General features: G+C 41.6%; 1 protein-coding gene across 1 annotated transcript; it reads left to right on the plus strand.

Annotated features, from left to right (window-relative positions):
- The first annotated feature begins 23,300 nt into the window (after positions 1 to 23,300).
- Positions 23,301 to 51,812, plus strand: Slc1a6 (solute carrier family 1 member 6). The gene is made up of 10 exons (XM_021174331.3): positions 23,301 to 23,484; positions 30,620 to 30,822; positions 32,998 to 33,135; positions 35,737 to 35,941; positions 37,863 to 37,905; positions 40,494 to 40,837; positions 44,679 to 44,912; positions 46,444 to 46,638; positions 49,850 to 49,984; positions 51,483 to 51,812. The coding sequence occupies exons 2-10, from the start codon at positions 30,627 to 30,629 to the stop codon at positions 51,676 to 51,678; spliced, it is 1,686 nt and encodes a 561-aa protein (XP_021029990.1). The 5' UTR covers positions 23,301 to 23,484; positions 30,620 to 30,626; the 3' UTR covers positions 51,679 to 51,812.
- The last annotated feature ends 20,277 nt before the right edge of the window (positions 51,813 to 72,089 follow it).

Consider the following 72,089-nt stretch of genomic DNA (forward strand, 5'->3'; position numbering starts at 1 on the left):
TGATTTTGAGTCCTGATTCTTTGTTGACCAGAGGAAATATATATATATATATATATATATATATATATATATATATATATATATATATATACACAGGTTATTGGGAAGCTGCTCTCAGGTAGGTGAGTTCACTGGCCCCAAGGAAGGAGGCCATGGGAAAGGGGGACAGAGGAGGGGGAAGAGAAAAAGAGAAAGTGCATGTGCAGAGAGAAGGAAAGGGGGGAAGAAGAAGGAGGAGGAAGAAGAAGAAGAGGAGGAGAAGGAGAAGGAGGAGAAGGAGAAGGAGGAGAAGGAGAAGGAGAAGAGAAGGAGAAGGAAGAAGAAGAAGAAAAAGAAGAAGAAGAAGAAGAAGAAGAAGAAGAAGAAGAAGAAGAAGAAGAAGAAGAAGAAGAAGAAGAAGAAGAAGAAGAAGAAAGGGAGAACACCAAATACCTGGGTTATACAGCAAAAAGTTGGGTGCAGGGTATGCCAGGTAGGGACTGAGGGATGCTGGAAGAATCTGGAGGCCAGGTCTGCTTTGATATGTAAACTATACACCTCAGTCCCTTGTCCCAGGGTCTGAAACCAAACACTGTCCACTGCAGAAACTTCTCTGGCTAAAGCTGAGAGCAGCACTAATGCATGGACATAAAAATAATATTTAGAAGGCAGTTTAATAGCACCCCTGTGTAGTCAAAGAAAATACCAAGTTCTCCCTAGAGTCATGACCTCCTACACCAGTGGTGTTTGCCCATGTTTGCATTTCCACGTATAAATTCCCACAATGTCCCATTTTAGACACTTTTTTTTGGCCTAATTTCTCTCCATTTGAAGACAGGCAAACCATTTTCTGCTCAATTATTATTATTATTTTTTAATATTTACGCTATATGCAAGGGTGTTTTGCCAGTATGTCTGTTTGTGCAGCATGTGTACCTGGTTCCTGTGGGAGTCAGATGAGCGTACTGAATCTTCTAGGACTGGAGATACTGATGGTTGTGAGCAGGTGTGTGGGTGCTAGGGATTGAACCTGGGTCCTTTGGAAAATCAGCTAGTGCTCTTAACCACTGAGCCAGGTCTTTAGCCCTGATCCTGCTCTACTTTTAAACATTTTATTTTTACTTTTCATTATATGTTTGCTTATATGCTTGTGTAGGAAGATGTGCACATGGGTGCACTTGCCCCAGAAGGACAGACGAGGCTTTGGATTCCCTGTAGCTGCAATTGTAGGTGGTTTGTGAACTGCTGGACATGGGTGCTGGGATTCAGATCAGGTTCCTCTGTAAGCACAGTGCATACCCTTAACTGTGTCCATCTCCCTCTGTGCCCCAATTCCCTCTCACCCAGTCAATGAGGACCTGTAGGTTTTTTTTTTTTTGAGACATTAGCTCTGTGAATTTTATAATAAGTGGCACATTATAGAATTCCCTTTCTCTGTCATCTCAGCCAAGGCCGTCTATTCTCTATGAGAGTCAGGTACGTAGCAAAACGGTGACCTTGGGTAAGGTTTAGGGAAGTTGCTGGGTGGATGAATGGATGAGGAGAACCTTTGAAAAGTTCTAGCTCCCCTTTTCCTCCTTTTCTTTCGTTATCACATGGAAATGCCCTTTGCTCTGAAATCTTGGCAGGTAATTATCAGAGACCCTTTTTTAGGTTCCCCGATGTCTTCCCTTCTGGGGCACTGGTTTCTACTTTTAGCAGGTGCCCCCTTTATCTTGGAGATAATCACATCAATTGGTCTCTCATTCCAGGGGGATGTGACCTAGAATCTGTTTTGTCTTTGAGAAATGAGGTCAAATTCCTGGCAGAGGTGTCAGGAGATGTGGGAAGCCCCAGGCTGTGTGGAAAGCTTTCTTACCACCAACTTCAAAGGTGGTGACCATATAGGTCAGTGAGTTATAAGGATTTGTCTTTGGGGCTGTAACCTTATTGGTCCTTTGAGTTGACTCAGGCCAAAGTCATTTAGGGGCTCTTACTATTACTTCTTCTCCAGTTTTTTCACAACTGGATTTACAGGAAGCATTTTAAATTGTTGAACACTGTGGGGGTGAGTAGTGTACAAACAGCCTGGTCCCTGGTCGATCATAGGCCTTGAACTCAGGTCACCTGGTGGGTGGTGACTTCCAACTAGAGAGGTGTGTGGCTATCAGTCATATAGGCAATGCCCCAAGCTCCTGGTATTCTGTCTGGACTCAACCCCCACAGTTACCTGGCAACAGCCAGGTATGCTCCTCCCCATAGTTACCTGGCAACAGCCAGGTAGGCCCAGCCCACTATAAAAAGCAGCTGCTTGCCCCCTCCTCACTCTCTTGCTCCCTTTCTTACTCCTGCCTCCTTCTTGCTCCTGCCTCTCTCACTCTGCCTTTCTACAATAAACGCCTTAAAACCATGGGCTGTCTCTTCTCATTGGGATCTGCCATGCTGGAGCAGTGGAGCAGGTCTTCCCCTAATGAGCCATGCATCTAACCTCCTGAGGGAGGCCTCCCTGCTCTCCAGTCACGGCTGTCAGTCAATTCAAGTCAAGCCGCTTGACCAAGCTAAGGACTCTCCTCCTCCTGGAGGGACCCATCCGGAGCCCTCTCCTCTTATCCTTTTCCCCTCTGCCCCGGGCTAGAGCTGCAGAGTGAGAAACTGCTGGTCTTAGTCTCTGCAGGCTGGGGTCTGCCGCCCCCCAGCCAGCTCCGGGCAATTCTGCAAGAACCTCAGACTAAGCCTTCCCCACCCCCGGAGCGAGGTCCTGTGTCTTCTCACAGCCCCACACCTGCCTGGTGGCAGTTTGGGCAGCTTCAGTCAAACTTCCCGCGTCTGCCTCCATGAGTGGCCTTAGCCCAATGGTGGGCCAGATGCAGGGCCCCATTTTGACCCACAGAGCACCTAAAACTTGAATCCTCGCCTATGACAGTATATTAAATGCTAACTCGACACCATCTGAAATTACATGGGGAAAAAGTCTCAACAAAGGATCATTTAGTTCATGTTGGCCTGTAGGTATGTCTGTGAAATATTGTCTTGCTTGTTAATTGATGAGGGAAGGTGCAGCATATTGTGAGTGGCACCGTTCCCTAGGCAGGGGATCCTGTAGAGATCCCCTTATGTAGAGAGTGGGCTGAGCACGAGTGAGCACCTGTGTCCTCACATCTCTCCTTTCTTTACAGTGGATACAATATAACTGGCTACTTCAAGTTCCTGCCTTGACTTCCCTGATGTGCTGAACTGTAACCTGGAATTATAAGCCAAACAAACCCTTCCTTGTCTGCGTTGCCTTTTATCAGGGTACTTTATCACAGTAGCAGATAGATGAAAACTAGAACACCTCACTTTTTTCCCACTTTTCTTTCATGTTTTTTCTACTCTACTTCTGTCTACATCTATCTTTCATAGCTAGTTGTTCACCATCTGTCCCTCACATTCAGTGTTCCTTAGTAGAGTTGGTATTTTTGAACATACAACCAAATAGTCCCCATCTGCCGATCTTCAAACCCTCTATACACTCTTTCTGTTCACTATAAATCTAATGACTCATTTTAAAAAATATAGTATTTTTATTAATTCTTCAAAAAATTCATGTAATATATTGGCCATATTGACAAGACATTCATCTCTCTAACTCCTACAATTCCCATTTACCTCCTTGTTCAATGAACTTTATGTCTTTTTCTTCTTTTTAAAATTTAACCTACTGAGTCCAATATACTATTCATGGTCAACTTACCATGGACCATACTCTTAAGAGACTTTCCTTCCCCAAGAAGCCATTAACTGTCACTACCTCCTTTGTTTAGGGATGGGGACTTGTGAACTACTTCCCTCTCCATGCTACAGTGTTGACTGGCTTGATCTTGTATAGGCCTTGCTTATGCAGACAATCACACAGCTGCAAATAATAAGTGCAGCAGTCTTGTTATGTTCGAAAGAACATTTGCAAAGTAAAATGTTCAGTCCTAGATGTGGGATCTCTTCTCCTGAACTGTTGGTTGAATTATTGTTTTGCTTTGGTTCTCTCTGACCTTTGGCGGCTCTTACAATCTTTCTGTTCCCTCCTTAATCATTGTGCCTGAGGCTTGGGGTGATACAGATGATAAACGTACCATTTCTGGCTGAGTTCTCTCTCTCTCTCTCTCTCTCTCTCTCTCTCTCTCTCTCTCTCTCTCTCGCTTGCTCGCTCTCACGCATTAACTTCTGCACATAGAAATCTCTTTGATGAGACCAAAGAGCTGCACTGGCATATGGTATAGAGATAAGAATTTAGAGGAAAGTTTGATACTAGGTCTATTTGGTACAATAATAGTAGTAGATACAACCCCTGGGCTTATGAGTTCCTAACCATGGGTTTTTGTTCCTGTTAACAGTACCAGCCATGCATTTCCTCCTGCACAGCAGGCTTTAAATCCAATCAGAAAGTAGGTGGTTATCCCCATAACAGTTTTGCCACTATTGCAACCACGGGCATAGCTTGCTGTGTCAGTCATTATTGTGGTTCACAGGATTGACAGCTATTTAAGACCACTAATGACTTTCCCCCCCTCAAGCAGCCTGCATAGTAACTTCTAGTACTATGAAGTTTAGGTAGCAGGCAGGAAGTTTCCTGGTCAGTATCAACTTGATTTCTCCATGTCCTATGATCAAAGTGTTTGGCAGCTTTAACAATAGGGACTTTCCATTAAGTTTTAGTGAAAAAAACAAGAGCAATAGCAATTGGCTATATTGTTTGGTGGGGCCTCTGGGTCACCTTCAACCAACAGCTCAGGAGGTGGTATCCCACATCTGGGACTGGTCTTTTTACTTTGCAAGTTGTGTCTTCTTGAAGTAGTATTGTTGCCTGTGTAGGATAATGTTAATTGAACTCATTTTTATAAATTATGTATGAACTTTATAAAATAGTAGGTTTCATATAGCTTTTTTCTACCACCCTTGGTGTTACTTATTCCTCCTCAAACCCATTCTTTTCTCTGCCCTCTTGTTTTCCTACTTAAACATCCATCTCCATTATAGCCCTTTCCCTTCACATCTTCTGTACTCCAGCATCCTTCCCCCTTGATGTCTTTTCCCCAGTCCCCACCAATGGTCCTTTCTGAGTTTCCTGGTTTCTATAGGTACTCCAATTAAACACACACCCCTAAAGGTCAAAGATCCACATATGAATGAAAACATGGCATTTGTATTTCTGAGTTTAGGCTATTAGAGTAATATTTTCCAGCTCTGTCCATTTACCAATAGATTTTATTTTTCTTTACAGTTAAATATAATTTAATTGTGTACAGGTACTACATTTTCATTATCCATTTGTCAGTTAATGGGCATCGAGGCTGTTATATGTTCTAGTTATTGTGAATAGAAGAGCTATAAACATGGATGAACGCGAGTCTTTTCTTGGAAATAGAATCCTTTGGGAATATGTCCAGGAGTGGTATTGCTAGGTCATATATGGTAGACCTACGTTTTGTCCTTTGAGACTTCTCTACAGTAATTTCCATAGTGGCTTAACTTCACAAATTTTCATTTTTATCAATGGTGCACAAAGCTTTTGTTGTCCCAAATAACTGTTCTCTACATGAAGCGGTGGAGAGGAGATTCTCATTTTAATAGCCACTTGATCCTTACCATGTGACAACTCTGCAGCAGGCCTGGGAGAAGGGCTCGATCATGTATATTACAGGAAGACTATGGGTGTTACATCTGTGAGACTAGTAGGAAGATATCATCCCTTCTGGCGTTACAGTGTCACTGGTTGGGGGAGGAGTACCCATATTCCTATAAGTAACCCCTCATCTGTGCTCTGTAAGAAAGCCCAATTTAAACTCATTGTTTCTCCAGAGTAAACTTTGGTTTGTCTTTGGGTCCTGGGGATGAGGGTTAAATGTACCTCTAATCTTGGAAAACAATTTTAGAAACAGTTTCTCTTGTTTTCTTATTCTTAGCCATTCTGACTGGGGTAAAATGAAATCTCTACTTTTGTTTTTTGTTTTTGTTTTTTGAGACAGGGTTTCTCTGTTTAACAATCTTGGCTGCCCTGGAACTCATTCTGTAGACCAGGCTGGCCTTCAGCTCACAGAGATCCTCTTGCTTCTGCCTCCTGAGTGCTGAGATTAAAGGCATGCTCAAGTTAGTTTTAATTTCTATTTTCCTGGTGGGTGATGATGATGAATTCTTTAAAAATATTTTTTTAGACATCTGTATTTTGTTTTCTAAGAGCTTTATCCAGTTCTGTAGCATTCTGTTTAAGTTGTGTTTCTTGCTTTCTTGGTATTTAGTTAAATTTACAGTTGCAAATCCCTCCATGAGTCTGTAGAATGCCTCTTAAGTTGATTAACAATTTCCTTTGCACTATGGAAGCCTTTTAATTGTATTAACTGGCAGCTGTTAATTGTTGCTCTTATTTCCCAGGGGACCATAGTCCTATTCAGAAAATCCTTACCTTAGCCTAGATCTTGAACTGTACTTCCAACTCTTTCTTCTAGAAATTTCAGGTCTAACATTGAGATACTTGATCCATTTGGAAATGATTCATGTGTAGGATGAGAGAGAGAGATAAACATTCATTCATTTGTGAAGGTACCCAGCTTCCCACCAACCATCTGTTAAAGATACTGTCTTTTTCCAATACATATTGTTGACACCTTTGTCCAAAGCAGGTGACTGTGTACTCTAATTTTATTATATATATATATATATATATATATATATATATATATATATATATATATATTATAGCTGAGTAGTGAAAAAATCAGGGATCATTTCTTTGTGGTGAGATCATTTGAAATATATGTTTTCAGATGTTCAGGACATGGATCAGTTGACAAAGTGCTTGGTAAACAAATATGGGAACACGAGTTTGATCTCAAGAACCTATTTAGGCGCTGGTATGCACCTGTAATTTTTATGCTGGGGAGGCTGAGGCAGAGGCAGAAGGATCTGTAGAATTGGCTGGCTAGACAGTGTAGTTAATCAGTGAACTTTTGGTTATGTTAGAGATCCTGTCTAAAAAAATAAGGTATAAACCCAGACACTATTGCAGATGCCAAGAAATGCTTGCTGACAGGAGCCTGATACAGCTGTCTCTTGAGAGGTTCTGCCAGATCCTGATTAATACAGATGCAGATGCTCACAGCCAACTATCAGACTGAACACAGGGACCCCAGTGGAGGAGTTAGGGGAAGGACTAAAGGAGCTGATGGAGCCTTATCTGGCATCAAATGGGAGGCCCTTGGTCCTGTGAAGGCTTGATGCCTTAGAGTAGAGGAATGCTAGGGTGGTGAGGCTGGAGTGGATAGGTGGATAAGGAAGCACCATCATAGAAGCAGGGTAAAAGGGGATGGGATTTGCAGTTTGCAGAGAGAAAACTGGGAAAGGGGATAACATTTGAAATATAAATAATTAAAATATACAATTAAGAAAAAAAAATAAACCTTCTGGTTTTTGTTTGCACCAGAGCTTAACCTGTGCCACAAATACTGCCTGGAGAGAGCTGGTCTCCCAGAAGTGTGGACAAGCCTGTGAGCACAGGTAAGACTACCACTTCTCCTCCAAGGGACCAGCTCAGAGACCTCAGGACACAGGAACCGAGGAGTAGTTTGGAACAGGATCCTTCCAGTTTCTGTCTGAGCTGGGGAACTGACCCTGTACCACAGCTCTCCATACCCAAATACTCCCAGGAGAGAGTTGGTCTCCCGGGATTGCTGACATACCTGTGAGCACAGGTAAGACCACCACTTCTGCTCAAATTCCTGGCCTAAGAAGGACCAGCGCAGAGCCATCAGGACACAGGAACCAAGGAACCCAGTTTCCATCTGCATCCCGGACCTGACCCTATGCCACAGCTCTCCATACCCAAACTCCTGGTTTTCTAGGAGTACTGACACACAAACTTGCAGGAGGGACAAACCACAGTAAGAGACAGCAAAGACCAGCTAACACCAGAGATAACCAGATGTCGAGAGGCAAAAGCAAGAACATAAGCAACAGAAACCAAGGCTACTTGGCATCATCAGAACCCAAATCTTCCATCAGAGTGAGCCCCGTATACTCCAACACACCAGAAAAGCAAGACTCTGATTTAAAATCACATCTCATGATGATGATAGAGGACTTTAAGAAGGACACAAATAATTCCCTTAAAGAAATACAGGAGTACACAGGTAAGCAGGAAGAAGCCCTTAAAGAGGAAACACAAAAATCCCTTGAAGAATTACAGGGAAACACAATCAAACAGGCGAAGGAATTGAACAAAACCATCCAGGATATTTTTTTGTTTGTTTGTTTTTTTTGACACATGGTTTCTCTGTGTAGCCCTGGCTGTTCTGGAACTTACTCTATAGACCAGGCTGGCCTTGAACTCAGAAATCCACCTGCCTCTGCCTCCAAGTGCTGGGATTATATGTGCCACCACTGCCTGGCAACCATCTAGGATCTAAAAATGGAAATAGAAACAATAAAGAAATCACAAAAGGAGACAACACTGGAGATAGAAAACTTAGGAAAGAGATCAGGAGTCATAGATGCAAGCATCACTAACAGAATACAAGGGATACAAGAGAGAAACTCAGGTGCAGAAGATACCATAGAAATCATTGACACAACAGTCAAAGAAAATGCAAAAAGCAAAAAGCTCCTAACCCAAAACATCCAGGAAAACTAGGACACAACATGAAGAGCAAACCTAAGGATAATAGGTATAGAAGAGAGCGAAGATTCCTAACTTAAAGGGCCTGTAAATATCTTCAACAAAACAATAGAAGAAAACTTCCCTAACCTGAAGAAAGAGATGCCCATCAACACACAAGAAGCCTATGGAACTCTAAATAGATTGGACCAGAAAAGAAATTCCTCCCATCACACAATAGTCAAAACACCAAATGCACAAAACAAAGAAAGAATATTAAAAGCAGTAAGGGGGAAAGGTCAAGTAATGTAAAATGGCAGACCTATCAGAATTACACCAGACTTCTCACCAGAGACTATGAAAGCTAGAAAATCCTGGGCAGATGTCATACAGACCCTAAGAGAACACAAATGTCATCCCACACTACTATACTCAGCAAAATTCTCAATTACCATAGATGGATAAATCAAGATATTCCATGAAAAAACCAAATCTACACAATATCTTTCCCCAAACCCAGCTCTACACAGAATGATAGGTGGAAAATGCCAATACAAGAAGGAAAAATACTCCTTAGAAAAAGAAAGAAAGTAGTCTTCATTCAACAAACCCAAAAGAAGATAGCCATACAAACATAAAACATCAAAAATAACAGGAAGCAACAATCACTATTCCTAAATATCTCATAACATTAATGGATTCAATTCCCCAATAAAAATACATAGACTAACAGACTGGATATGTAAACAGGATCCAACATTTTGCTACATACAGGAAACACACCTCAAAATCGAAGACAGTATCACAGAGTAAATGGCTAGAAACAATTTTCCAAGCAAATGGTCCCAAGAAACAAGTTGGAGTAGCCATTCTAACAAATGAGAAAATAGGCTCAGAAAGATCAAGCAACCAGTTCAAGGTTCACAAAGTAAATACACACTAAAGTTTGGATTTGAGTTAGTCTTTCAAGGTCCAAACTCTTCATTACACAACAGCAGATAGATTCATCAAGTAGAATGGAGCAGGGCTGGAAAATGATGAGGGAGCATGCTAGAAGAGACAAGGACAGGAAGTACATCTAAGAGGCAGGCCTAAAAAGAGGGAGACTGAAAGGTGCAAGGAACTCTCTTAGTGCTTGGTGTACTGAGAAACAACAGTCAAATACTCCACAAAGAATGGAGCCACTCCAGTGCTTCACAAAGAGTGATTTCAGAGCTAAATGGTATCTTCTGAAGTTCCATTGGTCATTTGGTAACTTTGGAAATAGTAGTGGTGAAGCAAGCACAGGGAGAAGATAAAAAGGTTGGTAGTTCCCTTACCAATGGATTAGAAAAGTGAGCCAACTAATTGCCCCCAGCCTGCCCCGTTCCCTGCCCCCCCCAAAAGGTTGGCTGCAAGAATGCATTGGCAAGAATGTATCAATGTCTGATGAACTGATTATTCTGCCCAGAATCTCTATCAGTGGTTCTTAATCTTCCTAATGCTACAACCCCTTTAATATAGTTCCTCAAGTTGTGGAGAGACCCCCCCCCAAAAAAATCTGTAGTTTTATTGTTTGTTTTTAACTGCTAGATAAAGCTGGACATATTTAGGATGCTATGTGCTGTTTCTACACAGGTGCTCCATGTACAGTGTTCAAATCACTGTGACCACATCTATCTTCTCAAATAGTTATCATTTCTTTCTATTAACATCATTCAAATCCTTTCTTGTTCATTAAAAAAAAAATACAGCATCAACTATAGTCACTTTACTGTGCAAGTATAGATTTAGAATCATTTGTGTAAGTAATAGGTAAGCCAAACACTAAAGTTCCATCCTCCACTCACTTTCTTGCTTCTCACACTTTATTTTATTTATGTGTATGTGTGTATCTATGTGAGCATATGTGGGCCACCAGAATTGGTTTTTCTCTTCTCTAATACAAGGTATTAATCTCCCTGTCCCCCTCATTGTTTTTTCTCTTCTTTAAGACAGGGCCATAATCTCCCTATCACTGCCCCCTTCCTACTTTCTTCAGCCTCTGGGAGCCACTACTCACTCTCTTCTAAGAGACCACAGGGGGGAAAAAGAAAGACTAAGGTGTATGTGCATGAGTGTCAGGGTGGTGCTGGAAAGATGGTGTCTTAGTTAGGGTTATTATTGCTATGATGAAACACTATGACCAAAGCAGATTGGGGAGGAAAGGGTTTATTTGACTTATACTTCCATATTATGCTCCATCACTGAAAAATGTCAGGACAGGAATTCACACATGGCAGGAACCTGGGGGCAGGTATGATGCAGAACATGCTGCTTACTGGCTTGTTCCTCTTGGCTTCCTCAACCAAGAACCCAGAACCACCAGCCCAGGGATGGTGGTCCCACCCACAATGAACTGAGCTCTCTCCTCTATGAGTTACTAATTAAGAAAATGCATCACAGGTTTGTCTACAGTCCCATCTTATGGAGACATTTTCTCAACTGAGGTCCCTCTTCTCTGAGGATTCTAGTTTGTGTTAAGTTGACATAAAATTAATTGGAACAGATGGCTCAGTGGTTAAGAGCACTTATCGTATGCATTTGGTGTACATAAATATATGTAGGCAAAATATTCATAAATAAAACATAAAAAATCTAAACACAATCAATCAATCAATCAATCAAATAAGCAAGCAAACAAGCAAACAAAAACAGACTCTGGAAGTAAATAAAATTCAAGTCTTAGGCTATCTTTGAAATCTACAAAATTTATAAGGTCCTTTTCAGAGCAGAAAAGACTGCAGGGGAGAGGAGCCACTGATCTGTTGTGTTACCTGTGAGGTGTGCAGGGACCTTGCTGTCAGGTCCGAAAGAAACTCATAATGAATGGCTAGCTGTGATGCCCATTAGCTTACTAGAGTGCTGGCCTGCAGGATCGCTCAGCATCTCAAGTACCTGCTACAGAGCCCATTCTGGCTCTTCTCACCTCACCTTCTATCCTACACTTTTCCAGATCATGCGTTCTGCCATTTTGGGCATGTGCTTTCTTGGCTCTTGGCCTTCTCTTGGTTTTCTCTCTTAACTCCCTTTTTCTTGGCTCTCTCTTAGACCTCTCTTTCTCTTGGATCCCTGTCTCTTTCCCCTTTCTTTTGGTTTCCCCATCTCATTTCTCATCCCCCATGGCCATATTCAGTGAACTGCTTTTTCTACCCGTTCCGGATTCTTCCAGATGCCCCTAGCTATAACTTCCCTCATATCTATAACAAAAACCTCCTAAGCCATACCTTGGAATGGTCATATTCTCACTTTATACCTAGGATATATCTTTTGTGAGCTGTCTCCCATGCTAAGATGGGCTTTTTGGTGACACAGCTGCCTTTGAGGAATCTATACTCTTGCAAGTAACCCCGATAAACTCATGGGATTATCAAGTTGGCTTTTGTTAGTATTGTTACTTTGGTCTGTCATTGGTTCTGTATTTGCGGGAAGTTGATGTTTGTTCATATCTCCCCAGAAAAATGTATATAACACCTGCTTATGACCAAGCAAATGAACTTAAATATGGAGACTTCCCAATCTCCTCTTGTCATGAAATAGTAGCCCAAGATGACATATATCTGGTAGGCTGGTGGGAGACCTTGAGCCAGAGGACCCAGCTAAACCATATCTAGATTTTTAACATGCAGGAACCCATATAGTATGCTTACTATGTATAATTTTAAGCCGATAGATCTAGAATCATTTGTATAAGTAACAGGTAACCCAAACACAAACGTTCCATCCTCCATTCACTTTCTTGCTTCTCACACTTTATTCTATTTATGTGTACGTGTGTATCTAAGTGAGCATATTTGGGCAGAGGGTGGTAGTGAAGCCCATAGGGCTGGAGTTACAGGTGGTTGTGAGCTGCCTGGTATGGGTGCTCTGGAAGATCAGCAAGTGCTCTTAAGTTCTGACCCATCACCTCAGCCACAGAGTCTCACCTACCTTCTCTGCACACACAGGGATGTATTCATGCTTCAAGGTTTTTTTGTGGTTGTTGTTGTTTTCCTTTATTGTTTGTTGTTTTTGTGTGTCTGGTATGCTGTATACAAATGAGTGTGCAGATGTGCACACATACTAAGGCCAGGTCAAGAAAATGGGTATCCTCCTCCATCTTTCTCTGACTTGTAGCTTGAAGACAGGGTCTCTCACTTAACCCGGAGCTCACCCTTTTAGTGAAGCTGATGGATTCTTGGGACCCTCTTGTCCTCTGTTCCCCTCCCCATCAATGCTGGGGTTGCAGGCATGTGAAGCCTATGCCTAGCTTTTTAAAGTGGGTGCTGGGGATTTTAAAAATTATATATGTATAATTTATATATGTATAAGCATGCATGTGTAACTGTGTGTGTGTGTGTTGGTCATAAAACAATTTTTAGGAGTGTGTCTGCTCTTTGTACCACATGATTCCTCTTCATATGACATGATTCTATCTGCCTTGATGTAATATCTTCATTATTTTTATTGGGCATTCAAATGTCAAGAAGCACCCTGTAGAATTTACTGAAAAGTTATAGGCAGCTTTAACTAAGCATGTTAATTTAACTCCTGATCCAGACTGGAGGAGTAGTAATTAAAGACCAATTCTTAACTTGGTCAGTCCCAGACAGCAGACAAACTGCAGCAGAGTAGTTGCACATGTGGACTCACTGCAGTTATGACAGTGTACACTAGACCTGCGCAAGCTCAAGCTGGACAAAATCTCAGCATGGGGTGGAGGAAGAGCGGCAGGCACAGATTCTCTCCTACCTGATAAGTTACTGGTATTCAATAGCTGCTGGGAAAGGGGAAATTGGTTTCCTTTAAGGGTGGTGTACCATACTCCTAGGCAAGCTCCCCATTCAAGAACATTTGGAGAGGAATAGCTCAGCTGTTAAAAGCACTGACTGCCCTTCCCAAGGTCTTGAGTTCAATTCCCATCACTCACATGATGGCTCACACCCACCTGTGTAAATGTAGTCCCATGAGATACAATGCTCTCCCCTGGTATGCAAGTGTACATACAGACCAAACACACATATAGATAAAAATACATAAATAAATTTGAAAAAAGAGAGAATATTTGGGGAATACAATTTGGACTTGATAGCTTTCAAGAACTCGAACAACACCGAAGAGAACACAGAGTTGAGTGGGTATGCAGGTGTTGGAGTAGACCTGGGAGAGAAGCTGAGAGATCGTGAAACTGTTAGGAGCATGAGGGGAGGGGTACAAGGAAATAACTGCCCCAGCTTCACTTTCCTCCACCCCTTCAACCTCTGCACTTGGATTCCTGGACTGAACCCAAGAGAGGCCAGGATTATGGAGCCAGTTGGTACAGTACATGTGGTACAGTCTGTGAGGACCAATATTCCTGAACATAGAATATGTTCAGGCCACGAAAGCTCTCTAGCACTGTATCTCATGAACACATGACTGTACAGTCATGCAGGACCAGACTTCTTCTCAGTATGATGCCCAGCTGAAGTAGATAGTTTTATATTAACTATTATTATTATTATTATTATTATTATTATTATTATTATTTTAATCATTTTTAGAGCAGGGTCTGACCATATAGGCCTGGCTGCTTTGGAACTCATTATGTAGACCAGGTTGGCTTTGAACTGACAGAGACCTACCTTCCTCTGCCTCCTAAGTTCTAAGGTTAAAGATGTATGCCACCATACCTAGCATTAAATAGAAGTTAATCAATGTTGAGTAAGGGCTGCAGAGATGGTTCAGCAGTTAAGCGCACCAGCTATTCTTTCAGAGGATCCAGATTTGGTTCCAAGTACCCACACTGCAGTTCACAACTATCTGTAACGCAAGTTCCAGTAGAAATGACATGCTGGGACACCTGGTACATAGTCCTACATGGAGGCAAAGCACTCATGCACATAAAATAGAAATACACATATTTAAAGAGTTGAATAAATAATTGCATGCTGCCCTGCTAATTAAGGATAAAGTCTACCATTGTCTGGGCAGCCTTCTGGGCTCTGTGCAAAATGGAAGATTCTTTTTACTTGCAGAGCATCTCCTTCTCTGATCTTGTCTGGGTAATTCAAGCCCTGCCACATGCCTGTAGCTGCAGAATGTCATGTAGCCTTGGTTAAGATTACAGGTCCAACTTCCTTTATTCTGATAGGAACACGTTTAGCTAGCACCTGAGATCCCTGGAATGAGGCTCCATGCTAATGAGGCATCTCAGTACCAATGACCTTTGCCCATCCCGGATATTCTGATCCCCCAATCTTCACAACGATATAAGCCTTGAATAACTCCAAGTAAAGTTGATCTGTCTACCCGGAGCTGGTCCCAGTGTCATCATTACTATACACACTCCTGTGGCCTCCCCATGTCATCCCTTGCCTCTGCTTCCTGTTCCTTTTGCCCTTATGGACATTAGCTGACTATCCATGAGGGAGAGGGAGGGGCCCAATTACAAAATGGAACGACATTCATTCATTTAAAGCTTATCTATAAAACATTGTGTTCTTATCATGTACAGATATGATTTAATTATTCTTACTTATTTTGTGAGAATTTCATATATGCATAGAATATAGTTTGATCAAATTTTCATCTCTCATACTCCCTCCAGTTCATTCCAGACCCTCTCTTACATCACCCTCCTGGCTTCATGTTCTCATTTTATGTCCCACATAAGTGAGTTCTGTTAGTACTGTTTTTAAAAACATAACTAATTGATTAAATTTTTTACTTATTCACTTTTTGCTTACTGCCCCCCCTCTCAGTCACCCCTCCCACATTCTTTACCCCCATACCCTCTTCCCTTCTTCTCTGAGCTGGTGAGGGCCCTCTGGGTGTCCCCCCACCCTGGCATATCCACTCTTTGTGAGGCTAGGTGCACCCTCTCACACTGAGACCTGACAAGGTAGCTCAGCTAGAAGAACATATCCCATGTACAGGCAACAGCTTTTGCACTAGCCACCCCCCTATGAAGACCAAGCTGCACATCTGCTACATATGAGGGGGGAGGCCTAGGCTCATCCCATGTATGTTCTTTGATTGGCGGTTCAGGGTTCAGGTTAGTTGAGTTTGTTGGTCTTCCTGTGGAGTTCCTATCCTCTCCAGGGCCACAGTTCTTCCTTCTATTCTTCCAAGCTCCATCCACTGTTTGGCTGTGGATGTCTGCATTTGTCTGAGTCAGCTGCTGGATGGAGCTTCTCAGAGGACAGCCATGTTAGACTCCTGTCTGTAAGCATAATAGAGTATTGCTTGTTGCTTTTAAGTGCACAGGTGTGGGGCCATCCACCAGATCATAATTAGCCAACCTACCTGGAATCACATCCCTCATGAAAACTGATTCTCCTTCCCCTAGCAGTCATCCATTGTTAGTCACTCTTCAGTTAGTGATGAGAGCTTGTGTATCCATTCACACCTGTGCTGGAATGTTGACTGGTTTCTTAAGCAGCTCACAACAGCTTCTCTGAGTTTACGTGTGCAGAGGTCTTGTTATGTGCAGAAGTCACTGTTTTGCCCACTGTTTTCTTAACCTCTGGCTCTTACAATCTTTCTACATCTTCTTCCTTGATGGGAAGGAGTGTGATATAGATGTCCCACTTTTGGCTGAACATTCCACAGATACTTCTTCTGTGTACTTACACCAGTTGCAAGTTTCCATGTTAGTCTCCATGCACTTCACAAAGCAACTTCTCTCATTAGATCCCAGAGCTGTGCTATTCTGTGAGTATGGACATACATGTTGAGAAGGCCATTTGATATTATATCCATTGATTTTGAAAACTCTAGTTCTTGACAAATTAGACATTTTCTAAGTCGTTTCTTTAAATTAGCATGCAAAGTTATGGGCTTCATGATGACATTTTCATTCATAATTTGTTTTGGTGATTCTCATCCTCCAATCCCTTTCCACTTCTGCTAGCCCTCCCCCCACCCTCTCAGTAGCTAGCTGTCTTCCTGCCTTCAATAACTGTATTGTGAACATGAGGGTCTCCTGCTACATTCCTCTCATGCCCTCCCTGCGGGAGACCAAACTTGGGGCCATATGCACACTAGGCTGTGCTCTACCTTGGAGTTCCATCTCTAACCCCTAGTTTCTTTTTATTTTATTTTTTTAAAAATAGTGTTACAAAGTTGTCTAGGATGGCCTTGAAGTCTCTTTGTAGTCCAGCTTTAGCTTGAACTTGTAATCCTTTTGATACAGATGGTATTCAGCTTGCTGAATAGCTGAGTTTACAAGCCTGTACCATCAGATCTGGTTTGATCTTCCTTCCTTCCTTCCTTCCTTCCTTCCTTCCTTCCTTCCTTCCTTCCTTCCTTCCTTCCTTCCTTCCTTCCTTCCTCCTTCTCCTTTCTCTCCTTCCTCTCCTTCCTCTCCTTCCTCTCCTTTTTCCTTCCTTCCTTCCTTCCTTCCTTCCTTCCTTCCTTCCTTCCTTCCTTCCTTCCTTCCTTCCTCCCTCCCTCCCTCCCTCCCTCCCTCCCTCCCTCCCTCCCTCCCTCCCTCCCTCCCTCCCTCCCTCCCTCTCTCTCTCTCTCTCTCTCTTTCTTTCTTTCTTTCTTTCTTTCTTTCTTTCTTTCTTTCTTTCTTTCTTCTTTCATGATCAGATACTGAGATTGGTTTTTAAAGTAATTTCGTGTGTATGTGTGTGTGTTCGTGCTCCTGCATGCATGCCGTGGTACACACGAGGAAGATGGAGAACAGATTATGGAAGCTGGTTTGGCAGCAAGCACCATCATCCCCCGAGTCATTCCTTGCGATTTATTTATTTATTTATTTATTTATTTATTTATTTATTTCTGAGACTGATTTCACCATGTTGACTTGGTGGGCCTGGAACTTGTTATATAGACCACACTGGACTTGAATTCAGAGAGATCCACTTACTTCTGCCTCCCAAGTTCTGGGCTTTTTAAGTGTAAAATATAAATAAGATAAAATTGACTGTTATAAAGTACACAGTTCAACTGGGCATAGTGAATAGATTCACACCCAGGAGACTGAGGCAGGAGGATTGCTACAAGTTTGAGGCCAATTCAGGATACAGAATGAGACTGTGTCTTGAAAAAGTCAAAAGCAAGCAACCAACCAAATAAACAAACAACCCCATACATTTCAGACATTTATTATGCCTGCTATGTAGCCAGCAAATTCAAGTACAGGCTTCTGGGGGCTGGAGTGGTGACTCAGCAGTGATGGGCTCATGCTGTTTTTGCCAAGGCCTAGAGTTTCATCTCACTACTGCCTATAACTCCAGTCCCAAGGGGGTTTCACAAATTCACATATATGAACATGATTAAAAAATAAGTTGTTGAAAAACAACTAGACTTTTGTCACCTCAAAGAGACCCCATTTCCAGTGTCAATGCTCTTTGACCCTGCTTGCAGCCCCCAACAGGCAAGTGCTGCTCTGCTTTCTGTCCTTATGGACTTACCCACTCTGAAATTTCTAGAAAAATCCATACACCTAGATATTAACTTTTTATTTTTAAATAATATTTATTTATTTGAAAAATTTATAATTTATATAGTGTGCTTTGATCACATTCACTCACCGCTTTTAAAATAAACTCTTCTAATGCGTCCAAGAAGCTAAAGATGGGACAACAAAATGATTTGATGAGATCTAAAATTGGGATGGAAGGCTTTACTTGCTATCATTATCAAAAACAAGGAAGGGTTTATGAGGTTTAGTATGAAGTGGATAAAGTTAACTTTATAATATAAAGCATGTGAAAATCTGAAATATAACAAATATGACTAATATCACCATATACTATCATACAACTACCAATAGAAAAATATTTAGTTTCCAAGAATTAATATATATCAAATATTTGAAAAAAAAATGTGAAAAATGCAGACTGAATTCTCTGTGTGTGTGTGTGTGTGACTTCTGATTGTCCATTCCTTTTTTATTCCCTTGAAATTCTGCTTCTACACTCAGACTTTTCCCTTGCATAGCCAGCTGCTCTGGCTAGGGAGGGGAGGCTGTGGGAGCCAGAGAGGAAGACACCTTCTGTCCCCTCAACCCCCACCCCCACCCCTCTGGGGTCTTGGGAACAGCCAGCCCGTAATGAGACCCTTATCTCCCTTAATGACTCTTGGGGCTTCGGGGATGCCTTAGGCTAGTTCTGCCCCAATTAATTGGTAGGGAGCAGTTCACACAAAGGAATTAGCCTGGATTCTTCCATCTCAGGCTACTGTTCAGTGCTCAGGCCCACCCCAAAGGAAGGTGTGCAGCTGTGCTGGGAGGGAGCTGACTAGAGTCAGAGGCTGTATCACAGCAGGCCATAGACATGGGCTGAAACCCCTGTGCGACTGTGCATTAACAGCCACTTTGAGCCCCTTGCATATCTGCTAAGGAGTCCAGCATCCTCAACCTATTGGAAGGGAAGCTTCACTGGTAACAACTGGAATGAAGTACTTACCAAGTGTGCAAGATGTCAGGAAGGCCCAAACTAAGTCATTTGCTAATAGTCTTCCAATGTTAGTAACTACTGTCTTCCTCACATTGGCACTACTACATGACGATTAAGAAAATCATCAAAATATCAAAATGTTGACGTAATCAGTAATATTGTTGAGCCAAAGCACACAAGAGGATGAGACAGAAGGAAAACCCAAGAACCTTACTACTCTTTCCATGGTGACATTCTGTACTATGTGGGCATTTTGTCATCAGTTGAAAGTAGTGTCTAATACTGAATGTGCTTTGAGGTGATGATTTTGGTGAACAAATGAGGTTTAGTATGAAAGATGTTCTGTATTTAAATAATGTGCTGTGGGGCTGGCAGAGATGGCACAGACACACACATACATACACAGACACACAGACAGACAGACAGGCACACACATACACAGACATGCATATAGGCAGACACACACACACACACACACACACACATGCACGCACACATGCAAAACCTGTATTGCTCTTGCATACCAGCACTTAGGCAGAGATCACCTGTAACTACAGCCCAGAGGATATGATGCCCTATTCTGGCTGATACCAGAAGAGCACTCATCTGTATACACCACTCCTGTCTTTTACACTTTTTAAAAATAAATAAATATTGGAAAATATTGTGTTGAAATAGTTATCTTAAATGTTAAATGTTCTTCTTCTCTAGTCACCAGCTTTTTTGTTTTATTGAGGGCAGATTCATGCTATATGTAATAATCAGTTCAAAGAGCATCATTTTGGTATTGTTACCTCACCTTGTATGATTCACCATGTTGGGTAGCTATCACTTCATTTAATTTTTTTTTTTTTTTTGGTTTTTTCGAGACAGGGTTTCTCTGTGTAGCCCTGGCTGTCCTGGCACTCACTTTGTAGACCAGGCTGGCCTCGAACTCAGAAATCTGCCTGCCTCTGCCTCCCGAGTGCTGGGATTAAAGGCGTGTGCCACCACGCCCGGCTCACTTCATTTAATTACAGAAGACAATTATCACCCTAACTGCTGCCCCTGCTTCAGCATCACTCCCACTGCTCTCCCCTGGCCCCAGACCACCACACATTTGTTTCCTGTATTTATGGATGGATCCACTCTGGTTCCCACCTTACTGCTTATATAAAGGAAGAGTCTTATGAATCTACTAAGTTTCAGGAACTTCTTGAGACTTGTGAATTGTTAACTTCTTTGTTGATGAGTCTCATCTCAGAATTTAATTTTAAAAAGCCTTTCTCTCGGATACACTGTCTTAACTAAGAAGGAATTGTGTTTGTGCCTATGGAAGCCCAAGATGGACATTGGAAGTCATCCTCCAATTACTCTTCTACTTTATTTATTGAGGCAGGGTCTCTCACTTAAAACCGGAGCTCACCAATACGGCTAGTCTCCTTACCTAGCTTGCTCTGGAAATACTCTTGTGTTTACTTTCTGAGCCTGGACTTAGAAATGGGCTGCCATGTCCATCTGATATTTACACTTGGTTGCCAAAATTTTTAATTACCCCAGTCACTGTTTTAGATTTTGGATAACTGGTGTGCACAGAATGTGATATCTTGGGGATATGACTCTACTTTAAACACGAAATTCAGTTATGCTGCACATACCTGATACACATTGTCTGAAGGCCATTTCATATATGATTTTTCTTTCATTTAGAGGAAAGTTGATACTTGTAGTCTAGTCTGGCCTTAAGCTTGCAATTTTCCTGTGTCAGACTCCTGAATACAGGCATAATAGGTGTGTGATGCCATGTTCAGCCTGCAGTATATTTAGCTCCTCTAAGTTTTCACTGTGGCTTGTCATCTCTGTCTGTGGTATCATGTAGATCATGTAAGGTTTGGATACTGGATTTTCCTGGTTCTGAGATTCCAACTTTCATGGAACCTCCTGAGCGCCTCTTGGCTCTGCAGTTCCTGAGACTTTCCTAGTTGATAGATCCACAGCTTAAGCCTTAGGCACAGAACCACACACATTGTATCAGAATTACAGAATTGGGTATACATGGGCATCTTCAGTGCAGTTTTGATTTGGCATTGGAATGTGTTAGGTAGGTAGAGGTGAGAACCACCCTGGTTAGCAAGTGTGTCCAAGGACCAGAGCCAGGGTTCCATGCACAAAGATTAGAGCTGGGGTGCTACTTTTGACTGTGCTGCCTAAGAAAAGTTACTTAACCTCTCTGAGTCCCCTTTGTTATGTCTGTCAAGAGGGATGGTAATGCCTACTTTGTAGTGCAGTGCAAATGCGATATAAAGAAATAGAAATATCAGATCACAGACAGAGAGCGAAACAGAGGGAGTTAGGGGGCGGGAGGCAGGGATGTCTTGAAAGTGTGACCTGGTCCTACCTACATCTAGAGTAGCTATTCATTAAACCTTTACACCTTAGCTTCACTTGCAGGATTATTTAAATAGGTTCCATCCCGGGCATGTGATTCATTTGGTCTGAATTTCAAACAGACTCAAAAGTTTTGTCTGCTCAGGTCGGGAGGCAGTGCCTTCTGGACGTGACAGGGCTGTTGACCCCATGAACTCACAGCTGCTCTGGTCACCTGCACAAGAGCTAGCTAGTGAGCACACAAGCCCCAACCCATAGCTGAGGAGCTACTGACAGCTGATTGCTGTTTGGGGAGGGAAAGTCAGTTTTCTTAAGGAGTGTGTTCCCTGGTAGGCTGGCCATGCTCCAGGGGATGGCCACACACACACATCCACACAGAAGCAGCACTAATAGGACCCAGGGGGTTAACAATAAGTGGTCATGATGGTCTGCAAACAGTTGGAAGGAGGATATGACCAAAATACATTGTATGCATGTATGAAATTCTCAAAGAATAAGTAAAAATACATTAAAAACAGTGGCTCCAAGTTCTACATATTTTTCTGCAAATTTGATCATTTCATTCTTTACAGGTGAGCAAAATTTCATTGTGTAAATGTACTGCATTGTTTTTATTTGTTCAGGGGCTGGTGAACTTTTGGGATGATCCCACAATGTACCTGTAGCCACACACCTGATTTGTGGATCTCTGGATTGATAGCCACACTGACTTGGGGGGTGTGGGGTGTGGGATAGAATCCCAGTGCAGTTTTGATTTAGCATCAGAATTTAAAACTGTTCTCCTTGTGTTCGAAAGGTCCAGGTAAAACTGAGAACTACTTTGTTTAGCAAGTGTTCAAGGATTAGGGGCGAGGGCTCTGAGTACAACGACTGGACAGCTCTGAAGGCTGTGCTATTTTATGAGAACCTGTCACTTTGTCTGCAAACTGGGGCGGTAACATGTGTTGAGTATGGCTATGTACATGAAATAGAACTCAAGGAATCTTCCAGATGCATGATGTTGCCATCAATAATAGCACAGTAATAACAACAACGAATACCGATTGACTATACTACTGTACATGTTTGTATTGTGAGATTGCCACGGCACATCCGTGGAGATCTGGTGTTGGTTCTCTCCTTCACCATTTACATAAGTTCTAGAAATGAAACTCAGGTTGCCAGCCTTGCCCTGCAAGCACTAGTAAGCCATCTAACCAGTGTCTCCCGGATTGATTTTTATTATCCCGCTGGGGTTGGTGTCAAACTCTGCAAAGAGGCTCAGTTCTCAGAAGAACTAATGTGCTGGAAGCAACCAAGTCAGTGTCATCTGAGAGGAAGATGGCAGCTCCACAGTGTCGCAGATACGCTGCAGATTGCAAGGGATACTATTAATTACAACAGTAACAGCAATTATGAAAGGTTCCGATTTGCACAGCGCTTCATGCTGCAGAGAGCATTTCCAGGTTCGCTTTACTTTCCTGAGCTGTAATTTTCTCTCAGGTCGGCCGAGTCACCTCCCTTGTTTCAGCGAGGAGACCAGGCTCAGAGAGGGAGAGGGACTGGCCGAGAGGGACACAGCAGTAAAGTGGCCAAAGCCAGAAAGGTGCACCTGAGGGAGAAGCTGGGCAGCGAGCCCACGTGGTGGCTGTGGTCACCCGACACAGGCTGTCTTCCCTCCCCCTGCCTCAGACCCACGCTGAGGATGTGGGCGCTCTCCCAGCGGTAACAGGGCTGGGTACCCTGTACATCCCAGGAGGCCTGCTGGCCTCGGAGGACTCGGGAGGGGCAGGGGGCGGGCTCGGAGGCGCGGCTCGGCGCGGGGGCGGAGGCTGTGCGGGAGAGGCCGGTCACCCCGCCCGCCCCGCGTCCAGGAGCTCCTTAGCGGCTGCGGCAGGGGGACATCCCCGAGGGGGTCCCGCCCCCCGCCCCGGCCCCGCGCCCCCCGCACCCACGTGAGCTCAAGGCCAGCCTGCATTCCTCCGATTGCATAGCTCATCCCTGTTCCGCGTCGCTCTCTCTGTCTTCGGGTCCCCAACGCAACACAGCGCGGGTCCCTGGAGGGTCCCTGCGGACCCGGCCAGGTCCTTCCGCGGGTTCTGGCTTCTGCATCCCGGCGCAGCGCGCAGGCCAAGGCGCGGGCAAGGCGGCCCCGCTGACCCGAGGCTGGTGAGTGGGACATTTATCCTGAGCAGGGTTGGCTCTGGGTCCGAGTCATCCCCTGTGCACAGGTCTCCAGTTTCTCATTACCTTTTCTCAGCTCTTTCCAGTCCCTTTACAGGTGCTGAGCCTGACTCTGCTCTGCCACCCTGGTGAGTTTCCTTACTTTAGATCCCTGAGTCTCCTTACCATCTCCAGAACTCCCCATTCAGCAGCCTCAACTCCCAAGCAGTCCTATTTCCAATACTGAATATGATGCCTCTCCTATTTCTTTGGCTGGACTCCATTTTCCCTACCAGAGGTTCATAATCCAACTCCAGACATGTGTGCTGTGGTTAAGACTGACCATCATTCCAAGGGAGCTGGGTATGGAGGTGCCATCCGTGTGCGTGGTTGTACTGTGTTATTTATTTTTGCCTGCGATTGCTTTTCTAAAGAGGTGAGTGTAGCTAAGTGTTCGAACGTTTTGAGTTTTGTGCTCTCAAGCGTGTGCTTGTGTGCCTAAGACTTTGGTGAACATCATTGTCCACGGAGTTTCATTTGCATGGGGTACTTGTGCAGGAGGCTCAAAGTGTGTGGCTTTGAGTTTCATGGTATGCATGGTGGTGGCGCACGCGGGCGTGCATGTGTGTGTTTCTCTGTGTCGACTTTGTATGTCTAATGCTGAATGTATGGGGTTGGTTGTATTTCTGACGGTGTGTGAGAGGTTATCTGTCTTCTGGTGTGCATGACTGTAGCAAAGGTTTGTTTGTGGGGAGGAAATATGTGTTTGGCATGGCGCGTATGGATTCGCAGTTCTGGAGGGTGTGTGGCTGTATGTCTGAAGAGTCTGTGTGGGACTGCATGTCCATAAAGGAGTACATAGGTGTCAGTTGCACACAGGATGTGAGGCTGTCTGTATTCAAGTGAGTGCATGATGAATGATGTCTATCTTGCCTCTTTCCCGTCTGTCACTCCTCCAGGTAGCACAGCATCAATATATGATGTTATATCTTCCTTTAGCCCGCCATCGTTTGTGCAAGAAAAGGCCCTGGAGATGGCTTAGTTATAGGCCTGAGAATGGAGGGAGGAGAGAAAAAACAGGCCATTTAAGCTTACAGCTTTAGGGCTCGGTTGTAAAGAGGACTTCCCTGGTTTTGTTGCCAGTTTCATGGGCTCTAATACCCTCTTCTAGCACTCACACATAAGATAAAAATTAACCTATTCTCCCCCCCCCCACACACACCTGCACTGTTTCAGGCTGCATCAACAAAGAAAAAGAAAACATGAAAAATACAAACAACAAGATCTTTTCTTGTGTATTCCTTTCCTGCATTCTGGTTAAGAAATACCAACAACACTCCTCTCTCTCTCTCTCTCTCTCTCTCTCTCTCTCTCTCTCTCTCTCTCTCTCTCTCTCTCTCTCTGTTCTTGCTCTCTCTCTTTCCCTCCCTCATTCCTTCCCTTCCTCCTTTCCTCTTTTACTTCCTCCTCACCCTCTCTATCAGAAGAAAAGAGCTCCCTGTGCAGCCCAGGCTGGCTGGAGACTTGTCACTTAGTTGTTGTTTCTCAAGTGCTGAGACTACCACTACGCCTGGCTCACACAAATCTGCTTTTGGATGAACCTTCCATCTCAGGATGATGTGTATTTTATGGAGTTGGTGCTATTTCACATCTATAGCCAATGTATGGTCAGTGTAGCAATATACATTTCTTCTCCTGAGGGGTTTGTTAGAACACACTGTGCCCCTTTTTAATCTTTTGGGGTCTTTTTCCCTATTGCTTTCTAGCAATGATGCTGGTGGCCCTTAGCTTTGGGTATCAGCTGTATAGTGAGACAAGCCCTTCACTTTCAAAGACCTCTTTGTCTTGGTCTTGAAAGTTCAACACTTGTTTGAGCTTTAGGGGTCACAAAGACCTTCCTGTCCACCTACCTCACATATCCAAGGGGTGGATGGCATAGCTCATTACATTTGAGGATTTAGAGGACCCATTTTTGATCTCTTTACCTTGCAGAGGTTGGAGATCCTGGAAAAGGTCATTTCCAGAATAGGGAGCTTAGGAGACAGGGCAAAGAGAGGGCCTAGAGCCAGGAGAACCAGACCGATTTGGTAAGAAGAATGGTAAGAAGAAAAGTTTGTTTATGTCCAATATGATTTTTCCCTTGATGAGAAATGCCTGAGAGCTCCAGGGGTCCAGGAACTCTAGGAAGGCCCAAGTGGAGGATACTTTGAAATCAAGTATTTTAAAATGTTCTTTAAAAACATTTATTACATTTTTTAGAAGCATACAAAAGATTAGTTTTCCTTATAGCATTTTCTCAAATGTTTAATGTTAATTTTTCTAAGCTAGGCTCAGAAATTCAAATGCTGTGTGATCTTATTCATGTGCAAACTACAGATCTTGACCTTGAACAAACAGTGCAATAGTGATTCTGAAAGGGATGACAGAGCAGGGGAGGGTGATGATAGTGTTCAACAGTTTATTCTTTTATGAAGGATGAGAAGACAGCAGCTTGAATGCTTCCGGCACAAAGGAGTGCCAAGTGTTTAATGAGGATGGGAGTGTTAAGGAACTTGATCTGGCATCTTGCATTACCTTCATGTTCTGAAAGATTTAACTATGCCTGTGAGCGGGAGCAATTATCCACTGTCCACCCGAAATAAAGAGGAAGAATGAACTAGTGACAAATCACAGCTGTGTGAGGTTACAGTGATCTAGGCGGGCGTAGAGAAGGTGTGGAAGACAGCCTTTCATTTGAGTTCAATATTGCATCCGCTGTCTTTCTGCTTATTTATTTAATTTTTTAAAAAATTGTTAATTACTACCTACTGGCTGTCTTTCCTCCACCAATGTTGGGATGGAATACAGGTTTGCGTGTACTCTTGAAGAACGATCTACCCGTGAGCCATACCCTTATTACCCCAGCACATATTCGCTTTTACTAGGCTACTGTCAGCCTTGTGTGTGTGTGTGTGTACGTGTGTGTGTGCATGTGTGTGTACCCATGTGCATGCACAATACAGTCAGGAGACATCCGAGGGAGTTAGTTCTCTCCTTCCATCATGTGGGTACCGGACTGCACTCAGGTCACCAAGCTTGGCAGCAATCCTCTCTATCCACCAAGCCATGTGGTCCTTTCCACCCCCACTTTTGTAAAGTCAGAGTCACTTTCGTAAATCATTTTGTGATCTCTATTTCAGCAACTTGCCTTTGCCACTGTAGCCTGGAAACAGCTTCAGAAACAATGAGTAAATGAGCTGTGTGCCAATACCATGATTAAAAAATGCTAGCCACAAAGACATCAGGCATGGTTTGGCTCACAGACTATCACATGCCAACTCCCTCTCCATCTAGTTGTTTTTAGGTCTCCTTAGGGAGTTTGTTCCAGGTACATGCTCCATCCTGGATAGACTCTGAAATCCCTGTATGCACATGAAATGGCATCATATTTGCACAGAGCCAATTCTTGTCTTATTACATATTTAATACATCTATACATTACTTTTAGGGCCTAGCACAAGGATACAAAATGTCTCAGTGGGTAAAGGTACTTGCCATCACGTCTAAAGTCCTAAATTTAATCCCTGGGACTTACATGGTGGAGGAAGAGAATGGACTCCCAAAAGTTGTCCTCTGACTTGCATAGGTACACCTGCACACACACACACACACACACACACACACACACACACACACACAGATACATACACAGAGAGAGAGAGAAGAGATAGAGATAGAGATAGAGAGGGAGAGGGAGAGGGCGAGGGAGAGGGAGAGGGAGAGGGAGAGGGAGAGGGAGAGGGAGAGGGAGAAGGAGAGGCAGACACAGTTAATAAATAACTCCACCTAATACAACTCCAATACTGTACATATAGTTGCTATGTTATATCATTTAGGGAATGGTAAGAAGAAAAGTTTGTTTATGTCCAATATGATTTTTTTTTTTTTGGTCCTGGAAATTAAACTCAAGGTTTTTCACATGCTAATCACATGCTACTATTAATAAAACAAACCAAAACAACTCCCCAAACCCAAAGCTGCTGGAGAGATGATGGTTCAGCAGTTAAGAGTGCTTGTTGCTACTTTATATGCCGCAGTACAGGGGAACGCCAGGGCCAAGAAGGGGGAGCAGGGTGGGAGGAGGGTCTAGGGAACTTTTGGGATAGCATTTAAAATGTAAATAAAGAAAATATCTAAAAAAAGTGCTTGTTGCTCTCATAGAGGACCCAGGTTCTGGTCCCAGGACCCACCTGACTGCTCACGATTTCCTGTAGCTCTTGTTCCACAGGACCCAATGTCCTTTTCTGGATCCCATGGTCAATGCACACATGACGTGCGTGCGCGAGGGTACACACACACACACACACACACACACACACACGTGCAGTCAAACACTCATACACATAAAATTTTTTCTTTTTAATTATGCATATTCATGAGTATGCGCACATGAGTTTAAGTTCCTTTAGAGCAGAAGAGGGAGGTGGATGCTCTGGCTGTAAGCCATCTCTCCAGCCTTACCTTTGAAGTTTTTGTTTTGTTTTGTTTATAATTCATTGGTAGGGCCAGAGAGGTGACTCAGCAGGTAAGGACACTGAATGCTCTCCCAGAGGTCCCCAAGTTCAATTTCCAGCAACACATGGTGGCTCACAACCATCTGCAATGGGATCCAATGCTCTTTTCTGGTGTGTCTGAAGACAGCTACAGTGTACTTGTATAAATAAAATAAAAATAAATAGCTCTAAAAATACCAAAACAAAACAAGTATGTAAAATATTCGTTGGTAATTTCATATACACATAAATGTATATTTAGGTCATACCTACCCCTCCTTCCTTTTCTTCTTCTTCAACTCTTCCTGAATCCTCTCACATTCTCCTCCTAACTCATGTTGCTACCTCCTCCTCTCCTTTTTCCTCTTCCTCTAAATACTCTACTGAGTCCCTTCAGGCTTCCCCCATGCCTAGGAGTATAAGGTGTCATCCACTGGAGCATGGGCAACCGACCACCAACCACACCACTGAAGAAAACTGTCTTTTGCTTTCCCCCAGAATCCATCAACTGGCAGTAGCTCTTTGAGCTAGACGTGAGTTGATTGGTTAACTTTTTTGATACAGGGTCTTTCTAGGCAGCCCTAGCTAGCCTTGAACTCCTGTTTCCCCTGGCTCAGCGTCCTCAGTGCTAAGATGGTGGTCTTTACTCACTGAACATTTCTGTCCAGTGTTGGTTGAATCTGAGGATGTTGATTTGTGGATCTGCAGAACCAGCTGTTTGGACTGCCCATCATGGCTTGTTGGGCAGAGAAAGGAAAGAGATACGTGTCCTATCTCTGTTGAATGCTCTTGGGATTCATGGGTTATTCATTTAGTAACTGGAGACAGGATGTACCTGAGAAGAGGGAGCAACTGCCTGCTTTCTGTGGAGCTTGCAGTCTTGGGTCTGTGCATGTTCAGAGCAAGGTGAGAAGCAATGCTGTGGCTTCAGGGGACCAGACCAATCCGTTTGGAGCAAAATCCTAACAGGAGCTTTACACTGAGAACCAGTGCATGGAAAGCCTAGTCAGATGGCCCGTCTTTTGGAAGTAGGTGGATAACTTAGACAGATGGAGGGCAACCATCTCAGGTGCCACTTGAGTAGTGGCAGCAAAACAATGATGGAACAATTCAAGGCTTCTCATGGTGATGCATGCCTGGAGTCTCAGCTACATGGGAAGCTGAGGTGATCAGTACTGAGAACTGAACCTAGGGCCTTGCACATGACAGGCCAGGATCCTACCACTGAGCTGTATAGCCCAGTCCTCTTCAAAAAAGAAATTCATTTTCATCTTTGATTTTTCTTATGTTGTGTGTGTGTCTACACGTGAGTGCAGGTGCCAGTGAGACCAGGAGAGGGCAGTGATCTTCTGGAATTGGAGTTACAATCTTATTTTTTTTTTTAAGATTTTATTTATTTATTATATATAAGTACACTGCAGCTGTCTTCAGACACTCCAGAAGAGGGAGTCAGATCTTGTTATGGATGGTTGTGAGCCACCATGTGGTTGCTGGGATTTGAACTCAGGACCTTCAGAAGAGCAGCTGGTGCTCTTAATCACAGAGCCATCATCACTCCAGCTCCGAGTTATAGCAGTTTTGAGCTACCTGATGTGGGTGCTGAGTACAGAACTCTGGTCCTCTGCAGGAGCAAAGTGCACCCTTAACCAAGGAGCCATCTTCCAGCCTCTGCCCACAAGCTCTCTTTTTAACCTTTTATTTTGAGACAGGGTCCCTCTAAGTTGCAGGTGCTGGCCTTGAATTTGTAACAACCCACTTTCCTCAGCCTCTGGAGTAGCCCGTATTACAGGACTGCTGCAGGCTGGGTCAGAAGCCACAATTTCTAAGCAGTTTTGTAACTTCCAAGTGTTTTGTTGCTAAACAGATTGGCAGGTTTTATATTTACATGCATTTTATTTAACTATGAAAACTACAATATCCATTCTGGATACCTTAAAAAAAAAGGAAGTCAATAAGGTGAAATAGATATGGGCAAGTATAAAAAAGGGATGCAGAGTCTGAGGTTTCACTTCAAAAGAGATCCATGAACAAGCTGGGCCCAGAATGTTCTATTTGTTTCCCAAGCCATCCCACCTTTACCGTATTGCTGTCCTGGTCATGCATACAAAATAGCCACATTAGTTGGTTGCCCACTGTTTGCCAGTCACTTGCTGATTTTGTTCTTGTGCAAAGTCGATTGTGGGCATCTTCAGGCTGTACACCCAACTATTGTGGTTTGTGGGACTAGCCTAACGGTGCCTTTTCAAGAGCTCTTCATGCAATTGACATTCAGCAGAGACCTGGCATTTTGTTTTGAGCAGCCCTCAGTTGCTTGAGATAATCTCAGTGAAATAAAGGGAGAGGCTGTTGGCAGAAAACCTTATAGGTGTGCATTATTTCTTTCCCCCTACCCTGTCTCTAACCACCCACTTTGGTGTATGAGTTCGAAGGCCTTAACCTTTTGCTGCCAGGGCATAAAAACTGAATCCCATTCGGAGCAGGGTCTCAAGCCTTCTCCTCTGACACCGCTCCTCCCCTGACTTCTGAGCTACAATGTTCATTCCTTCATCCCACCCACTCCTTTTCCAGACTCCTCCCTCACCAGATCTGGTCTCCTCTGTCCCCCGCAGAGACGCGATGAGCAGCCACGGCAATAGTCTGTTCCTGAGGGAGAGCGGTGCCGGTGGGGGCTGTCTGCAGGGCCTGCAGGACAGTCTGCAGCAGAGAGCACTGCGCACGCGCTTGCGCCTGCAGACCATGACCCGAGAGCATGTGAGGCGCTTCCTGCGTAGGAATGCCTTCATCTTGCTCACAGTCAGCGCTGTGATCATTGGTGAGTTCTGCTTCTGGGAGGCGGGACTTCTGTTAACTGCCCCCTTGCTGTCTCAGGTGGACTCATTTCACAAGCCTCCCACTCTGCCCTCCTGAGGACATGAGCAGAGAGGGCATACACAGAGGCAAACACAGTTGTAAGAACACGATGTGATGTTACATGTGTGGGCACAAACAAGTACACTGCACAGACCTGTACTTTACGACTGCACACAGAGAAAGATGCATGATGCATCTTTAGAGGTGCAGATACCATAAACTGCACACATGCATAAATATACAGCTATCCATCATACTCTTATGAGATTGGTTCCAGCAAACACTACCCGTTTTATTTTAAGAAACGTGATGATTTGGGTATCCGGGGATTTAATTATTCTCACGCTTTTGTTATCTGTGGATGCTCAAGTCCCTTAAATAAAATGGAGTTAGTTTTTGTATAGGATCTGTGGCTATCTTGTTCTCTAGGTTACACATAACACCCAAAGCAATGTAAATGCTAGTTAAATAGTTGTAGTATTGTATTGTCTAGGGAATATAGACAAGAGCAAAAAAAAAATCTCCAAATGTTCAACAGACACAACTTAAAAACTGTGTATATTATATAAAAAATAATGGGTTTCATCATGACATCTTCATGTGTACATACATGCTTTGATTATATATTTTTTCCTGTACCCCCTCTTACCTAATTGCCCCCTGCTGGCCTTTTCCTTTCCTCAAATACTTTCATCAGACACAATAGTTTTTCCTCTAAATGTGTCCATATGGTCGATTAATTTGACAGTGTGGAACCTAAGGATACCAGAGCTAGCTGTACTAGACTTTGTGAACACTTTCATACTCATATATGCATTCACATCTACATTCTTGGAAGTCTAGTTGCATATGTACCTACATGTTTGAAAGTGATAACACAGACACACCCCCAAAATACGTGCACTTATCTTTGTATATGAGCCCACATATTCAGCCACACTTCTTGCTCACAGCTGAATGTACACTGTCACATATACATGATTATGCATGCATAAATCGGCGGAGGCATATAAATTTGCATACATTTTATGGTATATACCTTTGTACATTTCTACAGTTCATACATACACACATGAATGCATACACACCTATGTACACACAGAGGTATACGATGCACACATATATCTCTGTGCACACAAATGCACACACACGCGTTCATATAAATACACATCAAGCACCCATACACCCATGCTCACACAAATGTACACACATATTCACACACACATTCACATACATACCCATGTACAAACATACCCATGAACACATCTGTAGTAATTTTTTAATTTAATAAATCCTGTTGGTGTGTTAGCCTCAGTGGTTTATGTTCCTGAATGAAAGACACACACACAGCTTTTATATTTTAATATACCTTGATCATCATGATAGCTGGGCCATTGTCTAACCTCCATGCAGCTGCTAATCCACCTCCCACCGATAATCCCGAGTTATTACTTACTAAATTCTATACTCTGTCTTGGCTGCCCCGGACCCATTTGGGCAGCCCTCTGGGCTCTGCTCTCCTGGTTCCTTCACATGGTGGCCATGCTTCTGCCCTTCACTCTTCTCAGGCATGGTGTCTCTCCTCTTCTCCACACTCTCCCAGCATGGCAGATCTTCTTCCTTCTTTCCTGGTCCCAAGCCTTGGAAATTCCAAAAACCTGCTTCTGTCTGTCCTTACCAGCTATTGGCTGTTGTAATTTTTATTTCCCAATCAGAATCACCTGGGGGCATGTTCCCAGAAGCTACACACACTTGTGCAAGCAGTTTTGGGATCCCTAATTAACATTACAATACAGACAGTATTAGGCCAAACCCACTATACACACTCATGTATATACAGATCCATATACACACAAATGTACACTCATACCTAGCACACACATAACCATGCAAGTACCCATGCACACACTCATACAAATACATAGCCATGCACATACCCTTTTACACATGTCCACACATACATATGTGCCCTTACCCATATACACACAAGCACACACAATACCCATGCACATAAACGCACACCCCCATAGAATATTCACTGCTTACCCTACCACACCCCGTTTGGGATGGGTGAATGGACCCTGCCTGGGATTGAGATCCATAGTTCATTCCATGAACCCTTCCTTCCTGGTTCTAGGTGTCAGCTTGGCATTTGCCTTGCGCCCGTACCAGCTCTCCTACCGCCAGATCAAGTACTTCTCCTTTCCTGGTGAGCTGCTTATGAGGATGCTGCAGATGCTGGTGCTACCCCTCATTGTCTCCAGCCTTGTCACAGGTGAGAGCCCAAGCCAATTTGCATCTCCAGGACACACCCAGAGCCCAATCTTAAGAAAAGATCCAGGATTCCTCCAATCATGGAAGCCCTTTCCCAACTCATCAGTTAAAGTCATGCCTAGGTCTTGCTTATGTCCTGCTGTCACATGAGCTGTGCACCCCAATAACTTTCTTGTACTTTTTCATGAAGTGAAATACCATCCTGCCAGAGCTCAGAGGTTTTTCAGAGACAAAAGAAAGACTGGAGAAGCAGGATTGGTGTTGTTATATGGGGTAGATGAAAAAAAGGTGTGGTGTGGGTGACCATGTAGGAGGTGAGTCGGGTGGAGGTGTCAGGTTGGAGGATGGAGGAAGGGAAGGGGCTGTGGAAGAGGTATATGGCACCTTTTCTTTTGGATAGTAAATATTTTTGGCTAAAAGGGTCATCTGATCTTCATTGTAATGGTTCAGTTCTGATCTTGGGATAGAAAAGCAAAGATAGGCAATATGCAACAAATGAACATGGCTGTTAGCCTAATTTCATTTATATTGTTGTAATAAATACTTGACCAAAAAAAAAAAACCAAAACAAAACAACAACTTAGGGGAGAAAGGGTTTATTTTATCTCACAGTTCCAAGGTATACTCCATCATTCAGGAACATTAGTGTAGGAACTTGAAATGGCTAGTTAAGTCACACCCACAGCCAAGAACAGAGAGAAAATAAATAGACACATGCATATTTGTGCATCAAGTTCCATCTTTATAGTACACAATCCCTTGCATAGGAAATTGAACTGCACATAGTAGGTGGGCCATCTTCTCTCAATCAATGAAATCTGGACAACCCCTCACAGACATGCCCACAAGTCCACCTGTTCTAAATAATCCCTCATCGAGTCTCTCTTTTTAGTGGTTCTAGATTGTGTTGAGTTAACAGTTAAAACTATACATATCAGTTGTGTTTTAATAAAACTTTACAAAAGCAAAAACAATGCACCAGATTTAGCCACAGGTAGTGTTTAGCATCCCCTGGGTTTAGGGACAGAAATAATGGCCAAGGCTTAAAAACATTGGTTTCTTAGGTTGAGTTACTTAGAAGCCAAGCCTGACATGGGGATCTGGTCACAAGAAACTCATCAAGGGAGAAACCCATGGGGAAGTGAGGGAAGCAAGGCAGGGTGAGGAAAGAGGCTAAGCAAAGATGTGTGTTCAGAGGAAGGCTGGTCTCTCAGTGTGATACCATTGGCTGGGACGCTCTGATGTGTGAGCAACACCATGGAGTTGTCCCTCACCTCTAATTCTGCCTTCGTCTGAATCTCTGCACTAGCCAGTCATTGACTATAGCTGACTCTGGGACCTTTCTGGAGGAGGAAGCTTCCATTCTGCTGGGGATTATTCTTAGGAGAGGGAAAAATGCAGGCTGTTAGTATCCCTATGAGTAAACTTCTAACAGCTAGGATGACTGGGAAGGGCATGTAGCCAAAACATGAATAGGTTGGAGGGGTGTGATGGTTGAGGTGGATTGTGGGATGGAGACTTGAAAGTTTGTAATATTTATGGTGCAAACAGAGATCAGTGGAGTTGAGTGAGAATTGGAGGGCTGGCTTAGAGTAGAGGGGAGGAACTGTGTTTGCTAGAGTGATTTGGAATAAAAAAACGGAATGGTATGTATTCCTGTATGTGCACCCCCCCATGTATATTGTAGTGAGTGAATTGATTTTGAGTCAGGTCTATGGTGCTGAACCAATTACTCATCTCTTGATCATAAAAATATGATTTTAGCTTAAGATACAAAAACTGAATCATCCTTTGGTTGACCTATCAGGGGATTGGTTCCAAGATCTCTATACCTGATAGGTCATACCCATACCTGAGGGTGCTGAAGGATGCTCCTACAAAATGCTGCAGTATTTGCAGGTGACCCGTGCCTCTCATCCTGTCTGCTTCATATCATCTCTAGGTGATGGAGTATATCCAATACACTGTACAACTTTGTTTCAAAGCAAAACAAACATTTATTTACTTTTATATTTATCTTGTTATTATTATTATTATTATTATTATTTAATCATGTGTCTATGTGGGTATGTGCACATGAATACAGGTGCCCTGGAAGCCCAGAAGGGAGCATCAGATCCTCTGGAGCTGGAGTTGGGAGTGGTTATGAGGCAGAGAATATTTGTACTACTAATGTAATTTGGGTCTCCTGTAAGAGCAGTATATGCTCTTAACTACTGAGCTATCAGACTAGCCTCCTTTTTCACAGTGTAAATATATACATACATACATACATACATATATATATATACACACACACACACATACATATATACATATATATATACATATGCATATATATAGTGTTGTGTGTTTTATAGTTTATAAATATTAATTTATACAGTATAAAAACTATATATTATGTTTTTCCCCAAAATATACTTATTCATAATAGCATAAAAGCAGTTGTATAGATAACTCTTAGCACACATGGTTTCTGTGGATATCTTCAGTTAAAGGATTGCAGTGATTTTGAGCTGATGGTTTGGAATAGGTAGAGCAGATGGGGAAAGGAGTGGAGGGTATGGGTGCTGCTGCAGGGACTGTACTGCCTCTCTTCTAGGTATGGCATCCCTGGACAACAAGGCGACAGGGCGGATGGGAATGCGGGCAGCTGTGTACTACATGGTGACTACAGTCATTGCAGTTTTCATCGGCATCCTAATGGTTACCATCATACATCCTGGGAAGGGCTCCAAGGAGGGGCTGCACCGTGAGGGCCGAATTGAGACTGTCCCAACAGCTGATGCTTTCATGGACCTGGTCAGGTGACATTTTCATTTTGTTGAGACTTCTGGATTACATGCAAAAATTCTCTTTCTATGAGAGACCATGGACAGGTGGATCTAGTATGGAAAAGGATGCAACTATTGGTTGCCAGTTTTGGTACTCACTTTCTGCCCTGGATCCTTGCACATATCCTCTAAGAAAGCTACATCTAGATATGATCTTTGCACTCTGAGGCTGGGAAGGAGTCAATTGTGGTATCTTAAGACTGGGTAAGAGGAGATGCTATTGGCTGGGTGTTCCCAAACTTCTTTGGTGAGCAAATGATTCTTTTAGTCTAAGAAGACTTTGCTTGTCAAAGTCAATGCTCCTGCAGTACTGATGTAGAATTGCCATGACATTTCCTGTTGCTATTATGCGATATTATACAATAGCTGAGGGCCAATAAGATGGCTCAGTGGGCAAGGTACTTGCTGTATAGCCTGACCACCTGAGTTCAGTCCGCTTCACCTACCTGGTAGAAGGAGAGAACAGGATCTCACAAGCTATCCTTCGATCTTCACATACATGCTGTGGGATGTGCGCGCGCGCACGCGCGCGCACACTCACACACACACACGCACACACACACTCTTAAGTAAATACAATAAAATTTAGGGCCAGTGAGATGATTCAGTGTGTAAAGGCACTTGTCACCAGGTCTGACTATTTGATAGGATCCACATGGTGGAATGAGAAAACCAACTCATACAAGATGTCTATCTTCTTTTATATGTTGACTATAGCACATGTATTATAAATATATTATATATAAATATATATCAAAAACTGAATGAATATGTTAAAAATTAAATAAAAGTATCCTGGAAACCGAGTTAGTTATGAACCCCCTCCCCCCAAAAAACCCCAAAAAAACAAAAAGAAGAAACAAAGTTTCATTTATCTTGCTATTTGGGGATATAGAGTGTCCAAGAACTTGGTACCAGCATCTGGTGAAGGCCTTCTAGCTGCATTTTAACATAGCAGAGAGCATATGATAGTTAGCCAGAGCAAGCATATCAAAAAGAGCTTCCTTTTTGAACAAGGCTACTGCCTATTAATCTATAAACCTTTTTAGTCCATGACTCTACCTCCCAACATTACCTTTATGGCAATCAGATTTCAACATGACCTTTGGAGAGGTCTAACTATTGTCAGTCCACGGTAAGATCCATATGTACCCTTGAGCAACTCTGTGGGTCTGGGTGATGTCCTGTGGCCTTTGGTTTTGCTAGAGGCATTAATAATGTTTACTTCTATGGTCATTGTAGGGTTCATGTCAGATAGTGTAGGACAGGAACTTTGCTTAGTACTTGGCCCACACCATGCATTTTTTTTGTATATCTTAAAATTTATTCTTTTTTTTTTTTACATTTTTTATTAGGTAATTTTTCATTTACATTTCCAATGCTATCCCAAAAGTCCCTCATGCCCTCCCCACCCACTCCCCTCCCCACCCACTCCCACTTCTTGGCGTTGGCGTTCCCCTGTACTGAGGCATATAAAGTTTGCAAAACCAATGGGCCTCTCTTTCCACTGATGGCCGACTAGGCCATCTTTTGATATATATGCAGCTAGAGACACGAGCTCCGGGGGGTACTGGTTAGTTCATATTGTTGTTCCACCTATAGGGTTGCAAACCCCTTTAGCTCCTTGGGTACTTTCTCTAGCTCCTCCATTGGGGGCCCTGTGATCCATCCAATAGCTGACTGTGAGCATACACTTCTGTGTTTACTAGGCCCAAGAATAGCCTCACAAGAGACAGCTATATCAGGGTCCTTTCAGGAAAATCTTGCTAGTGTATGTAATACACCATGCATTTCTATACTGCCTATTGATACAATTGTCATTGCTATTATTGCAATGTTCCTTGGCTCAATTCCAATGTCTAACTACTTTCCTTTCTCTGATGTTTTTGTGCAGAAATATGTTTCCACCTAACCTTGTGGAGGCCTGCTTCAAACAGGTTAGGAAGAAGCACATGGTTTAGTCAAGGAGGGATGGAGGGTGGAGATAACTTGTTTCCCAAGGAGAAGGGTGGGAAGAAGGCTGAAAGAGTGGGTAGGGGTCCTTAGGGAGGACTCTGGGAGAATAAGTGTACTTCCTGTGGCTATGATGCTGATGCAAAGTGTTGCCATGGCATTGGACCTATGGAGGCTGGGAAGCTGGGGTAGGGGTTCTGGGACATCTGATCATTGATGTCAGAGAAAGATCCTAAAATCTGTCTGAGCATTACTTTGGGGCTGGTAGTAGAAAAGTAGCCATGGACAACATTTGAAGACGGTTTACATGTCCCATTTAAAACTTTATTTACAGAAGCAAGTCATCGGCTGGATTTGGTTAGCAGGTGGTATTTATTAACCCCTTTATTGAAGGATGGACATAAAGATACAGGCCATCTATCCATTCTTTCAGGCTTTGGTTTTTCATGTTCTTACTATTCACTTACTCATTTTTTCTCCGTGGTGATGAGGACAAAACCCAGGGCTTGTTTACTTTAGGCAAATGTCAGTTGCTAATTTCTATTATTATTATTATTATTATTATTATTATTATTATTATTATTATTTAGTGTGTGTGTTTATGTATGTATATATGTATGTATGCATGTATGTATGAGTGCATGCGAATGTATGCCAGATGTGGGTACAGAACTCACTTTACAACTTTTGAGAGTTGGTTCTCTCCTCCCACCATGGGTTCTGGGGCTCCAACTCAGGTCCTTAGACCTGTGTGCAGTGAGGACTTTTATCTGCCATGAGCTATCTTGCTGATCCAGTGACTCATTTCTTTAGTAATATGTTTTTTAAAAATTTAAACTGATATGTAAAAACTGTTCTATCCCTTGACATTAACAAAGATTGGATCCAAAATCTTTGCTGCTCAAGTCTCTTATATAAAATGGGTGGAATTTGCAGATGATCTCTAGATCATGTCTAGATGAAGGAGAACAGCTAACAATGTAAATGATATGCAGGTAGCATTTGTCCTCTTTAAAACTATTTAAAGCAGTGGTCCTCAACCTTCTTAATGCTGTGACCTTTTAATAGCTCTTCAAATCATAAAATTACTTGTGTTGCTACTTCATAACTGTAATTTTGCTACCGATTGGTATCTCAGTTCTTAAGACTATAGGAAATAAGTGTTTTCTGATGGTTGCAGCAGCCCACAGGTTGAGAGCCACTGGTTTAGCGACTAATGGTAAAACAAAGGTCTATATTTGTTCACTACACAAATGTTTTTTCCAAGTGTTTTTAATCCATGGTTGCTTGTGTCTGTGGGCATGGAATTCACAAAATGCCAAGGAGTTGTGTGTGAGACTTGTTGTGGATATATATATCAAAGTAATGATTGTACCAAAGTCCAACTTGGTACACCAGTACATTTTTGAGACTTACAGGAGCAGAGATGACTCAAAAGCAGCTGCTTCACCAATAAAAAAATAAATAAAAGAAAGAAAGGAAGGAAGGAAGGAAGGAAGGAAGGAAGGAAGGAAGGAAGGAAGGAAGGAAGGAAGGAAAAAAGTGCCCATCCTATCCCAGTATGGGTGACAATTGTTGCAGGCTGTATTTCTGGAGGAGCTCTCTGTGCAATTTCAAGTAGCTCAACATGTTTGAAAATCTACTCTTGGCAGCTTGGAAGGTCAGAGTCTCCTCCTGTAGCAGTCATTTAGTGCTTTTATAAAGGCAAGGAAGGGCCTTCATGAATCTTGTAAGCTTCAGATTTCTCAAGCATGTGAAGTTTGTTTACCTCCCGAGTTTCATGAACCTTCCAGTTTTCTGCTGGAGTGAATCTTTCAGTTTAGAGAAAGTGCTATACAACAGGAGAATACACTGTATGTGTTTGGGGGCTCTGAAATATATATATTTCACACATATATGAAATACATATGAAGACAATACATATGAATCACATATATGAAATACATAAATGTATGTGAAATATGTATATATACTTATATGGTTAAAGAAGCAAATCATGCCAGTTAGACAAGCATACTACACACACACACAAAATGAAAAAAATCTTTAAAATGTTTCCAATTTTGGTGCATTTTGGATATTGGATTGTTATTTTGCTTACTTATTTTGTTACATCATATTTATTTACTTGTGTGTGTAGTTATGTGGGTATGTGCCATGGTGCATATGATCAGAGGACAAGTTGCAGAGTCAGCTCTCCACTTTTATGTTTGAAGCTTGGGATCAAATTTAGTTTATCGGTTTTGGCTGAAAGCATCTTTACTCTCTCAATCATCTTGTCTGTTGTGGATTTGGATTTCTAGGTTAGGGATGCTCAGCTTGTATTTCTTTGACTTATTTAATTAATATCCTTGGGAACATATTCAACAGTGGACTTACTAGGATATAGAGTAATTCTACTGAGTGTATGTGTGCATGTGTGTGTGTGTGTATGTGTGTGTTTGTGCACAAACACCAAGGATGGAACATAGGACCTCATTCATGCTAAGCGTGCCTAACTCTGTTTTTATAATGATTTCTACAGATGAGTTAGTCTCATACTGAATCTGGTCTCAATTTCTCTGCATTTCAGTTTAAGACACAGTACAGCACACGAGTGGTGACAAGGACAATTGTAAGGACAGACAATGGTTCAGAGCTGGGGGCCTCCATTTCTCCCACATCCTCAGTAGAAAATGAAACCAGCATCCTGGAAAATGTCACCCGGGCCTTGGGCACCCTGCAGGAGGTGATCAGCTTTGAGGAGACTGTGCCTGTACCTGGCTCAGCCAATGGCATCAACGCCTTGGGCCTTGTGGTCTTTTCTGTGGCCTTTGGGCTGGTCATTGGTGGCATGAAGCACAAAGGCCGTGTCCTGAGGGACTTCTTTGACAGCCTCAACGAGGCTATTATGAGGCTGGTGGGCATCATCATCTGGTGAGTGGTGGGTGAGTCCCTGTGCCTGGGTGGGTAGTGATGGTTCCTGGGGGTGATGGAGATGGGGCCAATGGAATTCTTGCAGACATTTGGTCAAGTCATACATCTGTGCATTGGTTAATATAACTCATCTGTTCATTCATATATTTCTGTGGTGATTTATTCATCTGTTCATGACCTCAACTTATTTACTCACTCACACATTTGTGCATTGTCTCAGAGATTCATTCACCCACTCATCTGTCTATGCTCATTTTCCCACACATAGTGTCACCCATTTTTAATTTTATTTTAAAAATGTGTGCTTAGAGGATTTCATACATGTAATTGGTAATATCCATATTCTCATTCTCCCTTTAACATCTCTTGTGCTTGTATGTATGTATGTATGTATATATATATATATATATATATATATATATATATATATATATCTGCCACTGATCCCAATGAGAGCTGTCTGTATGAAGACAGTTGAGGGATCATCTATTGAGTTTGGGCAGTTTACAAGATGCCACTGTCATAAAGAAAACTGAGTCTTCCTCCTCTAGCAGCCATTACATGTCAAAATAGTTTCTCAGCTAGGTGTAGGGCTTGTGAGTCACTCCCCACTCCATGTTGAAATGTTGACTGGCTTGATCTCGCCTCAATCTTGTGCAGACAACTACAGTTGCTGGGAGTTCATTGTACTGCTTTTTGAGACAAGTCTTCCTATGTAGTCCAGGACAGCTTGGACCATGCCAGCCTCTTGTATCTGCCTCCTGATTAGTAGGATTACAGGCATGCACTACACACTAAACACTATACACTTCCACACTGGTTAATTCACTCATAGACTCATTAGCTCACTTACTCTTTCCTGCAATGAGTTTTTTCAGTGACTTACTCCTTCCTCCATTTTCTCATCTATTTCTTTCATTCACTCATTTATTCTCATCTTTCTAGCATCAACCCACTTATCTTATTTAATCTATTTTTGTATTCATCAGTTAAATAAATCATTGATATATTTATTCACTGATAAATCCATCCATTAGTTAAATTATTTCACAATTATTATTTTATTACTCTATCATCTATCTATCTATCTATCTATCTATCTATCTATCATTTATTGTGTCTGAGTGTATATGTGTGGGTATGCATGTCACAGCAGGCATGTGGAGGTCAGAGAATAAATTTTTTGGAGTTAGTTCTCTCCTCCTACCATATGGATTTCAGGGTCCAACTCAGGTTATAAGGCTTGGCAGAATATGCATGTCTTTATCTGTGGATCCATTCTGGCCCCAAATTATTTTTAAGTGCTAGGGTTGAACCAAAGATTTACATATACTAGATAATCAATCTAGCACTGAGCTATACCTGCAGCCTTTTTTGCATTGTGCTCAGGATTAAGCGCAGGGCCTTGAATAAGCTAGGCAGTTTCTGGGACACTGAGCTATATAGTCTTAACCCCATTAGTTAAGACACTGACCATATTTACTTATTTATATTCTTAAACCATTCTACTTAGATTCATTCCCAGACCTGTCTATTCATGAATGCATTTGGAATTCTCTCATTTAAACCTTCAGACATTTCATCTATCTATTCACTTACACATTTACTCATGCCCTGTTTTTTTTTATTTTCCTATCTACATTTGGGAATGGTGTGATGTGCATGCGTATATATGTTATTTTTGCATGAAAATGTGTGTGTTTGTTCTGTAACACTATTGCTAGGAATAGTGATGTAGATCACATGTATTTAACACAAAGCAGAAGGTGATGTAGTAAATCCACATCAGTCTCATGTTAGGAATATGAAACAGTCAGTGGTGGGGGGAGGCTTATGAAGTGGATACTGCCTGGGAAGATGAGGAGTAAGCAAGACAGCTGACCTTGAAAAGGGGGGGGCCTAACTGGACATGAAGAGGAGAGAGTGAAATCATGCACAAGGAAGAGAACAGGCAAAGTGTGAGAAAACCAGAGTTCTTGGACAATAAGTATTCTAGGCTCATTTTGATTGATGCTATAAAATTCTGACATAAAGCAGCAAAGGGATTATTTGCTTCATATTTCCAGTTTACAGTCCATTATTGTGGAGAAGGCAAGGCAGGAGCTTAAAACATCACATCATAGTCAAGAGTAGAGAGAATAAACATGCAAATGCCTAACTGCTTGCTTGTTTGCTTGCTTAGTATCCAGCTGGCTTCCTCTATTCTTACATTGTCCAGGGCTGAGCCCATTAAATGGTGCTTCCCATAATGGTCTGGATGTTCCTATATCAATTAGCAGTCAAAACTGTCCTCCACAGCTATGTCCACAGGTCAACTTGATCTAGATAATTCCTCACTGAAACTTTATTCTCAGATGATTTCAGGTTCTGTCTAGTTGAAAGTTCAAACTAACTAGCACAGGCAACAATTTGTGGAAGTTTCAAAGACCAGAGATAGGCGATGTCTTAGTGTCTTATGGTTTCTATTGCTGTGAAGAGACACCATGAACATGGTAACTCCTATAAAGGGAAACATTTAATTGGGTCTGGCTTACAGTTCAGAGGTTTAGTCTACTATCATCATGGCAGGAAGCATGGCAGCATACAATCAGACATGATGCTGGAGAAGGAGCCAAGAATTCTACATCTGGATATATAGGTTGCAGGAAGAGAGAAACACACTGGGCCTGGTTTGAGCACCTGGAACTGCAAAGCTGACCCCAGTGACACACTTCCACCACACAAGACCATACCTACTCCAACAAAGGCACATCACCTAATAGTGCCACTTCCTTTTAGCCATGGGGGCTATTTTCAGTTAAACCATCAGTCTTAAAAATGTCTAAAGATGGGATTCTGAAGGGAATAATCATCAGTAGTTGAGTTGGAAGGGGACTCAATGAGGAAAAGACCCTAAAGTTTGCATGCTTTGACATTGTAGGAACTTTTCTGCTGATGGGATGAGCAATGGGGTGGCCAGGGGAAGTCAGATACATTCATGGAATCCAATTGTATCAGTTAACTTTCTGTTGCTATGACAAAATACCCAAGAAAACACATTTAAAGGAGGAAAAGTTTCATTTGCCTCACAGTTATGCGGGTTTCAGTACATGATCAGTTGGTCCCAGTGCTTCTGGGCCATGAAGGTGAATGAATACAGCCAATGAACCTGCTAACTTCGCACCTTCTAGGAAAAAGGGGTGGGGGACAGTGAGGGACTAGGGAGAAGATGTATCCTTCAAGGGCATCCCCCCAGTGACCTGCTTTCTTCAACTAGGACCTTCCTATAACTTACTCCCAATAGCTTACTCAGCTACAAATCCATCAATGGATAACTTGCAGCAGAGGTTGGAACTCTCATGAACAGTTAACTTCTACAGGTTCTAGCTCAGAACACTTGTCCCACTAGGCACAAAACCTTCAACATGGGAGCCTTTGGGGACAATGGTTTGAAAGCAAACCCTAACACCGGTTCTATTTAAAAAATATTTTATTTTATTTATGTGTGTATGTATGTGAATGTGACTGTGTAAGTGGATGTACAGATGTGTCTATGGGTGCCCACAGAAGCCAGAAAGAGATTCCAGGTCCCTTGGAAATGGAGTTAAACGTGCTTTGAGCTGCCCAGTGTGTTTGGTGGTATCTGAAATCAGCTCTTCACCATTGAACAGCAAGTATTCACAACCATAGGGCTATTTCCTCAGTGTCCCAGTGCTGGCTTTGATGCTTGTGATAGGTTGGGTGGAGGTGGGGGTTTCATGTGGAACTGTCTGGCTCCACAACACTATATGGATAAAGCCTTAGGAATGCCAGCTCTAGACCTATGAAGAGGATCACTCCAATAAATATGTGCCTTTCCCAGGTATGCACCAGTGGGTATCCTGTTCCTGATTGCTGGAAAGATTCTGGAAATGGAAGACATGGCTGTCCTTGGAGGTCAGCTGGGCATGTACACACTGACTGTCATTGTTGGCTTATTCCTTCATGCTGGTGGTGTGTTGCCCCTTATCTACTTCCTCGTCACCCATCGGAACCCATTTCCCTTCATTGGTGGTATGCTACAGGCACTCATTACAGCTATGGGTACCTCTTCCAGGTATGTCCTTTTACTGAACTCTCCCTGGGTCCACTCTTCATCTTTTATTGGTTTTGTTTAGGTATCCTCCTTTCTACCTGCCCAAACACCTCTTCTGGTTGTACAGTAGAATGAGGTAGATTCTTGAAACTCCCTACATGTGGCCTATACTTGAGGATATAGTGTTTAACCTGTGAAGATTCTCCTGACCTCCTTGTCTCTTTTCTTGTTTTTCTGGTTTGTAGGGAGAAGAGCCAGTTGCCAATTCTGGGTTTAAGAATTTTACTTTGGGAGCACCTTTCCCAAGCATCAAGAGTTTACTCTGGGAGTGCTGTCAGTTCAGGGTCTTGGCTTTCTTCTGTTTGTGTCATTAGAGGGTTGATAAAGTGACTCCCCCTTATCTCTTATCATCCAAATTCAAATCAGTTTAAGAAAGAATCCCAAGAGCCAAACAGGTAGAAGAAATATTTATTTTGCTCATGGTGATGGGGAATGTGCCTTTTGACTTTTGATCTGTGGATAAATAGGATTAATAATACTATACTCAGAATTAAACTCATCTGATTACTATGGAGCTATTCAGCCTATGCTGTTTCTGATGCTTGGGAAAGGTTGAGGTAGCACTGGGTGCATCTCTATAGGCACAGTTTGTCTCTAAGGCCAAAGACTCTGTGAGTCCAAGCTTCAAGTTTCATGGCATAAAACTGATCACACGGGGCCTCGTTCTTGTAGGCAAAAATGACCCCAAATGAAATGCCTACTCTTTTCCCTAAAGTCACCAGTTAATGAAAGTACTCTCTGGGAAGTGGTTGAGGGGAGACCTAGGGCTCCTGTAGTTGGTTGTTCTCGGTGCAGACAAACACTCTGTCCTTTACTGCTCTAGTTTCATTTCTGTTGCTGTGAAAAAATACACTGACAAAGGGCAACTTAGCAGAGGTGGGGGGATTTATTTGGCTTAAAAATTCCATGTTACAGCTCATCACTGTGGGAAAATCAAAACAGGAACTTGAACCAGCTAGTCGCATCACACCCAGGAACAGAGAGTAAATGCACACCCTCCTACTGCGTACTTGCTTATGGTTAGCTTGATTTCTCCACATCAGGACTCCCTGCCTAGGCAATGGTACTGCCTACTGTGAGCTGGGACTTCTTGTATCAACTAATTAAGACCATCTCCCAAAGATAATTCCTATAGGACAACCAATTATAGTAACCCATCATTGAGACTCTCTTCCCAGGTAATTCCTGGTTGCCAAGTTGACAACATTGTTACTTATCACACTTACACAGTCTGGGTGGGACTCCTGCCATAAACCATTGATATGAATGGGACAAGAGACATTTCTTTTGGGGAATCCCCACCATGAGTTCTCTGCATCAGGAGTCCCACTTCCCCATGCCCAACTGTTATTCTGTTTCCACTCCCTGCTCAGATTCCAACCTGCTCTCCATGTGCTAGAAGCTAGAGGGAACCCTACTTTGGCCCATTGATGTCATTGCCCCTGCCCCATTCAATTCCCTATTCTCAGCCTCCAGAACTCTCTTCCTCCAGCTCTGCAACTCTGCCTATCACTTTCCGCTGCCTGGAGGAGGGCCTGGGTGTGGATCGCCGTATCACCAGGTTTGTGCTGCCTGTGGGGGCCACTGTCAACATGGATGGCACTGCACTCTACGAGGCCTTGGCAGCCATCTTTATTGCTCAAGTCAACAACTATGAGCTCAACCTTGGTCAGATCACCACAATCAGGTGAGATGTGAAGTCATTAGCTGGGTAGGACAGAGACTGTGTGACCTGTTTATAGTTGCATCTCATTTCTAAGATATATAATTATGTATATGCACATATTCCAAATCTGAAATAAGAAAGTAACCTGTGAAACATTTCTGGTCTCTAGTATTTTAGAGAAAGGATCAGGATGCTCAATAGCATTTGATTCCAGGCTGACTTTTTCTTTTCTTTTCTTTTTCACTCATGTTGTTTATTGGCTGCCTATCACACAAGAATGAAAATGCAAACTCTGTGAAGGAAAGTATTTTCTTTGTTGGAAATTTATATAATAGTTACATCTTGGCTTAAGATAACCATCATATGATCTTTCCCTCCCTCCCTCCATTCCTCCCTCCTTCCCTCCCTCCCTCCCTTCCTCCCTCCTTCCCTCCTTTCCTTTTCCTTCCTGCTTCCTTCCTTCCTTCCTTCCTTCCTTCCTTCCTTCCTTCCTTCCTTCCTTCCTTCCTTCCTTCCCCCCTCTCTTTCTTCCTTCTTTCCTTCCTTCATTTCTCTCTCTTTCTCTCTGTCTCTGTCTCTCTCCCTCCCTTTCCACCCTCTCTCTCCCTCCCTCCCTCTCCTCTCTCTCTCTCTCTCTCTCTCTCTCTCTCTCTCTCTCTCTCTCTCTCTCTCTCTCTCTCTCTTTCCTTTCTTTTCCTGGCTGGCCTGGGATCCTGAGTTGCTGGGATTGTGAGCATGTGCCACCATGCCTGGTAATGAAATGATGTTTTGACTTTATAAGGGTATAAGTGTGATACATGTTCAGTAGAAACCACATTTAGTATTTTTCCTATTCTGTGAATATGTATATGTGCCCACATAAGTCCATGTTTGCTACATGTGTGAAGCATCAGTTCCAAGGTGAGAAAAGGGTTTCAAGTTCCTTGTAAGTAGAGTTACAGGTGACTGTTTGATGTAGGTTTTAGGAATAGAGCTTGGGTCCTCTGCTAGAGCAGTAAGTGTTCTTTTATTTTCACATTTTTATTAGATATTTTCTTCATTTACATTTCAAATGCTATCCCAAAAGTCCCCTATACCCTCCCCCAGCCCTGCTCCCCTACTCATTCACTCCCACTTCTTGGCCCTGGTGTTCCCCTGTACTGGGGCATATAAAGTTTGCAAGACCAAGGGGCCTCTCTTCCCAGTGATGGCAGACTAGGCCATCTTCAGCTATCCCCAGAGCTCGTGTTGCTAGCTGCATATGTAGCTTAACTGCATTAGTGTTCTTAACTGCTGAACCAGATGGTTCAGCTGCTTAGCTTTAAAGAATTTAAAAATAAATTTGTGTGTGTGTGTGTGTGTGTGTGTGTGTGTGTATGTGTGTGTATGTCATAGTGCATATGTGGAGGACAGAGGACCACTCATGGGACTCAGTTTTCTTCTATTATATGGGACCTGGGAATTGAACTCAGGTTGTCAGGCTTGGTAGCATAATGTCATTATCTACTGAACCATCTCTCAAGTCACTATACTTCAGTTTTGATTGGAATCTTTCCCTAGGCTAATGGTGTGGCTGTGGTGGTTTGTTTTAATTGTCAGCTTGGCAGAATCTGGAGTCAGTTTCTTTTGGCAGATAATTTTTTGTTTTTATCTCAGCAACAGAAATGAAACCTGAATAGGCACTGCCCTGGTCTCTATCCTGCTCACAATGAGAAGCGAGGGTTGTTTGTCATTCCTCTGAGGGGGCAGGAGAGGCTAGGCGTATAGCTCATGAACGGAGCCTTGACCTCTCTGGCTTGCTCAGTTATACCCCCACTCTTCCACAAGACTTCCTGAGCTCCACTTGATGTTTGGCTGTGGGTCTCTGCATCTTTTTGCATCTGCTGGTGGATGGTCAAGAGACAGTTATGCCATCTTTCTAACTGTATGTTTCTGGTACTGCAGAGAAGGTGGTTGGAGAGGTAGTCAGACCTTGATATTGGCATTTTAACACAGGCCACCCGTGACCCAGTAGATCCTACTTAAACTTCATATTAATTTTCAGGACTAGAAATGGCAGTCAGGATTTGTATATGCTAAGACAGGTGCTCTACCACTGAGATATATCCTTAGCTTTCTACTTTATTTTTAAGAATTATTTGATGGGCTTGAGAGATGGCTCAGTGGTTAAGAGCACTTACTGCTCGCCCAGAGGACCTGGGTTTGATTCCCACTACTTACATGATGGCTTACAACTGCTTTTCACTCTATTTCTAAGGGACCGAATGCTCTTTTATGGCCTTCATAGACATCAGGTACACATACGGTGCACAACATACATGCAGGCAAACATTCATACATGAGAAATTAAGAAAACAACTTTAAAAAAACCATCAAGAAAGAAATAGGCTCAAAGCCTAAGATGGGCCAGAATGTTTTTACCTCCATTGTGGTAAGCTGTATTTGCCAACTTAAAAATTAGTTACTGTCTTTTCCAGCCACAGCTTTCCTGCATGATAGCCAACAAAGGTTGCATATATTTAAGGTGTATTTCATGATTATTTGCTGAGTGTGTGCTTTGTGAAATGATCATCACAGTCAGGCTGATTACTACATCTATCTTCCCCATTACCTACTCCTTTGCTGCCTGTGTCTTCTCTTCTTTCCTTTCATTTCTCTTCTCCTTGCTTCTTTTCCACTCTCTCCTTTAATCCTGTCTTCCTGTCCTTTTCCACCTTTCCTTCTAATCCTGATGTCTTCTCCTTTTCTCATGTCCTCCCTTCTTTTCCACTCCTTCTGGCTCTCTCTTCTCTCTCTTCTTCCCTTCCTTGCTTTTGCCTCCTTCCCCTCCTCTTTCCATTTGTTCTTCTGTTCTTCCCTCCTTTCATTATCTTTATCTTTTTTTTGATGGTGAGAACAGACTTAAGGACTATTCTCTTGAAAAGTTCAAATACAAACGCAGTGTCATTAGCCACACTCTCCATGATGTGCATTCATCCCAGAACTCCCCAGAACTTAATCATCTGCTGTTTAGACATTTTGACTCTTTGACAGACATCCCCCATCTCCCAGCCAGTCTGCCCAGCATCACATATTTTGCTTTCATGATGTCAACTTTTAAAATTTAGTTTCATATCAAATGTGAAATAATGTAATGTTTTTCTTTCTGTGTTAGCTTGGGAATTTAGTTTAAGATGCTTTTTCCTGATTGATCTTCCTCCAATTTTCTGTTTGTTCTTTCCTCCTGGATTTCTGACTCTCTTCCCGTTTGCAGCATCACAGCCACAGCTGCCAGTGTAGGAGCAGCTGGCATCCCCCAGGCAGGACTGGTTACCATGGTGATTGTGCTCACATCCGTCGGCCTGCCCACAGAGGACATCACACTGATCATAGCTGTGGATTGGTTCCTGTGAGTTTGCTTTGGGTTTAATCCTGGACCTATCTCTTCTCATAACTTTTTCCTAAAGGATTTTGCAAGGACAGATTTGTAGGATGTTAGAGGGTGAGGGAGGCATTGGGATGGCCCTCTAGTTATGGCCTCTAGACTCCAAGCTCATAGTTTTGTTATCTTTGGGACCTGGAGTGGGGGAGATTCAGAATAGGAGGTCTCTGTCCAAGAGCCAGCTAACTTCTCTTCAGCCTGTTTCTTGTAGAAATCTTATAAAGGTGTTTAAACATATTTTTTTGAACTAAAAAAATTTAAAATATTTTTCTTAGTGAAAATGCTAATTTTGAAGAATTTTAGAAGTGAGAAGAAAACACAGGTTGCCTGTTGCATTAAATAGTGAAGAATTTTGGCTTATAAAATCACCTGTGGTGATGGACAAAAGAATCTTGGTGGACTTACAATCTGAATGCTATGACCAGTCACATTTTCTCACCTTTTCTCTCCTCCTTACTTCCCTCTGTTCTTTTTCACTACTTAGATTTTTCTTTGACAGTTTCATACATGTCTACAATCCTCCCCCCCCTTAATTCCTTTTCATCCCGTCAACCTTCTTCACTACAACTTTCCTTCCACATTCACACTGTCATTTGTGACCTACTGAGTTGGAACAGAGCCATTTGTGTGTCTTGGTTTCAGACTATGCCATGGAGCTTATGAGAGGGTGCACACCTGAAGACAAGACTCTTCCTTTCACAGAATCTATCACTAGCCCATAGTTCAGCTGGGAGGAGCCACTCTCTAATCCCTATCCCTCCCTTCTTCTCCTGCTCTCTCTTTCCTTCCTTACCTTTCTTTCCTTTCCTCCTCCTCCCTCTCTCATTTTCCTATCTCCCATTTCCCCTTCTTTCTTTCCTTCCCTGTCTCCCTCCTGTCCTCTCCTTTCTTTCCTTGATTCCTTCCTTCTCTCCTTCCTTGCTTCTTTCCTTCCTTTCTCTTTCTCCTTCCCGCATCACTTTGTCCTTTCACCATTCCTTATCTCTCTCATTTCTTTTTTTATAACATGGAATTCACATAAAATGTTGACTTTCATCCCCATGTGGGATTTGTGGGTAAGAAAAAGTCCCATTGTACAGAGGGACTACAATTCCACACAGACAGTTTCCAGCCCATCCTACATCTACATAGACTTATATGTAGCAGTCTATATCAATTATTCAAGTCTAATAGTCTGCATCAAACACTCATGTTTAAGATTCTCTATCAGATCCTAATGTCTAACAGTCTACATTAGACTCTCATATCTAACCACCACTAAGCTAGTATATTTATAAACAAAAATCACATATCAAAGAATAGATCTGAGGATTTCAGGGATGATACTGTTAGGAAGAAAAACTGAGGAAGAGTCGGACCTGTTCAAGGTCATGTGGTTATGGGTTAGTCTGGAAGCCTTCCTAGTCTACACTTGGTTCTCAAAGGAGCTTTTTAGCCCCCCATTAATCTATTTATCTTCCACCAGTGACCGACTTCGTACAATGACCAATGTACTGGGGGACTCGATTGGAGCAGCTGTCATTGAGCATTTGTCCCAACGGGAGCTGGAGCTGCAGGAGGCTGAGCTGACTCTACCCAGCCTGGGGAAACCCTATAAGTCACTCATGGCACAAGAAAAGGGGGCATCAAGGGGTCGGGGAGGTAATGAGAGCGTCATGTGAGAAGCTTCTAGCTCTTTGTCCAGGGTGGAGGGAAGGGGCTGGGCTGGGAGTCCTGGGGACAATCGGTTGCCCAACTGACTGTGGGCTGAACATACATGTTCTGTGTGGGTTCTCTGGGGACTGCCGAGATAAAAGAGAGGAATGAAAGGTATCCAACGTGTGTTCATCACTGTTGCATTTGTGTGCTCGAAATATAAGAACAACCTAAGGGAAGAAAGATTTATTTTGCCATATTTAATGTTCACCATAGTGGAAAGGCACAGTAGAAGAGAGCCAGTCACTTCATGGTGGTGGTCAATAAGCAGAGACAAGAGAAATGGGAAATGACCAGGGCAGGATGCAGCTTCCCAAGACCATCCTACCTGTCACTACTTCCTTCAGCAATACCCAACCTCCTATTTTTCATTTCTTTCCAATACAGCCATCATATTAGGGGATCATCAAGGGGCTGATCCATTCATTAGGTCAGAGTTCTCCTGATGTAATAATCTCTCAGACACATGGAGGTGTGCTTTAAGAATTTCCCAGGCACTTGTTTCAGTCCAGTCAAGTTGAAAAAACCAGTTCAGTATCACAAAGGTCTCTGTTCATCTCTTACTATATGCTGAGAGCTTGAAGGATGGCGAGAGAAAAAAAATGGGGGGGGGAACATTTAGAGTTGGGGGAGGAAAATCTTCAAATTAAGCAAGAAAGATCAATTTGTATTCTTTGTCTTTTAAAGGTGTGCTGGAGCAGGCAAGGGTAAAGAAAATACCTGCTGTTTCTCATGATAAAAGTTACCTCTGGCTTTTATGTTGAGATCCTGAAGACTAACTTCAGATTTAACAATTCATTAATTAGACTCAAAGAACTCAGGAAAGCCATTCTCCTCTCAGATATGGTTTATTAGGGTGAAGTGAAGGTGCCTTTCAAATCAATAAAGGTACAAGTGGTTGGGGCTGGGGATGGCTAGAACAGGTGTATTTCCAGTCTTACTAGTGAAGTCATGGAAACCAGTGAGTGACTTCTCACAGCAATGTGAGGCAGTGTGCATGGTGCACTGATGTCTTAGTTCTGTATCTTGTTGTGATAACACATGTATATATAAGCAAATTAAGAGCAAAAGGGTTTATTTGGCTCCTCATTCTTGGTTATAGCCCACCATTGCAGGGAAGTCAATGAATGAAGACGGGAAAGCAACTGTTCACATCCAGTCAAGAGCAGAGAGAATGGATACATGCTCACAAGTGTTCAGTTGGCTCTTTGCATTTCATTCAGTTTAAGGTTCAGCTCATAACACGGTGTGGTCTATATTCAGGGTGGCTCTTCTTGTCTCAAGTAACTCAATTTAAACCCCTCACATATTCAGAGCGATACCCAATCTCAGCAATTTCTCATTGAGATTTCCTCCCTCATGATTCCAAACCGTGTCAAATTGATAATTTAGACTAAAAACCATCAAGAAACTCACGTGAACCTTGGTGCCTTGTCATCCAGGCATGAAACACCCCACTGACTCATCATTTTAAAATCTTTGAAATGGACACTCTAGTGCAGTGTGGTCCAGGGCACCAAGTTCATACCAGGAAGCATTGACATCATGGTCAGCATACACTAGTAGGTATAACCAGAAGCCCCTGTTTCATTTGACACTTCTATCAGTAAGATTATTCTAAAGATCAGAAGTGTTCTAGTTTCATTTCTGTTGCTGCTATAAAATACTTTGACCCAAAGCAACTTAGGGAAGAAAAGGATTCATCTGATGTAAAATTTCAGGTCACACTCCATCACTGGGGGACATCAACACAGGAACTTGAAGGCAGGCCTCCTTCTAGTCCACACAGAATTATCTCCAACCAAGGAACTCAGTTTGCAGCCAAAGGAGTACAGCATGAAACATGAAGATGCTGCTTGCTAGCTGGCAGGCATACATATACCAAACATCGTTCAGGATCAATTCTCTAGAAATGGTACTTCTTACAATGGGCTAAACCATTCTACATCAATAAGACATCTATCTTAGTGTTCTATTTCTGAGGGGGACACCATAATCATGTCAACTCTTATAAAAAACCATTTAATCGGGGTTTGCGTATACCCTCAAAGGTTTAGTCCATTTTTATCATGGCAGGAACTGTAGTGATGAAGGCAGGCATGGTACTAGAGAAGGATCTGAGGGTTCTACATCAGAATCTGCAGGTCACAGAATAGAGGGAGATATTGGGCGTGGCTTGGGCCCTTGAACCTCCACCTAGACCACACATCCTAATCTTTTTGATTAGTGCTACTTCCTGGTGACCACGAAGTAAATATATGAGCCTGTGGGGTCCATTCCCATTCAAACCAACCGAACACACCTTCTCTCAAATTCCAGTAGGCCAATCTGATCTGGGCAATCTTTCAATTGAGACTCTCTTAGGTGAGTCCAGGTTGTATGAAGTTAATAGTTAAAGCCGAGTAGAACAGTGGTCATAGCTCAAGAAACTGGCAAAGTCCAGTCCTTTATTTGAAGTATATGGGTTTTGAGCACTCTTTGCCCTCTTATCCCCTTTACTGCACACCAAGGCTGGGAATGAAACAATTTCCCACAGGATGGGATTTTGGGTCTAATATCCCCAGCCATTGACTCCTCAGACTGTACTTATAACTCCACGCTACCTCAGTGGATACTGAGCCTCTTTACAAACCAAAGATGGAAATTGAATTAAGGGTTGTTTTCCTGCATGTAAGTGAACCTAGAAGGACATCAAAGCCTTAGTGAAAACACAGAGAAACAGTGAAATAGTTTATTTCATTTTCTATTGTTATAACTGAATAACTATGACTGCATCATTTATAAAATAAGGAAGTTTCTATAAGCTACTGGTTCTGGAAGTGGAAGTCTAATTCTGGACAGTTCCATTTAATTAGATGAGAGCTTTGCTTTGACCAGGCTCCATCTCCAGTACTGCTTCATTGAAAAGTTAGGTTTCCAACAAGGGCATTTCGGGAGACACTATCAAGCCACTCACATAAAAACATGACTCTAGCTAAAGTCTGTATCTTCTTTGTCCAAGAAAGGCAGATTTAACTTTTTCTAAGTTAAATGAAACCCAACTTGCACATACTTTTTTTTTTCCAGTATGGAAGAGAAATCCAAGTACAGGTATTCTTTTTAGTGCTTTGTATTATGAATTTAATTCTTTTAAAAATGTTTATTTTTATTTTATGTGTGAGAGTGTTTTGCCTATACACTGTGTGTGTGGATTGTCCATGGAGGCCAGAAGAGAATGCCAAATAATCTGGAACTGGAATTACAGATGGCTGTTGGCTGCCATGTGGGTGGTAGGACATAATCCTCAGTCCTCTGGAAGATCAGACCTTGCTCTTAACCTTTGAGCCATCTCCCCAGCTCCTAATTCATTTTTTTATTGGGTATTTATTTCATTTACATTTCCAATGCTATCCCAAAAGTCCCCCCCCCACTTCCCTACCCACTCCCCCTCATTTCTTTTTAAGATTAAAATTTTTACTCTTTAAGAACGTTGTGCTGTATACAATATATTTTGAATATAACTACTCTCTACTCCCCTTCCAACCCACACCAGAGCTGCCTTTATCAACCCCACTTTCCAACTTCATGTCCTCTTTTCACAACCCACTGAGTCCAGTCAGTGCTTTCCTTGAATGCACTGATGTAGGGCCTTCCTCTGGATCTCAGGCAACTTATCAGGTGCCATTTTCATGGAAAACACTGACTTCCCATGCCATCAGCCTTCAAATGCTAAGGCTTTTTAGACAGAGATGGAGTTATGAGTCTTCCCAATATGCTGGAATTTTGACTGGCTTGATCTTGGAACAGTATTGTGCAGACAACCACAGCCATTATGAATTTATGAATCCTGCCATGCCCACAGGACATACAGGGCCATCCATTGAAACACTGGCATTCCAACATGAGTCTCTTCTCTGGAGAGAAATAAGTTTCCCTACCCCAGCAGCACGTTCACAGCCATTGTCCACAACTGCTGGCTCTTGAAGTCTTTCTGTCCCCTCTTCCACAATGTTCTTTGAGCCATATAGAGGCTGGACATGATAGAGTTGTCCTATTTAGGACTGAGTAGACCTCAATGCAGGTGTGTTTGGAGACACCCTCACATTGGGAAAAATAGGGTGTGTGTAACTCCAGGTCCTTGCAAAGGCAAGAGGCATTTCTGTTTAATAAAATTGACTCCAAGTCAGGTGCATGCATTTATTTCCAGCATTTGGGAGGCAGAGGAAATTGAATCTCTGAGTCCAAAGGTAGTCTGGCCTATAGAGCAAATTTTAGGACAGTCAAGTCTACAAAGAGAAACCCTGCCTCAAAAACAAACAAACAAAACAAAACAACAACAAAAAACAAAAGAAAACAAAAACCAAACAACCAAAAACCAAAATGAAATAACCATCCAAACAAACACCAAACAACAAAGACTCCAGTATTCAGCTAAATCTCACCCTTAGACCTGCTTCATCCTTCCTCAGTTCAAGGGTTTACATCCTCAGAGGTTACTTTGTGTGAAAGAGGCATGACAATCCAAGAGGTAAAAGCTTTAAACTTTTTTTTCTTGGAGCCTCCCTCCTACCGTCCTTGTTTCTTTAGCAAGTTCCTGTGTTAGATTCCCATTTCTGTGACAATGATAGTTTATCTTGACTTACAAATTTGAAGACTTCTAGCCACGAATGGTCAACTTCATTGGTTTGGGACAATGATGAAGCAGATTTGGGTTTACCAATCTCTTCTTAGGTGCACCTCTAATGACTCAAAGACCTCCACTAGGTCAAACTTCATAGAAGTTATGTCATCTCCCAATGTGCTGAAATAGGGACCAAACCTTTAATACATGGGCCTTTAGGGAATCTGCTAGATCCAAATTACAGTAGAATGAGTTTGTCAACAGTTTTTGTGTCTGTGTTATCAGCGTTCTCTTCAGGAAATTGTCCTCTGTGCTGATGTGTTCAAGTCTATTCCTTACTTTCTCCTCTATCAGGTTCAGTTTGTCTGGTTTTGTGTTGAAGTCTTTGATCCACTTGAATTTGAGTTTTGTACAGGTTTATATGTATGGAACAAAATTGCATTCTTCCACATCCACATGCAGACTAGTATAATTTGTTGAAAATGCTTTCTTTATTCCCGGGTGTATTTCTGTCTTTTTCTGAATCAAAAATCAGGTGCAAGTAGGTGTGTGGATTTATATACAAGACTCCAATTACATATTTGTTTTTTAAAATGACAATACCCTGATTTTTTTTTTTTTTATTTCTATAGCTCTGTAGTAAAGCTTGAAATTAGGGATGATGATACCTCTAGTAATCCCTTTGTGTTCAGGACTATTTTAGTTCTTTTGGGTTTTTACTTTTTCCATATAAAGTTAAGAATTGTCCTTGCAAGGGCTGTGAAGAATTTTGTTGGAATTTTGATGGGTATTACATTTAATATATAGATTGCTTTTGAGAGGCTGACAATTTTTACTATGTTAATTGTACCGACCCATGAGCATAAGAGATTTTTCCATCTTTTAAAATTTTCTTTTATTTCTTCCTTAAAAGATTTGAATTTTTTATTCATACAAATCTTCACTTGCTTGATTAGAGAGATTGCAAGATATTTTACATTATATGAGGTGATCGAAAAGGGTGTTGTTTTCCAGATTTCTTTCTCAGTCTGTTTGTTGTTTTTATATAGGAGGGCTAGGAGTCAATCTTGTGTTCATCTACAGTGTTGAAGGTGTTTATCAGCTGTAGGAATTTCCTGGTAGAATTTTTTTGGGGTCACTTGTGTATAATCCTATATCATCTGTAAATGAAAACACTCTGACTTCTTCCTTTCCACTTTGTATCCCCTTGAGGTCCTTTAGTGGTCTTATTGCTCTAAGACTTTAAGAATGATATTGAATCAGTATGGAGATTGTATACAACATAGTCTTGTTCCTGATTTTAGTGGAATTGCTTTGAATTTCTCTCCATGTAATTTGGTGCTGTCTATATGCTTGCTGTAAATTGCCTTTATTATGTTCAGGTAGGTCCCTTGTATCTATAATCTCTCCAGGACTTTTATCATGAATGGGGGAGGGGTCAGCATCTTTGGTATTTAATGAGATGATCATGTGTTTGCTTATATGGTGGATTACATATACTAGTTATTATATGTTGAACCACTGCTGTACTCTCAGATGAAACTTACTTGATAGTGGTGGATAAATGGTATTTTTGATGTGTTCTTGGATTTGGTTTGTTAGTATTTTATTGTATATTTTTGCATCTATGTTTATCAGGGAAATTGGTCTTTAATTTTCTTTCTTTGTTGAATCATTATGTGGTTTGGGCATCGATGTAACTGTAGGCTCAGAAAATGAATTTGGCAATTTTCCTTCTGTTTCTGTTTTGTGGAATAATTTAGGGGTGTATTAACATTAGCTCTTCTTTGAAATTCTGGTAGGACTCTCTGCTAAAACTCTCTGGCCCCGGGCTTTTTTTATTGGTCAGGAGACTTTTAATGCCTGATTCTATTTTACCATAAGTTATAGGTCCATTTAAGTTGTTTTTCTGATATTGATTTAACTTTGGTTAATGGTACATATCTAGAAAAAATTCCATTTCTTTTAGATTTTCCAATTTCGTGAAGTACAGGTTTTTAAGGGATGCCCTTATGATTCTTTGGATTTCCATGATGTCTGTTGTTATGCCCCCATTTTTGTTTCTATGACTTTGTTAAAAATATTCTCTGGACATTTAAGCAGGGTTTCTTCTCCTTCCTTAATTTCTATTATTCTTAGATTTGATCTTTTTATAGTGTCCCTAATTTCCTGGATGTTTTGTGTCAGCAGTTTTTAGATTTATCATGCTTATGTGACAAGTGCCTCTTCCACTGAGCCATCACACTGGCCTGAGATTATGTTTCATTTTTATTTACCAATGGCAGATCAGGTGAGACAACTGAGTCTGGTTTTGAACACAGAAATTATCTGTTGTAGTTCTTTCTCCTAAGAAGCGATGGATAGGAACGGGAGTGATTAGGGTCTATTTGGAAGTCACAGGGAAAAGGTGGATGATCATCATCAGGATGGACTAGAGCCTGTGCTCATTTCTGTTTTTTCAAGGTCATGATGATGAGATGTATTGTAAAAATTAGAGTGTTCCATGAAGCTAAACACATGTGGTTTCCCTTCTTTTGATCTCATTGGTGTGAGATTCTTTCACCGGGATATGTAAGAGAAGCCAGAGGATCACTTAGAAATTTCAAAGCTGTGTGCTATTCACATCAGCAGAACTGTTACACTGTATATTCCTGATGTCCACAACATGACTGCTGCCTCCTCTAATATGCCCTATACCCTGATAGCCTTCACTAAGACCTGTATTAGTTTTCTGTGACTGCTACAACAGATTATCATGATCTAGATGGGTTGAAACAGCAGGATTTCCTCTTTTAAAACTAATGGAGGCCATACTGAAGTTCACATACCATTATATGTGCTCTTCCAAAGTAGAGTTCTTCCTGCCTCTCCCAGCTTCATGCAGTTGCAGCAGGTCATCCTTGGCTTGTGGTTGCATCATGTCAAGCTCTGCTTCTAGGCTCATGCAGCATTCTTCTCCTTTTCAGGCTTTTATATTATATAGAGACAATTATTATAGATTTAGGGATTATTCAAGTAGTCCACAATGATCTCTTTCCTAGATCTCTTGATTAATAATATTTTCAAGCATCAGTTTTTAGAATTACTTTTACTTTTTTACAGTCTAGTCATTACCACTCCGTGTGGGTTTTCTGTTGCTTTTGTTGTTATTGATGTCTACTAGCCTTAGTCTGTGGTGATCTAATAAGATGCATGGGATTGTTTCAATCTTCTTATATCTGTTGAGGCTTGTTTTGTGACAGATTATAGGGTCAGTTTTGAAAAAGGTACTTGAGGTCCCAAGAAAAAGGTATATTCTTTTGTTTTAGAGTGAAATGGTCTGTATATATCTATTAAATCCATTTGGTTCATAGCCTCTATTAATTTCACTGTGTCTCTGGTTAGTTTCTGTTTCAATGACCTGTCCCTTCGTGAGAGTAGGAGTTGAAGTCTCCCACTATTCTTGTGTGGGGTTCAATGTGTGTTTGGAGCTTTTGTAAAGTTTCTTTTATGAATGTGGGTGCCCTTGCATTTGAGGCCTAGATGTTCAGAATTGAGATTTCTCTCTTGGTGGAGTTTTCCTGTGACGAATATCAAGCATTTTCCCCCATTTTGCTTGATGACTTTTGGTTGAAAGTCAATTTTTTTGGATGTGAGAATCAGAATAGAAACTCCTGCTTTTTTTTTAGGAACAATATTCAATATTTTATTTAATATTTTATTAGATATTTTCTGCATTTACATTTCAAATGCTATCCCCTTTCCTAGTTTCCTCTCTGAAAATCCTCTACACTCTCTCTCCCCTGCTCCTCAATCCACCTACTCCGGCTTCATGGGAGGAGAGACCCTTGGTCTTGAGAACTACTGATTTTTTATTGGGACCATTTGCTTGGAAGACTTTTTTCTAGTCTTTTACTCTGAGGTAGTAACTGCCTTTGTCATTGAAGTGTGATTCTTGTGTGCAGCAAAATACTGGATCCTGCTTGTGTATCTAGTCTGTTAGCTTATGTCTTTTTATTGGGGAATTGAGTCCATTGATATTGAGAGATCTTAAAGACAGATGGTTGCTAGTTCCTGTCATGTTTGTTGGTGTAGGTGGCCTTATGTGGATGTGATTCTCTCCTTTTCATTTTGTTGTGAGATGATTTCTTTCTTTCTTTCTTTTTTTTCTTTCTTTGTTGTAGGTACCCTTGTGTTGGAGCTTTCCTCAGAATACTCTGCAGGGCTGGATTGGTAGACAGATACTATTTAAATTTGGTTTTGTCATGGATTATTTTGGTTTCTTTTATCTATGATGATTAAGTTTTACAGGACATATTAGCCTGGGCTGGCATTTGTGTTCCCTTGGGGTCTGCATGATCTCTGTCCAGACTCTTCTAGCTTTCAGGGTCTCTGTTGAGAAGTTGGTGTAATTCTGGCAGGTCTGCCTTTACATATTACTTGACAGCTTTTAACATTGTTCTTTTGTTCTGTGTATCTAGTGTTTTGATTATTATATGATGAGAGAATTTTTTTTCTGGTCCAATCTATTTGATGTTCTGTAGACTTCTTGTACATTTTTGGCCATATTTTTCTTTAGTTTGGGGGAGTTTTCTGTGATTTTTGTGGAAGACATTTTCTGGTACTTTGAGCTGGGAATCTTTCTTCTCTTCTATTCCTATTATTCTTGGGTTTGGTCTTTTTATTGTGTCCTGGGTTTCCTGGCTGATTTGGATTAGGGTTTTTTTTTTTAATGTTTTTTATTTTCTTTGACTGTTATGTCAATATCTTCTATATCTTCTATGCCTGAGATTCTCTCTTCTTTCTCTTGTATTCTGTTGTTGATGCTTGCTTCTGTAGCTCCCGAGCTCTTTCCTAGATTTTCCTTTTCCACGGTTGCCTCCATTTGTGTTTTCTTTATTGTTTCTACTTATATTTTTATAAGTATAAAACTTATATTTCTTAACTTATATTTTCTTGTATGGCTTTGTTCAATTCCTTCACCTATTTGATTGTGTTTTCCTGTATTTTTAAATGGGATTCATTTGTTTCCTCTTTAAGGGCTTCTATGTATTTATCTGTGTTTTCCTGTATTTTTTTTTCAGTGAGTTATTTATATCCTCTTAAAGGGCTCTATTATTTTCATGAGATAGGATTTTATGTCTGAATCCTGGTTTTCATGTGTGTTGGTGTATCCAGGGCTTGCTGTGGTGGGAGAACTGGGTTCTGATGATGCCAGAGTATATTGGCTTCTGTTGCTTATGGTGTTGTACTTGCCTCTCACCATCTGGTTATATCTGGTGTTAATTGGCCTGGGTGTTTCTGTCAGGACCTTGCCTCCCATGTCCTTGGGTTGCTGCAGGTTTTCTGGGAGAACTGTGGCCCTAGCTTTAGCAGACCTCCTGGGAGGCCTTCAGACTGTGGGGCCTTCAGAGGGGCAGACACACTGATTATCTGCCTTGGTGGAATGCACAGGCCTGAAGGAAGGTGGAGTTCGAGCAGACAGAAGAGCCCAGAGTTTACTGAGCTCCTTGGGGCTCCCAGCTGCTGCAGTTATTTGGGAGAGTCTCTTACCTGTAAGCATCATTTTTTAAAAAAATATTTTTGTATTAATTATGTGTGTGTGTGCATGTGTCATGTGTGTGTGTGTGTGTGCGTGTGTGTGTGTGTGTGTGTATGTATGTATGTATGTATGTATGTATGTACACATGTGGGTTTAGTGCCCGCAGAGGCCAGAGGAGGACATCAGATCATCAGATATCCTTACTGGATTTACAAGTAATTGTGAAGAGCCTGATATGGGTGCTGGGAACTGAACTCAGTTCCTCAGCAAGAGCAGGATGCACTCTTATCCAATGAGCCATTTCTCCTGCTTCTGGTCTTCTTTGCTAAAACTTCATTTTATTTTTATTCTTTAAGAATTTTAGATAGCTGATCTTTAATTAATGAGACAAACTATGTCACAAATTTAATGAGCACTTCAGAGCAATTCATTTTATATGTTGAATAAAAGAATTTAATATATATGAATATATCTAATTCTTAATTTCTGACCTCCAATGCTTTCCATGCTGTCACAGTATGTTTGCTTTGATAACCCATGAAATCCAGGAAGGGCTGTCCCTAAGTGCATTGGTGTGGGCTCATCCACTGTAGCATGGAAAATCTACTAGTGACCATACCTTCTAAAATAGAACCCCCTTCAGCAGCTACCAACTGCCCTTAGATTCACAGTGTGGGGAATCTGGGAGGATCTCAAAGCACTTTCTTCTGGAGAAACTCACACTCACAGGTTACAGGTAAATATATCTTTTGCAAGAGCACACACACACACACACACAAAACCCAAAACAAAAGCTCATTAAGCGGCTAGATAAGTGTACCTAAGAAAAACATTTCAGTGGTCCTGGGAAGTAAAAATGAGACCAGGAAGAGAAAGCAGTCATAAAGGACATGCTGTTTTATAATAATTCTTTTACATTTTTGAGATATTTACACAGGTGGGATTTAGATCCCTGAGTTCTAGGATTACAGAGATGCTTTGCCAGAGAAGAATAAAGTTATTAAACCATTAAAAAATACGGCCACTCAAGGTTCCTGCAGAGCACTGCTAGGGATCAGTGCTGTGTGTCCTTCAGAGTTATCTCACTCACTGAATGAGGCAATTACTTACCAATTCCTCATCATGTTTGGTTGAAGACTGATTTCTATGGCATTAATAACATGGATACATTAGCAGAGCAGATGGTAGCCACAAGAATAACTCCTTAAGCAAAAAAGATGCAGATCCATTCTTTGGAAACAGTACGTGTCAACAATGTGATAAGGGTCTATGGTAGAATTATATATGGTATTTTCCATTCAACTTCTTGGAATGCAGTTGTCACAAATGGAGTAATAGAAGTCATAATAATGAAGGATACGAAGAAGAAAAATTCAAAGACCCTAAGTTTTTGAATAGTACCCTTTAACAGATTGATATAAATTCTGTTTTTATGAGAAGAGGTTTTTTTTTAATTTTATTTTGAGAAGAGAAAATATCTAGACTGATGTCTGCTATTGTCTACTTTTATTCTGGAAAAATATTTAGCAGCAGTTTATCTGACAGCAATGAGGGGTCACCCTTGAGTATAACACAAACCTCACACTGTCTTTCTTTCTTTTTCTTTTTTTTTTTTTTTGCTGTTTTATTTACATTTTATTTTATGTACTGGAATCTAGCATTGTACAATTCACTATTTATCCTGGGTCCATTATTATTATTTTTTTAAATATTTTTTATTACATATTTTCCTCAATTACATTTCCAATGCTATCCCAAAAGTCCCCCATACCGCCCCCCACTTCCCTACCCACCCATTCCCATTCTTTTGGCCCTGGCATTCCCCTATATTGGGGCATATAAAGTTTGCAAGTCCAATGTGCCTCTCTTTCCAGTGATGGCCGACTAGGCCATCTTTCGATACATATGCAGCTAGAGACAAGAGCTCTGGGGTACTGGTTAGTTCATCATGTTGTTCCAACTATAGGGTTGCAGATCCCTTTAGCTCCTTGGGTACTTTCTCTAGCTTCTCCATTGGGAGCCCTGTGATACATCCAATAGCTGACTGTGAGCATCCACTCCTGTGTTTGCTAGGCCCCGGCATAATCTCACAAGAGACAACTATATTTGGGTCCTTTCAGCAAAATCTTGCTAGTGTATGCAATGGTGTCAGAGTTTGGAAGCTGATTATGGGATGGATCCCTGGATATGGCAGTCTCTAGATGGTCCATCCTTTCATCACAGCTCGAAACTTTAACTCTGTAACTCCTTCCATGGGTGTTTTGTTTCCAATTCTAAGAAGGGGCATATTGTCCACACTTTGGTCTTCATTTTTCTTGAGTTTCATGCGTTTAGCAAATTGTATCTTATATCTTGGGTATCCTAAGTTTTGGGCTAATATCCACTTATCAGTGAATACATATTGTGTGAGTTCCTTTGTAATTGTCACACTGTCTTTCTAAGGTCATATTCTCTAACAGACATTTCTTCAAGGATATAAATGTTGTCGATTTGCATTTTCCACTATGTAAGCCACTTGCTACACAAACTGGTTGAGCATGTGGTATGTAAATCCTATGACAAAGCAAGTAAACTAAAGGACTTTATTGAAATATCATAATGAGGGCTGGTGAGATGACTCAGCAGGTAGATGCTCTTGGCCTGAGTTTGGTCCCTGGATCCTACAATCTGGCAGGAGAGAATTGATTCCGAGAATTGTCTTCTAATGTTTACATGCATCCTCTGGCATACATACACGTGAGCTATGGATGGGCACATGCTTACACTCACACATACACACCTCTGCACCCATATAGGCAAGAACACAGATACATCCACACACCTAACAAAGAAAATAAAAATGTTATAACAAAATAATTGACAGAAGTAATATGGGAAGAAGAATTATTTTGGTTCATGGATCAAGGTATATAATCATGGTGGCATGAAGCATAACTTACTTACTGATGGGAGTAGAGATCTTGGGCCAGAACTGGGGTAAGATTATAATCCTCAAGACCTTTCCCCCGTGACCCATTTCCTTCTAAGCACAATATTTTAAAGGTTTCCACAAACTGTCACCAGATTCTGGATCACCAATTCAAATACAGGATCTACAGTGAATGTATTCTAAGACCCATGGGACTAGTGGCTATTGTGTATTGTTGATACAACCTGCAAGAACTTGCTTCTTGGGATGCTGGTGATACCAAGGAAGATGCAAGAAAAGATTAGAGCTCTCATCCCTCCTCAGAGCCAAGGTCACATGTAGTCAGTGTACCACATCACAGTGAAATGTTTAAGCTTTATCTAAGGCAGTGCTTCCCCCTCCCTCAGCTCTGAGACCACTGTTTCAAGATCAAATTTATCTGAGAGCAACTCAGGTAAAGAAACAATGAGGTTTAAGCCCAGAATTTTTATAACTTAACCAAAAAATAAGTCAAAAGTGGGTTGAAATATTGGTTCACTGGGCTTGCCATGGGGATTTGAATTTGGATGTCCACTATCCATGATAAAAAGAGAAAAAGAATAACCCCAGAACTGATGGTAGGAATTTCAGGTGGAGACAGGCAAATCCCTGGAATTCATTGGCCTGCCAGTGTAGGAAATGAGTTAGCTCCAGATTTAGTTGAAAGACACTCTAAAAAGTAAGATGAATATCAGTAAGAGACACTCTAATTAAGTTCATGTGTGCTAGAACCCACACCCATATTACATGCCCCACCCCATCACCATCACCACAATCAATTTTGATTGGCTTGGTCAACGAGTCCTTAAGTAACTACATTTTTACATTTGTGATAGGTATTGACTACATGTGGTACCCAACACTTGATTTTGGTTTACATGAAAAGTGACAAAGAAACTGAATCAAAAGAGAACCTTTAGGAGTTGGAAAGATGGCTCAATGGTTAAGAAAACTTCTTTCAGAAGACATGGGTTTGATTCCAAGTCCAACATTACTGCTCACAATTTTCTATAACTACAGTTATAGACACCAGGCACTCATGTGGTGCACAGACATACGTGTAAACAAAACACTCATACACACAAAATAATAAAAGAAGTAAATCTTAAAAACAGAGCCTTTACATTAAAGTGAGATTTGGAGAGTTCAAATCAATGAAAATGTAAAAGCCCACAAAAGTCAGCTTGTCAGCTTTCTTTCACTTATTTTTACTTCATTTAAGGAGGGTAAAGAGATGTTTAATAATACTCAGCTCCTGCAGTCCCAATCTAGCACCCAAAACCTGGAATGTTCCTGGAGAGCCACTGGCCTTCAGTCAACAATGGAAGACTGCAAAGGTTGGTTTGAATATCAGGAAAGAAACTATCATTATTAGCAACAGGGTAATTCAACCTTATGGCAAGAGAGTGTGTTTTCCTATATCAATTAAGGCAATCAGGGGAACACTTCAGGTGAGGCTCCCTAATCATGTGATTCAAATTTGTGACAAGTTGACATTAAAACCAATCATATATGAAAATAGACCATCCTAGTTTATTTCTTACAGACGAACTTAACATTGTAAGCGGAAACAAACAAACAAACAAACAAACAAACAAAAAACTCTTTTCCCCCTGCATTGCCTATGTCAGGGCATTTTATCACAGCTCCAGAAGAGAAACTTGAATAAATTCCTCTATGTCGTAAAATCATTGGTAGAAGCAAGAGGAGAAACCATTGACAATTGAAACTAAAAGTAGAAAAATTCCAAATGAGAAAAAAAATGCCATATGGAAAGGAGGAATACATGAAGTATTTGTTTGGTAAGGGTTCATATTTCTTTTAATTTAAAAAGCCTAAGATATAAATCATAGAAAGATGGATACACTGATAAGGAAAATGAAGAGAACTAAAGATTCATGATAAGAAATGTGAAGGGAACACATTTAGAATGTTCAGAATTTCCGATGTGGGAGAATAAATCTTTTTACATTAGCTTAGAAAAATGTCCACGAAGGTTGAATAAGAAACTGTTGTATGCTAACCTGGCCCCATGGGAGCTCACAGAGACTGGGCCACCAACCTGGGAACATATGGGGGCTGGACCTAGGCCTCTACATATTTGTAGCAAATATGCAGCTTGGTTTTCATGTGGGTCCCCTAACAAGTAGAGTGGGGGCTGTTTTGGTCTCTGCTCCTTGCCTTTGGACTACTGGTTGGGCCTCAATGGGAGAGAATGTGCCTAGCCCTGCTTTGATTATATGTCCCAGGGTGGGATGGTACCCAAAGAGGGCTCCCCCTTTTCTGAGAAGGGGAGGGGGCAACAGGGGAAGGGACTTATAAGGGTGAGACTCAGAGGAGGGAGGGGGGCTGTGTGATCAGAATGTAAAGTGAGAAAAATAAATTATTGGAGAAAAAGGGAGAGAGAGAGAGAGAGAGAGAGAGAGAGAGAGAGAGAGAGAGAGAGAGAGAGAGAGAGAGAGAGAGAAAAAGGAAAAGAAACTGTTGCACAAGACCTACAAGATAATGCCAGTCAAAATTCCAGTGCAGGAGTAGAAGCTCTTTAGACCCTCTCCCTTAATAATGTCTATTTGTAGTCGATGGCTGCTGGTCTATGGGGAGTCATTCTTTAGGGTGTGGCCACTGTACGTTTCCCATGTTCCCATGCACAGGCCCACATCCATTCAAATATTGGCAGCACTATTTGGATGCAGCGCGTTCTTTAAAAAATAGAAAAGGACATGAAGTTGGGAATCAGATGTTTTGTGTGGGATCTGAGTTGGATAAGGGAAATGATGCTCTTAGAGATGATCATATTTCATTGCACTCATGTGTGAAATTCTAAAAGCATTAAAAAGAAAACTATTGGGGTTGGAGAGATGGCTCAGTGGTTAAGAGCACTAAATGCTCTTCCAATGGTCCTGAGTTCAAATCCCAGCAACCACATGGTGGCTCACATCCATCCATAATGAGATCTGATGCCCTCTTCTGGTGTGTCTGAATACAGTAACAGTGTACTCACATTCATAAAATAAATCAATAAATCTTTAAAAAAAGAGAAAACTATTAGGTTCTGGGTGCTAAGATTTTTCAGTTTGCAGCAGGAAGTTGATAGATAAAAGAATTTGATTCCAGAGAGAAAGAGGAAACAAGGCAAGAAGTTTGGAGACACGTACTGATTGCATGAACATTCTTTTTTTTTTTTTTAAACTCATAATCCTTTGTTCATGATTTCCTTTTTTGAAAAAAATATTTCATTTATTTACATTCCAGCTGTTGCCCAACCCCTCCCAATCTGCCCCTACAATTCCTCATCCAATTCCTCCTTTCCCTTGCCTCCCAGATGCTGTTTCCCCCACCAGGCTTCCCCCTTCTCTGGGGCCTGAATTCTCTGGAGGTCCTTGTGGTATGGTGGGACATCTTTTGGGTACATACCCAAGAGTGGTATAGCTGGGTCTTCAGGTAGAACTATTTCCAATTTTCTAAGAAAATTGATTTCCAGAGTGGTTGTATCAGTTTGTAATCTCTCCAGCATTGGAGGACTGTTGCTCTTTCTCCACATCCTTGCCAGCATGTGCTGTCACTTGAGTTTTTAAATCTTAACCATTCTGATTGGTGTGAAGTGGAATCTCAGGGTTGTTTTGATTTGCATTTCTCTGATGACTACGAACTTTGAAAATTTCTTTAAGTGCTTTATCATTTGAGATTCTTCTGTCGTACATGTTCTCTTTAGCTTTGTGCCTCATTTTGTAATTGGGTTATTTGGATTTTTTGGAGGTTAACCTCTTGAGTTCTTTATATATTTTGGTTATTAGCCTCTGGTTGGATGTAGGGTTAGTGAAGATTTTTTTTCCCCAATCTGTAGGTTGCTGGTTTGTCCTATTAACAGTGTCTTTTGCTTTACAGTAGCGTTTCAGTTTCATGAAATCTCATTTATCAATTGTTGATCTTAGAGCCTGAGCCATTGGTTTTCTGTTCAGGAAAATTTCCCCAATGCCAATGAGTTTGAGGCTCTTTCCCACTTTCTTTTCTATTAGATTCAGTGTATCTGGTTTTATGTTGAGGTCCTTGATCAACTTGGACTTGAGCTTTGAGCAAGGTGACAAATATGGATCTATTTGATGGGGATTGCATTGACTTTTCAAGCTTCCTTGACTGAGTTTCAGTCTAGCTTCAAGAATTGTGGAAGAGGGGTCAGGAACACATTCACTATAGGAAATTATTCTTTTAATATTAAAAACAATTTTATTGCAATTTGTAAAATATGTTGCTAGAGACCTTTGGCACAATCTTGGAGGACATTCCCATGGCCCCCAGAGGAAAGGAGTCTCCACTCCTGGGTGCTCTAACATGCCCAGGATCTTTAGAAGCACAAGTGAGTAGAACACAACATCTGCTCCAACACTACCAGGAGTAACTGGGACCAGCAGGTTCCAGGGAAGCAGGAACCCTGCCCCACCAGTGGCTCAGGTTCCTTCTGATCAGTGCTGCTCTATCTTGGGTGCAATTTCAGTGGACAGTCCCACAGTCCCCAGAGGAGAGGAGTCTCCACTCCTGGGCACTCTAATGTGCTCAGGATCTTAGGATTTCAGGATCCCAGGATCCCTGGAGCTTGGTCACAAAGGATCTCAGGGTCTCAGATGTAGCATAACTCCCAGGAATTCTGATATACCCAGAATCTCAGAATCAAAGGATCCCAGAATCACAGGTCACAGAATCACAGGTCACAGAGAAAGCTAGACTCTGAGGAGTTCTGACTCATCCAGGATTACAGGAAGGACAGGCTCCAATCAGGTGTAGCGAGGGCAGGGAGCACTTGAGATAATCAGATGGTGGGAGGCAAGCATAACAACAGAAGCAACAAAAAACAAGGTTACTTGGCATCATCATGACCCAATTCTCCCACCATGGCAAGTCCTGGATACACCATCACATCAGAAAAGCAAGATATGGATCTAATGTCACTTCTCATCATGATGATGGAGGACTTTAAGAAGGACATAAATAAATCCCTTAAAGAAGTACAGGAGAACACAGGTAAACAAGTAGAAACCCTCAAAGGAGAAACACAAAAATCCCTTAAAGAGTTAGAAGAAAACACAATCAAACAGGCAAAGGAAATGAACAAAACCATCAGGATCTAAAAATAGAAATAGAATCAATAAAGAAATCACAAAAGGAGACAACCCTGGAATTAGAAAGTCTAGGAAAGAGATCAGGAGTCACAGAGGCAAGAATCACCAACAGTTTACAAGAGATAGAAGAGAGAATCTCAGGGATAGAAGATATTGTAGAAAACACTGACACAACAGTCAGAGAAAATGCAAAATGCAAAATGCAAAAAGCTCCTAGCCCAAAACATCCAAGAAATCAAGGACACAATGAGAAGACCAAACCTAAGGATAATAGGTACAGAAGAGAGAGAAGATTTCCAGCTAAAAGGGCCAGTAAATATCTTCAACAAAATTATAGATCAAACTTCTCTAACCTAAAGAGATGCTCATCTACATGCAAGAAGCCTACAGAACTCCAAATAGATTGGACCAGAAAAGAAATTTGTCCCAACACAAATAATCAAAACACCAAATGCACAAAACAAAGAAAGAATATTAAAAGCAGTAAGGGAAAATGTCAAGTAACATATAAAGGCAGACCTATCAGAATTACACCAGACTTCTTGCCAGAGATGATGAAAGCCAGAATATCCTGGGCAGATGTCATACAGACCCTAAGAGAACAAATATGCCAACCCACACTATTATACCCAGCAAAACTCTTAATTACCATAGATGGAGAAACCAAGGTATTCAATGAAAAATCCAAATTTACACAATATCTTTCCACAAAGCCAGCCCTTCAAAGGATAATAAAGGGAAAACTCTAACACAAGGAGGGAAACTACACCCTAGATAAAGCAAGAAAGTAATCTTTCAGAAAACCTAAAAGAAGATAGCCACATGAACAGAATTCCAGTTGTAACAACAAAAGTAACAGGAAGCAACAATTACTTTTCCTTAATATCTCTTACTATCAATGGACTCGATTCCCCAATTTAAAAAAAAAAAAAACATAGACTAACAGACTGGCTACACAAACAGGACCCAACATTTTGTTGCATACAGGATCCCATCTCAGTGACAAAGACAGACACTACCTCAGAGTAAAAGGCTGGAAAACAATTTGCCAAGCAAATGACCCCAAGAAACTAGCTGAAGTAGCTATTCTAATATTGAATAAAATTGACTTTCAACCTAAAGTTCTCAAAAATGATAAGACAGGACCCTTCATACTCATCAAAGGTAAAATCCACCAAGATGAACTCTCAATTCTGAACATCTATGTTCCAAATGCAAGGGCACCCACATTCATAAATGAAACTTTACTAAAACCTACATTGCACCACACTCAATAATAGTGGGAGACTTCAACACCCCACTCTCATCAATGGACAGAACATAGAAACAGAAACTAAACAGAGACACAGTGAAACTAACAGAAATTATGAAACAAATGGATTTAACAAATATCTATAGAACATTTTATCCTAAAACAAAAGGATATACCTTTTTCTCAGCACCTCATGGTACCTTCTCTAAAATTGACCATATAATCGGTCACAAAGCAGGCCTCAACAGATACAAGAAGATTGAAATAATCCCATGCATCCTATCAGATAACCACGGACTAAGGCTGATCTTCAATAACAACATAAATAATAGAAAGCCCACAAATATGTGGAAGCTGAACAACACTCTACTCAATGATAACTTGGTCAAGGAAGAAATAAAGAAAGAAATTAAAGATTTTTTTTAGAGTTTAAAATGAAAATGAAGCCACAACATATCCAAACTTATGGAACATAATGAAAGCAGTGCTAAGAGGAAAACTTTACTGAGTGCTGAGCTCTGAGTGCTGCCAAAAAGAAACTAGACAGAGTATACACTAGCAGCTTGACAGCACACCTAAAGGCTCTAGAACAAAAAGAAGAAATTCACCCAAGAGAAATAGACTGAAAGAAATAATCAAACTCAGGGCTGAAATCAATCAAGTGGAAACAAAAAGAACTATACAAAGAATCAACCAAAAACAGGAGATGGTTCTTTGAGAAAATCAACAGGATAGATAAACCCTTAGCCAGACTAACTAGAGAGCACAAGGACAGTATCTTAATGAACAAAATCAGAAATGAAAAGGGAAACATAACAACAGAATTTGAGGAAATGCAAAAAAAAAAAAATCATCAGATCCTACTATAAAACCCCATACTCAACAAAACTTTGATGAAATGGACAATTTTCTAGACACATACCAGGTACCAAAGTTAAATCAG

Source organism: Mus caroli, unplaced genomic scaffold (genome assembly GCF_978045245.1).
Source record: "Mus caroli unplaced genomic scaffold, Mus_caroli_1 scaffold_9, whole genome shotgun sequence".
Taxonomy (NCBI): Eukaryota; Metazoa; Chordata; class Mammalia; order Rodentia; family Muridae; genus Mus; species Mus caroli.

Coding starts and splice junctions, on each gene's coding strand:
- Slc1a6 (XM_021174331.3), top strand. CDS start 30,627: ATGAGCAGCCACGGCAATAGTCTGTTCCTGAGGGAGAGCGGTGCCGGT. Junction 37,906..40,493: donor TGGAGGCCTGCTTCAAACAG/GTTAGGAAGAAG, acceptor TCTGCATTTCAG/TTTAAGACACAGTACAGCAC. Junction 46,639..49,849: donor GGTCAGATCACCACAATCAG/GTGAGATGTGAA, acceptor TCCCGTTTGCAG/CATCACAGCCACAGCTGCCA.